We start from the raw sequence: 72,089 nt of genomic DNA on the forward strand, positions 1-72,089 counted from the left end.
CCAGCACTCTCGGGAACTAATAGAGCAAGAACTCACTCATTAATCCCCCCTCCCCCAGGGAGAGCATTAATCCATTCATGAGGGATCGCCCCCATGACTCAATCAGTTTCCAACACTGCCACATTGGGGATCAGATTTTCACATGGGTTTCGGTGGGGACAACACACCCAAACTCCCTCAACATATGTGGTTAATTAAATTTAAATTTTAATGAATTAACAATAAACAAAATTTCAGTTTTTAATTCACATTAGCCTAATTCCAAGAGCCCTTTAGCCCCATTGGCTAGTGGCTAGAGTGTAAAACATTTCCAATGTTGCAGAAAGTTCTATCAGACAGCACTGCTGTCAACAATGAGAGTTTTGTTAAAAAGTTAGAGCTTTGTCAAAAAGTTCTGTTTTGATTTTCTTGCTTTGGGAGATACAGAAAAGAGCACATTTTAAAAACGTCATTTGTTTGTAGTTGCCTTTTAAACTAATTGAAAATTCGTGCTGAATTTTAGTTTTGCTAAACTGTGCTTTCTTAAAAATATATATAAAAGAATGATACCCTGAGCCAATGAGAGATAAAGCCCTGTTTCATTGGAGGCGACACTGTTGTCAGTGCAAGGATAAGCAAGACCTGATCAAGTGACAGTAGTGAGAAGCAAAGGTGCTATAAGAAACTGAGGCATGTTCAAAGGAGGGTGGACATCTGTGAACATCCTGTTGGATCAGGAGATGCTTTGAGACTTGGTCCCTCTCCTTTCCATCCCTCAATAAGTATCTCTGGCATGGATCTAGAAGCAGCCAAATGGTCCCTCCTGTCACATCCACTGCAGTGAAGAATCCTGGGTTCTCAGGGTCTCCAATTCTGAGATATAGACTGGAAGATGAGGGGAGATAGGAGGTAAACGCCACTACTTCCGTGTCTGTCCACTACACCTGCATTAAATGAGCTTCCGCCTCCTGCCCCTCGGCTGTGGGTGCTTAATTCAACATTGATGGGATAATGAGGAAAATGACTAAGCTGTTTCCATTTTAGGAGCAGTTAATCCTTTCCATGGGCTTGGAAATAAGTTTTGGAACTTAAACTGTAATGAGCCCTGGGGAAGTCATCACCACAGATTCTTGAGCATGATGTGAAGCAAGTAACCCCCAGGGCACCACCACAGAAATCTGCATTGAAATTGTGCCCAGAATTAGAAAAAAGTACATTTTATTAAATTTCTGTATGATTTCTTTTTGTCTTTTTTCTTGCTTTTTAAAATTAAGCAGTAGAAATGTTTTAAATCAAAATTTTTAAGGGAAAATTTTTATTGAAATATAACATATATACCAATGACAATTTAGTGAATTGCCATAAATTGAACATATTCATTCACTCAGCATCCAGATCAAGAAACAGACTGTTACCAGCATCCCAAAAGCCCCTCCATGTGCATCCATCCTTTTACTAACCCCTCAAGTATAACCATTGCCCTAACTTCTAACTGTATAGATTAGTTTGATCTGTTTTTAAATTTTATATAAAGAATAGAGCATGTACTCTTTTGAATCTGATTACTTTCACTCAGTCTCATGTTAATTAATGGTATCCCTGAGACATGATGATTTTCATACCTTCTGGTATATACCCAGCAATTGGAATATAGGATTAGAAGTCATTTCAATCTGTAGTTGCTTGAGAAGCCTCCATACTGTTTTCCATAATAGCTGCATGTCTTTACCATCACACAAACAGTGTAGAAGTGTTACTTTTTCTTTCCATCCTCGCCAGCATTTGTTATTCTCTGTGTTGTTGCTAATGGCCAGTCTAAGTAGGGTGAGATGATATCTCAATGTGGTTTTGATTTGCATTTCCCTGATGCTGAGTTGAGCATTTTTATGTACCTGTTGGCCATGTGTATGTCTTACTTTGAGAAATGCCTATTCAGCTCCTTTGTCTATTTTTTTAATTGGGTTACTTGTTTTTTGTTTGTTTGTTTGTTTTTTACTGTGTAGTTGTTTGAGTCCTTTGTACATTCTAGATATTAATCCCTTTTCAGATGAATACTTTGCAAATATTTTCTCCCATTCTGTAGATTGTCTTTTCACTTTATTAATCGTTTCTTTTCTGTGCAGAAGCTTTTTAGTTTGATATAATCCCATTATTTATGTTTTCTTTTGTTGCCTATGCTTTTGGGGTCTTATTCATAAAGTCTATGCCCAGTCCTACATCCTGAAGTGTTTCCTCTATATTTTCTATTGGGAGTTTTATAGTTTCAGTTCTTATATTTAAGTGTTTAATTCATTTTGAGTTGATTTTGGTATATGGTGAGAGGTATGGTTCTAATTTCATTCTTTTACATATGGATGTCCAGTGTTCCCAGCACCATTTACTGAAGTGGCAGTCTTTTCTCCAATGCATGTTCTTATTGCTTTTCTTGAAGATCAGTTGGCTATAAGTATGTGGGGTTGACTTCTGTGTTCTCTATTCTGTTCCATTGGTCAAAGTGTCTGTTTTGTATGTAAGTACCATGCTGTTTTACTTACCATAATTTTGTAGTATAATTGGAAGTCAGGTAGTATAAAGCATCCTGCTTTATTTATTTATTTAGCTCAGGTTTGCTTTGGCAGTTTGGGGTCTTTTGTTGTTCCATCTGAATGTTAGGATCATTTTTTCTATTTCTGTGAGGAATGTCATTGGTATTTTGATAGGGATTGCATTAAATCTGTCATGACTTTGGGGAATATCGACATTTTTTGCAATGCTAATTCTTCCAATCCAAGAGCATGGAATGTCTTCCCATCTTTTTGTGTCCTCTTTAATTTCTTTCAGCAGTGATTTGTTGTTCTCATTATAGAAATCTTTTACCTCCCTAGATTATTTAATTCCTAGGTATTTTATTTTATTTTATCAGTAACTATTGTAAATAACCTTGCTTTCTTAATTTCGTTTTCTGCTTGTTCATTGTTGGTGAACAAAAATGGTACTGATTTTGTGTATTGATTTGTATCTTGCAACTTTACTGAATTCATTTATCAACTCTTGTTTTTTGGTGGAGTTTATAGGTTTTTCTACATATAGGATCATGTCATCTGTGAACAGGGACTATTCAACTTTGTGTTTTCCAATTTGTATTCCTTTTATTTCTTTCTCTTGCATGATTGCTCTAGCTAATATTTCCAATACTATGTTAATAGGAGTTGTGAGAGTGACCATCCTTGTCTTCTTCCTGTTCTTAAAGGAAAAGCTTTCAGCTTTTCCTCTTTTGGGATGATGTTGGCGATTGGTTTGTCATATATGGCTTTTACTGCATTGAGATACTTTCCTTCTTTATCTAATGTGTTGAGAGTCTTTAACATGAACGGATGTTGAATTTTGTCAAATGATTTTTCTGCATCTATTGAGATAATCATATGGTTTTTATTCTAGATTTTATTGATGTGGTATATCATATTTATTGACTTGTGTATGTTGAACCATTGTTGCATACCTGCGATAAATCCCACTTGATGATGGTGTAAAATTTTTTTGATGTGTTGCTGTATTCTGATTGCTAATATTTTGTTGAGGATTTTTGCACCTATGTTCATTGGAGATATTGGCCTGTAGTTTTCTTTTTTTGTTGTACCTTTGTCAGGGTGATGTTAGCCTCATAGAATAAGTCTGGGAGAGTAGCCTCTCTTTCAATTTTTTGGAATAGTTTGAAGAGAACTGGTATTAATTCCTCTTTAAAGGACTGGTAGAATTCAGTAGTAAAGCCCTTCAGTCCTGGGCTTTTCATTGTTGGGAGACTGCTAATTACTGCTTCGATCTCATTGCTTGTTATTGGTCCAATCAGGTTTTTTATTTCTTCTTGGTTCAGTCTTGGTAGTTTTTATGTGTCCAAAAATTTATCCATTTCCTCTAAGTTTTCAAATTTGTTGGTGTGTAGTAGTTTATAATAGTCTCTAATGATTCTATTTCTGTGGAATTGGTCTCCTTTTTCATTTCTGATTTTGATTATTTGGGTCTTCCCTCTTCTTTTTTCTGTAAGCATTGCTCATGGTTTGTCTATTTTGCTTATCTTTTCAAAAAGCCAAGTTTTTCTTTCATTGATCTTTTATGTTGTTATTTGGGTCTCTTTTTCATTTAGTTCTCCTCTGATCTTATTTCTTTTGGTCTACTAATTTGGGAATTGGATTTCTCTTGTTTTTCTAATTCTTTGAGGTATAGCATTAGGTTGTTTATTTGAAATCTTTCTATTCTTTTGATGTAAGTATTTATTGCAATAAACTTCCCTCTTAGTACTTCTTTTGTAGTATACAAGTTTTGGGTATAACGTATCTTTATTTTCATTAGTTTCAAGAAATCTTTTGATTTTCTGTTTAATTTCTTCTTGTACCCATAGGCCAATAAGGAGTATGTTGTTTAATATCCATGCATTTGTATAGTTTCCAAAGTTTTGCTTATTACTAGTTTCTAGTTTTAATCCACTATGATCTGAAAAGATACTTAAAATGATTTCAATTTTTTTTTTATTTACTGAGACTTGGTTTGTGACCTAACCCATGGTCTACCCTGGAGAATGTTCCATGTGCTGATGAGAAGAATGTGTACTCTGTAGTTGTTGGATGAAAATTTCTGTATACATCTGCCTTGTCCTGTTGGTCTAAAGGATAGTTTAAATCCTATGTTTACCTGTTAATTTGTTGCCTAAATGATCTGCCCAATGCTGAGAGAGGGTAGTTCAAGTGTCCCATTATTATTGTGTTTGGGTCTCTTTCTTTAGGTATAAAAGCATTTGCTTTATATATCTTGATGCTCCCATGGTGGATGCATATATATTTATAATTGTTATGTATCCTTGGTGGATAGATCCCTTTATCATCCCATTCTTTTCTGACTTATAGAGTTTCCATTGAGGTCTGCTGTTAGTCTGATGGGAACTCCCTTACAGATGACTTGACATTTTTCTTTTGCTGTTTTTAGAATTCTCTCTTTGTCATTCAGTTTTGTCAGTTTGACTATAATGTGTTTCAGAGAGGACTTTTTGAATTGAATCTGCCTAGAGATCTTTGAGCCTTCTGGATCTGAAGGTCTGTGTCTTTTCTTATACCTGGGAAGTTTTTCACTATTATTAAATTGAATACCTTTTCCTTTCTCTTCCCCTTCTGAAACATCCATGATTCAGATATTTGCACACTTAAGGTTGTCTGTTAGTGCTCTTGAATTTTCTTCACCTTTTAAAAATGATTTTTTTCTTTTTTTTTTTGTCCACCTTGGTTATTTTGAAAAGACTATCTTCAAGATATGGAATTCTTTCTTCTGCTTGCTCTAGCCTGCTGTAAGCTCTCATTTGTGATTTTTATTTCATTCAACGAATTCTTCAGTCCCAGGAATTCTGCTACATTCTTTTTTAAGGTACTAATCTCTCTGTAACCTTCCTCCATCATATCCTTGGTACTTTATCTCATTTTTTCATGTCATCTAACTGAGTTTTCTTTATCACATTGAGTTTCTTAAAGATTGTTGCTCAGAATTCCTTTTCAGTCATTTCAAGGAGTATGGGATCTGGCATTTCAGAATTATTGTACTACTTTGGTAGTGTCATATTTTATTGTTTTTTAATACTTCCAGTATCTCTACATTGATGTATGATCATCTGGTAGAGCATTTGCTTCTTTTATTATTCTGGAGGATAGGACAGATGAAAGCTTTGAGGAAAGAGGAAAGCTTTGAGAAAAGAGGCTTCCTCCTGTAGTTGTGTTTTATACTGACTCTTGAGTAAGGTATTTTGGTATTGGTTCTGTGTAGACACAGTAGTGTAGCCTCCATGTGGGTACTTGGGTGGTATTCAAAATTAGAGATGCATGTGAATGCCTCTGTGGCCAAGCCACTGGGGCATTTAGCGATTCCTTGCTGAGGTTAGTGATAACGTGTTGGGTCAGCAAGGACATGGTGAGCTCTTAAATTCTTGAGCAAAGCACTTGTGTTCCCTGGCACTCTCTGGCTGCGATGGGTGACCCTGAGTGGACATGTTGGCACCCTGGCTAGCATCCCATGACCCTGATGGATGCACTGGTGTATACTGGGGTGCCTCAGTTTCACATTGCTTATATTTCTTGTAGAAAGTATCTGTAGTATATTCATTAATAGTTGTAGGCAAATCAAGTATTTTATTATATAATCACTGATGTAATCTCTTAAAGGAGTCCTATGGAAAGTTCTTTTGGGATGAGAAGTCAGCAGCACTGTGTCTTAGTCTTGGTTCCAGTACTGTGTAAATTTAGCTAAGTTTTGGGCCTCAGTTTCCTCACTCCACTCATTGCAGTGGCTAGACAGAATGTGTGGAGCGTGGTACATGCAGGTAAAGCAAAAGGCCCTCAGGGTTGCACAGGCAATGGCCTAGAGTTGCTGGCTCTGAGGCAGAGGCCCCAGCCAGCCAGGAAAGGAGAGTTGGTGTGGAGAGCATGCTCCAGTGCCAGCACCCTCAGTTCTCGGTGCTCAGCTCACACGAGGCTGCCCCCTCCAACAATGTCCTGTCAGAACTGCTCCTCTGCTTTTTGTTCACCATGTCTTCCCTTCCATTCTCAAGAGGAGGACAAAACAGAAGAAATTTGTGGAGCAAAGTGAGTGTCTCCAGATGATCAGGCAGGAAGGGACAGAGGAGCAAGCAGAAACTTCTTCAGTGTGTTGTCAAGTCATGCCAAGGACAGATAAGATTCTAAGCCAGCCAACTCCAGCACTTCCACCACCCCCTAGAGATACTGTGTTCAAGTTCAACCTAAAGGAATTGGCAGTGAGATCTTGTAAGAACAGCCCTGAACATGTTGAGTTGTACTACCCCTCACTCCTTGCTCTGACTTTTGCTTCATCCTGCAGGTAAGACTGTTAATGGCATTGCAGATAAATCACAGGTATTTCTACATGAGAGAATAAGAAAGAGAGAAAGAAAATGTCCACTCATCAAAAAAAGCCACTTGCATGTATTGAAACAACACACTGTACCCCACAAATATGAACAAGTAAATGTTGAAATTTGAAAAAAAGAAAGAAGAAAGAAAACCACTCGAGCACCCTGTGCTAAAAGGTCCCCATCCACAAGGGGGCAGCAGCACACCAAGGTCACGGATGCCAGGTGTGGTGTCAGGGTGCTGCCTAATGGACCCCTAAACTAACTGCACGTTTTGCTGTTGGGTCTGCTTGCTTCCTGAAGAGCTAAATAAAGGAAGTTCTCAATAATAACAAAATCTTATTTTCTAAGTGGAGTGCACTGTAGGATATTGCAAAGAGGAAGTAGCCAAAGGAAATTTCTGACAAAGCTGGCAAACAAAGAAATACACTTGTCCTACAGTTCCTGGAGTTTAAGGCAAAGGCACAACCATCTCTTTGTTTCCTCCTTGTTTTCCTTTAATCCATAATGACACTCACAATCCAAGGTGAGAGATGTAAACATTGAGCCAGAGCAGGCTCTGAGAGAATTAGTTCTGTTCCTACAGAGAAATTTGAAAAGCACCATTCATTCCTAGCAGTTGAGTGGCAGAGCCAATGTGAGGAGGAGACACTTGGCTCCTCTGTTTGGAATGTGCATCTAAAAGCTTGTTTTCCATTCAGTGTCACAATTGCAAGAGCCAAAGGGTTTTGGTAAGGTAAATACATGTTCTGGACCTTGGAAAAGGCTCCTGAACTCGTCCCAGATTAAAACAGGAGCAAATGAAGGAGGGTTTTTAAAAAGTAGTTTGAAAGCAGTTTATTCTTCACCTAACATTAGGAAAGTGGGAAATAAACCAATTATACTTGTTATAGTTGGAAGGTGTTAGTTTACTTCAGCAATTGCAAAATGAATTCTATGGAACTGGTGAAGGATGCTAAAAGTTATGTGAGAAGGGATCTTTGGGGTTAAATGTATCCACCAACCAAAAGGTTAAAATAAGTTAACCACTAACTTTCTATTAACTGTGATACTGAATTAACTAAATATCCCAATCCTCACCTGTAGTAGTTAGTGGACTATTTACTGTATTTCTGTGGATAAATGTGAAAATAGCTCATACTTAGTTACCTCATTAAATATCAAAAGCATGATTTCTTTGGATGCTGTATTTTTATTCCCAGTGGGAAATATGCATTTTAAACCACAAGAGGGCAGCAGCATTACATTTTGAATCCAGTACCTCTTTTGAAGTTCAATATTGGGCCTAAAACCATATTTACAATATAACAATTATATTTTTGTCCCTATAGCTCTGATTAATTCTGATGGTAATTTATGAGTACAATTATTTTTAATGTAAGCGCCTGTCACTGTGTTTTGCAACAAATGAATTTACTTTCAAAGAAAAGTGCAGTAAAATAATTTTAGTGAGTGAATTAAAGTGTCTCAAGAGAGGGAATTTCTTAAAAGTTGTTTAAATTTCATTTTTAAGGATCACATCATTAAAATTATACAAGTGATCATTTCAATAATATTAAGGGATATTAAAGAAAATAAGTATACTTAGCAATGAATAAAACTTGTTATAGTTTAGGTGAATGTATTTTTAAAATTATACATAATTAAAAATTTTAAAACAGCATAAAAACCTACAATAAATAACCCCAATTTAATGTAAAAAATAATTGGATATGTTTCTGCTGCTAAATCTACATTTTATTCATTTTTAGGATGCAATAAAGTTTCAATAGTTTTATATAGCCACCAGGTGGTGCTGCCTTCTGAAACAGTGAAATAGATAGAAAAGAGAAAATTGAAAATCTGAGAATTATTATACATGTCAAAAGCATATTTATAGGCTCACCATATTTTTGAAAGTGTAGATTAAGTTTAATTTCCGTAATGGAGGCCTTTGAGAAAATAAGCTTAAAAAAATCCAGGGGAGAAAAAGGTACTGTCTAGAGCAAATACTTTACAGAACTATATGCAATTAATGATTCGTTTAATAGTGAAATTTAAACTTACACACTGACCTTTTCAGAAAAGAACAAAATGGCCTATTGTAAAAAAAATCACAGCCCATGAAAGCTACTTATTTTTATCCATGAAATTATTCCTTTTGTTTCTCACACATTGAAAAACAATTACATTTTATCACTTTTCACATTGGAAGTAAAAGAAAATCGTTTCCTAATTTAGCAAAAGGTGGAGAAATCAAACAAATCACATTTACTCTGTGTTATCTATAGATGCTGAAGTCATTATATATGTAGAGAAGCCAAACTTTATCCATATTCACTCACTTACCAAAAACAGTTTCATTTAAATTTTGGGGGATAAATGACATGACTACAGATATCCTCCTATAGCATGAATAGATTTGGAATGTGCTAACCATTTCATAAAGAAATGTGTTTCACAATGATTATCTTTTATATAGCTGATCAAATCATAACAACATTATGAAATATGACAAGGATGAGCTGGTTATAGGTTCTCTAGAGATGGTAGGGATTTTTCATTTCTTTAAATTTAATTCTCAAAATAACCATTTGAGGTGTTATAACCACCATGCCTAGCTTTGAAAAGAGAAACAGAAGTCGAATTCAGTATTGACCCCCAAATCCATACTTTTCCTATCAATACTGATAAAATCAAGGGGGAGATAGGCGTGGCATGCCACCCTTCCCCCCATCCCCTGCCCCATGCCTGTGGCAAGATCGCTAAATGATTCTGAATTTCTTTGCTTCTGAACCCACATGGAGGCCCAGACTTCTCAGCTCAGCATTCCAGGCAGCCATCACCAGTTAGTAGCAGAGGGTCAGGTTGAAACCTATTTGTCATCCTGGCCTTTTCGATTATGTTGCTACTAAGCAGAAGCTCACTTTTCTTAAAATTTCTGTAAAGTTCTAGAAACAATCATCAGTCATGAAACACTAAGTGCTGACAGAAGATTGAGGCATTTGATTTTAGTTTATGAAGAAACTAAGTCCCTACGTATTTGTAGGTGCTATATTGGCAGTGAGCAAACACCTCAGTCTCTTCTTAAGTTTCATTAATTCCCTGTACAGGAATATGTAGGCCCTGAATATGTGGTTAATACTTGAATTTTTGATTGTCCAACTAAAGATAGTAATAAAATAATAGGTAACATTTAATAAGTCCTGAGCTCTTAGTCTGTGGCACCTCCCGTTCAAGTGCTTTTCATGTGTCCTCAGAACAACCCTGTTAGGTATTTATTATCGTTCTCATTTTGTATATAAGGAAATTAAGGCAAAATGTATAAATCAAAAAAATGTAACTCCACAAATCTAGGAATTTTGTGATACCTTTGGGTCAATATTTGGAGGACCGCGGCCTTGCACAGTTTTCTGTATTTTTCACTGGGTCATTTACTGATTCTCACTCAATCAAACTGAAGTAAAAAGTGTGCCAATTACTAATTTATTGTTCCGAGGCTACAAACTCACCTTTTTCTACTTTGTGATGCTGGGGCTGGGACTCTGCAGACCGTATTTCTGCTTTCCCAGCTGCTCCCTACTAGTCTCTACCAGTAGGGGGGGCTAGAAGGGGAAGGTGGAAGACGGACTTGCTGCTCTGTCTGCTTGCAGCTCCTATGAGCATCAGTCCTGTGACATGTCGTCACACTAGCAGAAGCAGCTGGTGTGCAGCTTGCCCAGTGTTTGCAGTTTTTCTCATGCTTGCAGAAGAAGCCTCATTGTGCCCTCTCTCAGAGACACCAGTACCACTGTCTGAGTTTCAACTCCTGGGCGCCCCTTTTCCAAGCTTCCGTGTTTTGGTAATTTCAACCACTTCCCTTTGGACGTCCAGCCCTTTGTAGCTCTTCCTACAGTTACTGCCTCTGTGAAAACTTTTTGCTTTTTAGGTTACCTAACATTTTGGGTTGAATTGTGTCACTTTGCGAAATATCTAAGCCCTAATCCCCAGTATCTGTGTATGTGACCTTATTTGGAAATAGGTTCTTTGCAGATGATCAAGTTAATATGGCTTTAACATTCTTCATTTTACATTGAGTTTTACAATTGCTAACAAAACTCCTTCAAACCCGGCCCACCTTCTTTAATTTAATTTGTTGTTGGTTACCTTTTTTTCCCCCCTCCATTAAAAAAATAATCTTCTAAAACCCAAGATTTTCAGAAAGTACTCCAATCTCTTCTCACTTTTCTTCTTAAAGCATTACTAATCAAAATCTGGTTTTTAGATTAGAGACATGTATCTTTTCAACAATTTTGTTCAGTGTTGGGCCTAACTTTAATCATTTCTAATCTTTGCTTCCACAGCAATTACAGAATCCTAAAATGATAATTCTGATACTGAAAGGCCACTTGGACAATAGAATTACTAGGCATAAATCATGCAAACTCATATTATTAGCCAATTGAATGGATCTAAAAATAGTTTGAGTTGATTGGGAAACCTGTCAAGGATGATTGCAGGGAAGTAATGTTCACCTCATTAGGAAAGAATTTTAAACATTTTCCAGGTGGCGTGATTTGTCACAATGCTCCACTAATTACAACTCCCAAATTTTCAAGGCCAGCAAGGTTATTTTTCCTGCCAGAACTCTTCTCATACTGGTAAACTATAGATAGTGATAATAACTAATGAAATATGAAAATCTTTCCTGGGGCAGAGCCTTGATTTGAAAAACTATAGGCTCACTATAATGAACCACTGTGGAAACCATTGTTCTTAATACCAGAAATATTTCTTCTTATGGAAAATAACCACGATATATGTTTTCCATATTAAAAGTGACAAATTCCGTTGATTCCGAGACTTCTCTCTAAATAGAAGTGTACCTGTGTCGTGTCAGGTGGGTGAGCTTTAGTGTTGAGGAAATCATAAATTCATGCTAAAATAAAGCAAATCTGCATTTAGGAGTTTCAGTGTCTATACTTGGATAATCACCTCCAACAATTAATTGTCCTAAAACATCCTGTTTCCTCTTTTCCCTTCCTCATCATGATTCTCTTTGCAATACAGTGAATAAATCTCCAAGATAGAAAAGCTTAAAATTATAAGCTCATGTTAGTCATGTTTTATCTGCTCTTAGACATTAGACTATAATAAGATAATTCAAAAAACAAAAAAAGACAATTCTTAAAGTTCACTTCCTAGATACAGGTGGTAACGATCCAAGCCACTACAGAAATAGTTTTGTGTAAAAGAACCAAAACTTGGCTGTCCGGTTAGCTCAGTTGGTTAGAGAGCAGCCTTACAACACCGAGGTCATGGGTTTGGATACCTGTACAGGCCGGCTACAAGACAGACAAAACTAGTAGTCAATATAGATGAATAATATAGAAATTTAGAAATGCCCTAAGTTTGAAGAAATTTCTTTTTGTACATTTACTAACTTGTCTGCAGAGAATCCAGGAACAGGACCACTCCTCTTGCCTCTTCAGATGCCTGAATATGTACTCAACCATCCACTGGTTTAGGGGGAAAATGCCAATATTCACTTCTAGAATTTCTCCAAGTCAATCTTTCTTTCATTAATTTTCCTATTTCACCTATTTCTTCTTTCTGCCTTTTGATTTCAGGTATAGGAACCAATGGATAAAAAGTGCCTCACTCCTGCATCTCAGACCAATCCCTGCTGAGGAGAAAAGGTGGACTATGTAAATTGAAAGAAAAATGAGAAGTTTAGAGGTTATATATATATATATATATATGAGACAGCAGGTTATATATATGAGAACAACACTCATTCTTAAAATGTCATACTGTTGATTTGTATCTTATACAATAGAAAAATTGAACTATTTTTAGAAAAATTAGCCATTCTTAAAAATGTATAAGAATGAGCAATTTATTACATGAAATACTTGTCATGAAGTGTTGGCATACTGTTTTCACTGGAGACCTGGGACCCTGGGTTATTGAAATTATATGCTTCCCATTTCTAGATGTGTGTCCTGTATAGAGCTGTACTCAGTAAGCATTTATTGAAATTAATTAAATCACAGCATTTCCTTGGAAGCTAATAAAAACCAAATACAGATTTCTTTTTTAATAATTTAAAAGAAAAGAATTAGATAATAAAGTCATATTTATTCCATTTTACAAAATACCTATAGTTAGACTAGATGATTCCCCAGTGGTTTTGTTTTTAAACTCTGTGATGACCTATATTTCTAGGTAGTTTTGTGAAAGTTAATTTCAACCAATTAAAATTTATCTAATGAGCATTGGTTCATGGAGCCTACAGTGAATCATTCTATACATAAGGAAATATTTGGTAATGGGAATAATTACTTCCTATATCCTTGTATCCCCTTTTTTCTGATATTTCTCTTAACATATGTTTAAAATAGTCTGTTTTTTCTGCCTATTCTTTTAAGAACTTAATTGCAGTATAGACACTATTTTTAGAGTGGCAGGTTATTAACATAATGTGATTATCTCAATTTGATGAAACTCTGTCCTGTAAAAACTGATGATCATAACTATCATATGCAGGGATCTTTATTTAGTCAAGCCTCTTACAAGAACAAATGATTATGTCTGCAGGCTCACAGAATACCAGAGCTGTTCCACACCAATTCCAAAGGATGTATGGAAAAGCCTGGGCACCCAGGAAGAGATCTGTCACACCGGTGGAGTCACCACATAGACCCTTCATAGGGAAATGCAGAGTGCAAATGTGAGCTCGGAGTTGCAACAGAGAACCCCCATCAGGGCCATGCCTACCGGAGCCCTGTGAGCAGGACCACCATGGAGACCCCAAAACTGTAGAGCTACTAGCGTGCAACATCAGCCTGGGAGCATGACCAGAGACAAAGCCATGGCAGCAGGGCTGCCAGAGGACTTGGAGGACCAACTCCCATTCCAGTAAGCAGAGAACGCCAGACATAGAGTCAAGGAACGTGATTCTTCAGCTTTAATATTTAATGCCTGTCCTGATTTGTTTGGGACCTGTTACCCCATTCTTTTGGCCTATATCTCTCTTTTTGAATGGAAATACGTACCCTGTGTTTGTTCCTCCAGTCTATCTTGGCAGTAGATAACTTGTCTGATTTCACAGATGAGACTTTGGACTTTTGAGCTGAAACAAGTTAAGACTTCAGGGATGGAAATCTGTGAAAAGGACATGAACTTCGGGGGCCAGGGGAGGACTGCTACAGGTTGAGTTGTATCCGCTAAAGGTTCGTGTATTAATCCCCCTGTAATAGTGTTCAGGATGGGAAATTTTATTATGGTAATTGAAAGCTGGGGCCTTTAAGAGATGATTAGATTGTGAGAACCATGCCCCGGTGAACGGATCGATCCATTCATGAAGTAATGAGTTGATGGCTTAACAGGTGGTAATGGGCATGGTTCTGATGGCTTTATAGGAGAGCTAGTGAACAGGTTAGCTGTGTATTGCTCAAGCTGTTTGCCATGTGGTAGCCTGCATCATTGCAGAGCCACGACCAACAAGGCCCTCGCCAGATGAGTTTCCTGGACTTCGGACTTCGCAGCCTCTGAAACTGTAAGAAATAAACTCTATTTCTTTATACACTAAAAAAAAATCTTGGTACCACAGAAAGAACAAAAGGTTTATAACTAGATAACCTGATTTATAGCCCTTGGTTGGCCATTGATTCATTGTAAATTCAGGCAAATAACTTATTGTGAATAGTTTTCACATATTAAAATAGGATGATAACTACTTTACTAGGTAGATCAAGTAAGATTATGTATATAAGTATGCATTATAAAGTTAAATCCTTATATAAGCATTAATTGTTATTATTTAACAAGAAATAGATATCTCTTTTTGGTCTCATGATTACTACAAAGATGCCGATACATTATCTTCTTTAATTTCCTACTGATGAATATTAACTCTGGTACCTCGATGCATAGATGAAATGCCACTCACCAATGCCTGTAAGTCTTAGCAGAGCTTAAAGGATCTCAAGAGATCAAACTCAAAATCATAACTTAAAGGCTTCGGAAACAACCCACAGCTAGTAATTAAATCAGTATAAATATTACTACAATTTTTATAAATCAATATGATTTATTTTTATGGTAAATGATTGTACATGGTTATATGTTTAACCCATGTGTTCCAGACTTTTAATAATACAAAGGTACCACTTTTGCAGGATTACCCCAAATCATAATGCTCCAAACCTATACTATTTGCTAAATAGTGTTAGAGATGGTATTTAAAGCCACAGATAAAAGATGAATTAAGAAGTTCGGCTGTTTTTTGAGATCCTTCACTCCAAGTGTTCTCCTTGGGTTTCCTGATGGTAGCAGCAGAGCTGTTGCCCACAGAAAAACAGTTATGGAGGGCCTAACTGCAGGGAGAAGCACTCACCTAGAATAAAATGAAAATCCAGTCCTTTAGTGTTACAGGGTGCAACCTGCACGGCCACACGTGAAGACCCTGGTAGTAGTAGTAGGTGTTTCTCATACAATAAAGGTGTTTCTCTGCTGTTGTCCACTGCATTTGTTGTCCTTTTCCGTCATTGATCTCTGTCCATGGTGTATGAAAATCAAGAGATCTAGCTGGACATCTCTTTAGGGTTTCTGAAAATTGAATGACAATTACTTTACCAGATGGAACATTCTTAAAGGATAATGACACCCAGTGCTACAAGTAAACCCAGCAAAGTGTCATTTCTGTCCCCAAATATTCCGATACATATTGTGTTGAATAGGTAATTATGTTAAGAACACTCTACATTTCTTATTTAATATTGTAGGATCTTAAGAAAGGTCCAAGAAATAGCACCTATCTTCTCCTTACAGGGGCTGAACAAATTTACCAAACAACTAAGTCACTACACCTCAAAAGATGGAGTGAGTGGAGGTACGTGGCTACATTGGTGAAGCTTCTCTAACCGGAAAAAATGAAAAAGAGCTGGAATATGGAATAAGCATTTCCTACTCCTATATTCATTTTCTTCTCTTTATGGAGTCTTGTGTTAACAAACTCCAAGTATAGGAAGAGGAAAAACCTGAGCCAGGTGAACCCTCAACTGACAATTATGATCAAGATCCTAGTGACGAAAGTAAACAGAACAGGAAAGATGGTTTCTTATGTAAGGGAATCTGATACAGTCCTATTGTTATCTGTGTATTACATAGCAGACACACACAATTAGAAAATCCTAGAAGGGTAAAACACACTGTACAGGCCATAGAATCAATACTCTTTAAAAACCCAATAATGGACTCCCATTGCCTAATTTTTAGGATAAAGTCCAAACTTCTTGGCTTGGTAAACAGGATACTTTGTATTTGTACTGTTACTACCTTTCAAAGCTACATTGCTCATTACTCGAGGATGGTGAAGGAATGGGAATGCACAATTAATTCTTCTCCGTGTGTACCACTCATATAGTCTTTACCAGCCTGATCGTTCTTCGTGGACACTCTTGAGGCTTAGTATGATGGATGATGTAAACATACATGTAGAACATCTCACGCACTGCTTAACCCACAACAGTCTCTCACTCAATAAATGGTAGCCTCTATCTCTGTTTCCTTGCATAGTTAAAAGTAAGTATTCCAAAAATGTTTATTAAATAAATGAATGAATGATTAATAAATGTTTGATAAAGTCAACGGAATTATTAGTAGCAACTCAGTTTTTACTTATCTTCATTTCTGTCCATGACCAAATATCAGGAAGAGAAAAGTGAATTTTCTATATAATCTGTCCTAATAACCAATCTGCATAATCTTATAGGTTATACAATACTATTGAACGTAACTATATAGAGAAACCAAGGAAGCTATAATGAGTTTAGAAGGCTTTTGTGGACTTCTCTAAATAACCAGGCTTAAGTGTCCAAATTGAGAAAATTCTGGAAAGCAAATCATTTTTTCACATGCTACCCTGACCTTGTTATATGCATTGCACTTTCTGTCAGCTGAAAATTATTCTGTCCTCACTGGGTCATCTCCAGGTCCAGCAAGATTAATAGGCCTTTCTACTACTGGCAAAGTAAATGGAAACAAAAACTACTAATAAATATTTTTGGGAAAGAACCTGGAAAAGAGAATGAAGATTACTCAAAGAACAAACAACATGAATCAGGAAACTTGGGTTATTCGTCCCAGCTCTGTCATACATGAAGCTGAACAAAAATCATGGTTTTACTGGACCTTGGTTGCTTAACCTATAAAATGGTTATAAAAATTCTCTATTTATTGTCAGGGCACAGGTACTCTGAATACACAATGAATTTGCTTAGTCCCACCCAAAGTTCCACTATTTTTTCATCACTTGCCCCAGGCTTCTGATTCAGTATTATCTATGCTTATAGTCTTTTAACAAACATTCATACAAAAATGATCAGTTATTATAAAAGATATAGGAATAAAGAACAGTTACTGACCTCTTCTCCCTTAAAACCATCCAAAACAATAAGAAGAATGAAAAATATTCAATAAGTCAAGAAAATGTCTGTGACTTTTGAATACAAACTGTAAAAAACAAAACAAACAAACAAAAACTTTTACAGGCAAAACAGAGTTGGGCACTGAGAGTTCTCAATGCTTGGTGAAGATAGAGTAGATGTCACAGTTTGAAAAACTCATCCAATAATTCTTGAATTGAAATGATGAATCTACAGGTTTGGACAGGCTATAGAAGAAACAAAGGATGTCCCCTCCAGCCCCAAGTCTACATATCACATCTGTAAGGAATTAGAACCGAAGGGAAAGAACCACACAGACATGCCCTTGTTACTTTGCATACTTAAACTTCTTGCTCAGAAAAATGGCAAAAGTGAGGTGGGGTTAAGGAGGTGTGAAGCACAGTAGTTTCCACAGCAAGAAAACTGATAGGATCTTTACTCCAAAGTGGACAATAATAGCATGGTGAGAAGATAGTTAATTTAAAAAACAAACAAACAGACAAACAAAACTTTCATTTTGGCTTTAAATTTAGCAGCTAATTTCTTCTCATTTCATCCTACACACTCTTCTTTGGCAATTAGGCAAGATTCACTAATTAAAGATTAGAAAACTCTAGATAGAAACTAGCATAGAAGTTACGTATAGCTATGGCCAAAAAACAAAGAAAAACAAACAAACAAAAAAAACCTAAGGCAAAAGTTAAAAATAAGAAATTATCAGTAAAAACCAGATTGACAACACACTAAAGAATTGGAATTACACTAGGAAATAGACACAGATTGTGCTTAGGAAAATATTTTTCAATAATGACAAGAGATAAATGAGTCTGTGACTCTTCTGAAAACACATCTCAGAAAAGAGATGAAGGACATGTGAACAAAAAAAATGTTAAAACAAAATATCAGAGTTTAGTAATAAATAGAAAACAAAAATATAACAACTTCTGAACACAAGCACTTTATAATCCACAAAAGTTAGAAAATCTTGACTGAAAATGTAGGTGTCAAAAACAAAGAAACATTAAAAAGCATGAAATATTCCCATTTGCAACAACATGGATGAGCCTGGAGAAACTTATGTTGAGTGAAATAAGCAAAGCACAGAGAGATAAATACTGCATGTGCTCACTCATATGTGGGAGCTAAGAGAGAAAGAAGGAAGGAAAGAAAGACCACAGTAGTGCATTGGTCTTGCGGAGGGAGAGAATATTCCTTGGGCTACAAAGTGGAGTGGCGGGAAAGGGGAAGGGGAGGGGGAGTGGGAGGGAGACGGGGATAATTGGGTGGGGAACATAGGGTACAAAAGCAATTTCTGGTAATGGGTATGCTGCCAGTATGAATCTGGCCCTCACATTGTGCCACGAGGGGTGACAGCACTGTATCTCATGAATATTCCTAATAAATGAATAGATAGATAGATAAATAGATAGATAGATAAATAAATAAATAACAAGAAAACATAATTACGCAGAACACAAAAAGCAACATAAAAGAAAGAACTGATAAATTGAACATTATGAAAATTAAGTATTTCTGCACAGCAAAAGGTACATTTAAGAAAATAATAGTCAAGCCACAGAATGGAAAAAAGATTGGCAATATGTATGCCTGACAATTCTATATCCTATGGATCATTAACAACATCAACCAAATTTGGGGGAAAAGACTTGAACCAGTACTTCACAAAAGAACATATATGATCGCAAGTAAGCACATGAAAAGTTGCTCAACATTATTAGTCTTCAGGGAAATGCAAATTAAAATAGCTATTTTAATTCCCATACTTATAGTATGAGAAAAAATTTTATACCCACCAAGATGGCTAAGACTGATAATATCAAATGTTAGCAGGAATACGGAATGATCATTTCTCTTACCCATTGTTAGTGGGAGCATAAAATTGTGAAGCCACTTTGAAGAAAAGTTTGGTATTTACCTGAGTGATAAAAATACATCTGCTCAATGGTCCTCCACATGTACATGCTCTGCCTGAGAGCACCAGCTGAGGACTCAGCCAACAGTCAGTAACAACCAGGGACAGGTGAGTGAACAGCCCTCCAGATGATTCCAGGACTCAGTCATTAAGAGCTCCCAATTTTTGAGTCATCCAAGCTGAGCCTCATAGACCACAGAACAAAGAAAGAGTCATTCCTAAATACTTACCATACTTTTTCTAAATCCCTGTCCCACAGAACATGGGAATATGATAAAGCAGTTAGCTTAAGCTAGTAAAATATCTAGACCAGTAAACTTTGGGGTGGTTGTTAGGTAGTAATAGTAAGTGGTAGAGAAGTTTGGAACCTGGAAGTCGGAAACTACCATGACAGAAACATGGCATTGGCTTTGAGGCTGGGTTAGATAGTAGCTGGAGGGCCCTCGAGAAGACTGTCGGTGGAAGCTGAAGACCTCTTGGGGGAGAGTTAATGATGACTGGAAGAACAGGGAGAGAAGTGTTTCTGCAACTTAGAGAAAAGATTCTTGTTGTAAAGTGTTGGAAAGTTTAGCAATATTTTTGCTTGTGGTAACATAGAAAATAGAAGTGGTGATGAGTGACTTTGAGGTGAGGTAGGAAAAAGTGGCACAGCTTTGCTGTTGGAACATTTACGTTAGGAGGCCTGAGATTCCAGGCATAAAACCCGACTAGTCCGAGGGCACTATGCTGCGAGGAAGCAGATGTTGCACGTAGGTCCCTAGTTAACAGCCCAACTGAGGGGCAGCCAGCAGCCTGCCTCACCCACCAGAAACGTGAGTGAAGATACTTGCCGGTGATTCCAGGCTCCAGCTTTTAAGTTTCTCCCAGTTTTTTAGTCTTCCCTGCTGAGGCCCCAGACATTTTGAAACAAAGAAAAAGCATCCAAGTTGTCTGCTGTGCCCTGTCTGAAGTCCTGACCCAGAGAATCGGTGAACAAGATAAAATGACTGTTTTACGCCACTGAGTTTCGGGGTAGTTTGTTATGCAACAATAGTAGCAAGAATAATAAGGAAAACAAAAATTGTCCATTTTATTTAGGTTGTCCAATTTGCTGGCACAAACCTGCTCACCCTATTCATTTACCATCCTTTTAATATCTGTACGACCTGTGGTGATAACCCCTTTTTTCTTTCCTGATACGGGTGATTTGTATTTCCTCTTTTTTCTATTGCTTAAGTCTAGCAAAAAAAGAGTTTGTGAATTTTGTTCTTTTTTTCAAAAACCAGCTTTTGACTTTCTTAGTTTTCCGTATTGTCTGTATGTTTTCTACTGCATTGATTTCTGCCTTTATCTTTATTTTTTCCTTCTACCTACTTACTTTATTTTGCTTTTTTAAAAATTTTTTTTATTTTTTTAGCTTTATGGAGTAGAACCTGAAGACACTGAATTTATTAGGTCTTTCTTCTTTTCCAATATAAGCATGGAAAGTTGTTTCCCACCAAGCTCTACGTTATGTGCATTGCACAAATTCTGAGCTATCTTTTTGTAGTCGATTCCACCACAAGCATTTTTACTGTTTCCATTTATGTTTTATCAAACACTATATTTTGGGTGAGAGGAGGGCTATGTTAGCACAAACATGGCCCTGTGGTATAATGCCCAAACATTTTTGCTGTCTAATTTTCACTTAAATTAATGGTCATTTTATCTCCATGTTCAAATCAAGTGGGAAAATAAAATAATACCAAAAGAAGTTGAGAGTAATAATAATAAAAGCAGTAGAATTCTATCTCATTGCATCATCAATCTATCCTTAAAAGTGTATAGAAAAACAGACATATCAGCATTAGTAGAGACAATGATAGAAAAGAACAGCTGGTCCTAAAGGGCACTTGTAGAGTATGGCACATAACTGTCCCTTTTCTCGTTACTCGGTGAGTCCTACATACTGCAGCCCCTTCAGTGTAGAAGAGCACCTGTGAATAGCCCCAACCAAGAAAGTAGCAGCAACAGGAATTCAGCTAATCAAGACCGATTGATATTTGCAGTTTAACACTGGACTTTCTTTTTGGCCAGTTCTTATTAAAATTATTCTGAAGCCAGTGTTATTTCAATGTTACAAGGGAACATTGTAACTTTAATTTCATTTAATTTATACAATTGTTTTTTTAAAAGTCATTAATCTATAAAATCAAACATTTTATTATGTCACATATGTGAGATTCATATGTGGTTGGGTGTAGGAGGTTTGACATTTCTTTACTCTTGGTTAATTATAATTTGCTTTATATGTACTGGTTCATTTCTTTCCTCAGCCCTATAAAGAGAGGTCTTCCCCATTTCTGAAATATTCTATCTTTAAATTAAGAAACAAAATTTCAGAGAGAATAAATAACTTGCCTGAAGTTACATAATATTTGTATTCTCCAGTCGGAACCCCAGATGCTCCCATAGGTCTCTTTTCACCAGATTTAATGTCTTTTGATTGCATTATGTGAGATTTATTTATACTAGACAATAAGTTTTTATCCATTTCAAATGTAATAGTTAGTCTTCTTTGATGTGTCACTTTTATTGAAAACTAATTAGCAAACTAATTTCCTGGGTAACCAATATATGCTGTTATTATTTATTATTCATCAGCGTGGTGCTGTCATAAAAGCCAGTGAGGGATAGATGAGGACTGACCTTCCCTCTCTTCTCAGATTTAGTTGTACTTAAATTGCTCTTGAAAAAGTGTAGTGCTACAAATTAGGGACCCGCAACCTTTGAAAGGTAACATTAATAAAGAAAATGTTTGAGCAGATACATATTATGTTTATCAATGTTGTGTTCAAAATAATTTTCTATTGATGCTTGTTGACATTTTCAGAATTTTTTTAACATAATAAAAGATGTTCGAGAAAATCTGAAAATCAAGAGAAGGAATGGGTTGATTAGGGTGGGATTTTGTTGATTAAATGGGCTACAAGGTCTTATTGACTGTAGGCAGCCATTTAACGTACCTTTCACAGTGTTAAGTGCCTATGACACAGAGGAAATTTCTCCTGTGTTTGGATGTGTAATTCTGAAGGAGAAATATTAAGGATTTTCAACTTTTCCAAATGACAACTGAAAACCATTAAGCATTTTAAGCAGGGTGAAGATATCAGAGTATATTTTCTAAAGAGAAAATTCTGACTGTGGGTAGAGAATTGGAGGGAGTGTGGATAGAGTGGACAAAAAGGGGAAATCTAATGTGGGTCAATCACAGTGGTCCAGGTGAGCAATAATGGTGGCTTGGACATAGATGATGGAAAAGGGTCTGAATCCAGTAGATAAAAGTAATTTACACAATTAATAGTATTTGATGATTGATTAGGGGTATAGAGTATCAGAGAAGGAGATGTCAAGAATGACTCCAAAATTATAGACATTGCAACTGGGTAAGAGATGGTGCCATTTACTAAAATAGAGATCACAACAAAAAGAGCAGATTTGAATGCTCTGAGTGGATATCATGAGTTCAACTTTAGGTAAATCGAGCACAAGATGCCTGTGGGGCTTGCACACGCAGGGATTTAATAGAAAAGTCTGGTACAATTTAAACTATCTTCTTCCATTTCTGGTTGACCATTCATCTTCTTCTACTCATCATGCTGGTTCATATCCTATATATTGGCCCATGCTGTATTGTTCTTTGTTTTAAGAGGACAAAAGCATGAAAATTCAGTACATGTTCCTATGAAAAGCAAAGTACTCAGGGAGGTAGCATTGAGATAGTAATGTATGCTGGAATACTGAGTCAGGCAATGATCCTAATTAACTTTATTAAGAACAATAGAAGAGTCATAATAGATGAGCTGAAAAATTATGCCCATTAGCCCTCTAGCCAAGTCAAACAAGGGGAGGAATATTCAGGATAAATGCCGTGATGGGATACTGGCTTCAGGAGGACCAACCACACAGCTAGGGGGTTGGTAGTAAGAGATGTTGCTCTACTTAACAACAACAGTACCTGAGTATCTTCCTGCATGTCAAAAACTGCTATTCACTGTGGCTAACAGCCCCTCGTCTCCTCCTTGTAGTTCCTTCCAGTCTCAAAGCCTTTTGATGGCTTTCTTTCTCATCCAGAGTACCCTCACCTAAAGACCACGCAGAGTCTGGCTTCTTACTGTCTGACCACTCATATCCCACCACTTCTTATTTTATTCAGTTCACTTCATGAACATAGGCTTCCTTGATGGTCCTTGATACAGTTTGGATATGTTTGTCCCCTCAACCTCTCTCCCCACAAAGCTCACGTCAAAATCTGATCCCCAATGTGGCAGTGTTGGGAGCTGTTTTGGGTCATGGGGTGCGGATCCCTCATGAATAGATTAATGCCCTTCCTTGGGGGTGGGTAGTGAGTGAGTTCTCACCCTTTAGTTCTCTCAAGATGTGGTTGTTAGAGGCCCTTCCCCTCTCTCTCTCTCTCTGGCTCCCTCTCACCACGTGATCTGCTTTCACCTGCTGGCTGCCCTGACGTTTTCCTCCATGAATAGAAGCAGCCTGAGGCCCTCGCCAGATGCAGCTGTCTCAGACCGTGAGCCAAATAAACTTCTTTTCTTTATAAATTACCCAGTATCAGGTGTTCTGTTATAACAGCACAAAATGGACTAATACAGTCCTCAAATCAGCCAGGCTTGTGCCTGCTTCAGGACCTTTGCACTTTCTGTTCCCTCTGCCAAGAACACTCCTTCCCTACTGCATGGCTCATTCCTACCCCTACACTTCACATCTCTGCTCAAATGTCCATCATAAGAGAGGGCTTCCCTGATTATCTATGCAAATTAGTACCCCCCCATCACTCTATCCACTTGTCTGGTTATTTATCTTCATATCACTTCCAACCGATGTGTATTTATTTGTTTATTCTCTCACATCCCCCAGCCCACCCCAATCCAGAATGTAAGCTCTTTGAGGGCAAGGACTTGTTTTTTTCACTATTGTATTTCCAGCATGTGGAACAAATCTTGGCACATAATAAATGCTCAATAAATACTTGTTAAAGGAATGAATTAATGAGTAGATTACTGGAAACAGCAGGGTAAAGATGGCAGGTAACCTGAGAACCATTGCATGCTCTTTTTGATTATTAGAATGTTCTGTGTGTTTTGTATTAATCATTGTCATATAGAAGCTTCATTTTTTACATAGTAATTCATTTTTTATTTCCCTTTAGGTCTTTGGGTTCTAAGCTTCATTTGTTTATTTTTTATGTCAGTGTAAGAAAAGTTTACCTTTGTTCTGAACCAAAAGTCATATCCTTTATTTCTCCAGTAGCCAATGATTCTTACCATTTTCAGTCTTTATGTCTCCAATACTCATACCCCATTATTATGTATACTGTAGCTTGAAAATAAAAATCCACCCACTCATTTTTTTAAAAATGGTCTTTTAGAAAAATCTAACTAGTTTATGTAATTCTACAAAAATACCAGCAGATGTTGCTATTGCAACAACATGATACTTAGTCATCACCTGCCCTGAGATGACAATAATATTGTCAGATGCCAAAATTTTCCAGAAGTAATGTTACCACTTTCTGGGTTTTAGCTACTTCAGTGCTAAGGAAAGGGTAATTCTTAGCTCTGTTGCCTGTTCATAGTGACAATTGCTTAAGGTATAAGTCTCACAGTAAAAGTATGCTCCAGAGCAAGTATCCCACTTTCTCAAAATCTGTGAAAGGCCCGTCATTCTTGAGCTTGAGGAAATGGCAATTCAGCTTTAGCCTAAGTCACCATTTAGATAGGATCATCTTTAAGTGATGTCTGCTTAGGTGGTCACTCAGGCTGCTTCTACTTTAAAACTTTTAATTTATGCCCTACTGATGAGACTCTTCAGGGCAAAGGCATACATTAATAGTAACTAAACGTGGTATAGGGCACTATATCATGCACATTTCCTTTAAGTACATTTTTTCATGCAAATCTTCATAACAATCCTTGAGGAAGGATACTATCAATAACTTCTCAAAATAAAAAATGCATAACTGAGAAAGTGCTGTCACTATACACAACACATAGAATTACATATGAAGATACTTGTAAATTTTGTGTTCAAAGGTAGAGGCCATATAGAACACCAGAAAATGCATAGTCTCTGAAGACACACACTGAAGTTTTTAATCTGATTTCTTTGCTTTTTAACTTTTTAACTTTGGGTAATACACTCAGCTTCTCTGACCTTCAACTTCCTCATTTCTAGCATGGCAATAAGAAAACCCGTTTTTTAGAGGAATTGCAAGTGTTAATAGCTTATTCATCACTACAGTAGTTTTTGTCTTTTTTCACAAACATATGTCATGCAGAGTATTGTATAATAACCCAGGAGCCCCAAACTCACATTTAAAAGTGCTTGAGAAGTCAGTGTGTTGGGAACATTTGTGAGGTATCAGATAGATCTACTTTGGATAGGTTTCAAATAGACGTATTATTGTTGATTTAAACAGACGGATTTGGCCTAGAAAAAAGATGGTAATGATTAACATCTGTTTGCTTGTTAGCAGCAGCTGCATGATGTGACTACAGTTACACCTAAACTATCCTGGCCAGTCCGGCAAACTCAACGGTTTGCATTGACCAAGTACTCAAAAAATGAGCACAAGAACCTGGACATCACCGAAAGATATCACAGAGTTCATCACTTTATTCATAGAAATGCCCGTGGCATTTTAGATGTGCATCTAAAATATCAAAGGCATCATCTGCAATCTGTGTGTCCAAAGTAGCAACCATTACTTCATAATCAGGGCCCAATAGGTTTTCCCATCTGGATTTCAGCTCATTTTCTGGAGAGTCTGGGACTCTTTCCAATTTTTCTAAGGCATGTATGTCATCATTTTTGAGATTATCCATTCTTTCTTCAATTTCCTCATCTTCACCATCCAAATTAGTTTCTGTTTCCACTGCTCCAGTTAGAAAGAGGACTGGTGTTTTTGGTGGTTCTATAATAGTTCCTCTGTCTGAGGGCTGTTCAAGTGGAGCAGACAAGGGTGTCTTCCTTTGAACTAGGGTTAGACGTACCACCTGCCCTGCATTTCGTAAAACGTCAACAACATCCTGGTTGGCAAAACCCTGAATATTCACACCATCAACAGCAACTATTTTGTCATTCACTTGAATGTGGCCATTGTGGTATGCAGCACTGCCAGGTATGATACTCTTCATATAAATCCCTGAAGCTTCCCCTGTATGAGATGTTCCAACATAGCCAACAATTCTAATCCCAAGACTCTGTCCATCTTTTTTAATGAGTTCAACATTATAAGTTTCAAAAAGAGAACTGTCAGAGTCAGGGCTCTTGTTGGCTACAGCGGGTGGGACAACAGGTAAGGCTGCAGGGGCAGGAGGGGTCACCGAAATTTCACCAGTTGGGTCTCTAGCAACGACCATCCCGACTGAATTCCCACAGTTCCTCAGCACTTGAGCAACTTGCTCACTGGTCATTCCCTGCAGGTTTGTGCCACCAATCTTCAAGATGTGGTCCCCTGTCTGGAGTCTTCCATCTCAATCTGCTAATCCTCCAGGAACTATAGTCCTCACAACCACACCACTTGATTTTCCTCCAACTATTCCAAAACCTAATCCAGAGCCGTCATTAATGAGTTCAACATCTTCAATATGGCCCCAACGAACTGTTTCAGGCAGAGTTGTATCAGTTAGGCTGGTAGAAACACTGCTTTTTGTATGGACTGGTTCCCTGGCCACAACCAGATGTAAGGATCCAGTGGTTTGTTGTAATAATGCAATCGCTTGCTGATGAGAAATGTTCCGATCCAGTGGTGTGTGATTAATGGCCAATATTTGGTCATTTTCCTTTAACCTGTGATCCCTGTCTGCTACACTACCTGGTTGTACCTCCTTCACAAAGATATCAACTTCTCCCAGATTTTGACTTCTAAGTGCCACCACACTGAATCCAAGGCCTCCAGTTGAAGGTCGTTCTATATCTATATATTCAACGTGCCGGCCCTGGGCCATCTGTTGAATGACTGAGTTAAAGTCCTCATTTCCTGACTTCGGAATCCAAGGAAATAACCCAGATACAGTCAAGTTAGTAGAGGGCCTGTGGGCATTCCCGTTAGAAATGGACCTATCCGTGAACACTAACAGACCTTTCCTAGAAAAATCAAAGTTGGCTGAAGAGTCTGAGGGTATATGGCTGAGCTGCCACTTCAGTTGCTTGATGGACTGCTGAAGTGTGAGTATCTGGTTGAAGAGAGGACTCCTTATTGTCTCATAAAACATAGATAGCTTCTCATTCTGTAATGTGTCACCCTTTTCCTGTAATTTCATTTTGAGGCGATCAAGAACCTGCAGGACCTGCAGTTTATCTGTAGCAGGATTTTCAGGCATTTTGAATTATTTTCTTCAATCACTTTTTTTTTTTTTTTTTTTTTTTTTTTTTTTTTTGTCGTTTTTTCGTGACTGGCACTCAGCCAGTGAGTGCACCGGTCAGTCCCATATAGGATCCGAACCCGCGGCGGGAGCGTCGCCGCACTCCCAGCGCAGCACTCTACCAAGTGCGCCACGGGCTCGGCCCCTTCAAGCACTTTTTTAAAATCCTGGTCCAGCGGAGGCGCGGGTGGGAGTCTGGGGCGGATGGGCTCGTCGCCGGCCCTCCCTCACCTGGGCGGAAGTGAGAGCCTGGGGTGACCGCACCTCACCTGGCAGGCCCTCCCCTTGCCCCGAACCTCCCCGCCAGGGGCGGGCCACAGATGATGCCAAGTTGCAAAAGTATTCAAAGTTGCTGCCTATTCACACTTTAAGACTTGGTGTGGAAGTGGATTCCTTTGATGGGCACCATTATATCTCTTCAGTTGTTCCTGGTGGTCCTGTTGATACTCTGAACCTCCTACAGCCAGAGGATGAGCTTCTTGAGGTCAATGGTGTGCAACTCTATGGAAAATCTCGCCGAGAAGCAGTCTCCTTTCTTAAAGAAGTGCCACCCCCTTTCACCTTGGTTTGCTGTCGACGGTTGTTTGATGATGAGGCCTCTGTAGATGAACCAAGGACCACAGAAGTCTGTCTTCCTGAGACGGAGGTTGACCACAATGTAGATGTCAATACTGAAGAAGATGATGATGGAGAATTAGCACTCTGGTCTCCAGAAGTCAAGACTGTTGAGCTAATAAAAGATTATAAAGGCCTGGGATTCAGCATTTTGGATTACCAGGACCCTTTAGATCCTACAAGATCAGTGATTGTAATCCGCTCCCTGGTAGCAGATGGTGTAGCCGAAAGAAGTGGAGAGCTATTACCTGGAGACCGCCTGGTCTCAGTCAATGAACACTGCTTTGGACAACACCACACTTGCTGAAGCTGTGGAAGTGTTGAAAGCTGTGCCACCAGGCACCGTATGCCTTGGCATCTGTAAGCCTTTGGTGGAAGATGATAAAGAAGAAAATTGTTATATTTTACATTCAAGCAATAATGAAGACAAGACTGAATTTTCAGGAACAACTCATGATATAAATTCAACTATAATACTTGAAGCACCCAAGGGGTTTAGAGATGAACCGTATTTTAAAGAAGAACTTGCTGATGAACCATTTCTAGATTTGGGAAAGTCTTTCCAGTCTCAACAGAAGGAGGTAGACAACAGCACGGAGGCCTGGGAGATGGATGAATTTCTGACTCCTAGATTGCAGGAAATGGGTGAAGAAAGGGAAATGCTTGTTGATGAAGAATATGAGCTGTATCAAGATCGCTTTCAGTCCATGGAGTTGTACTCCACGTCGCACATTCAAGAAGCCACTCCTGTGCCCTCTGTGGAAGAACTTCACTTTGGTACACAGTGGTTACATGACAGTGAAACTCCCGAGTCTCAAGAAGCAAGATCCATGAGGAGTACATATTCCCAGGAGACACAGCAGTATAGCTGTAGCACTGAAAACCTGATGAAAGAAAATTTTAGCCTCGATTCCCTGCCGTCTGTACCCTCAACTAAAGGAAACAGTCAACAAAGCAGATTTGATGATCTGGAAAATCTTAATTCATTAGCAAAAAGCAGTCTGGATTTAGGTTTGTGGTTTTTGTTTCTCATAAACACACATTACATTATTTTGCAATCTTTCAGTTTTATTTTTGTATAGAATGAATGTCCCTGTCACATTTTCATTCATTATGATGTTTTGAATTTAAATCTGCCTGTTAATTAATCTGCTTCAAAGTACCTGAAAGAATAAACATGGCTTATATATCAAAAAAAATAAAAAAATTTAAAAAAATAAAATATCAAAGGATGTAATTTATGAACTTAAAAAAAAAAAGAAAGGCAGTCAATATTGAAAGGACAAATGAAAGTTTCTACAGATAGATATATTGATGCAATAAAAAGTAAGTGCTTCCAGCCGAGAGTAAGGGAGAAAACAAAAATAAAATCTGAAAATGAGTTGAAAAAAACCTTAAATCCTGGCATTCCATGGTGGTTTAAGTCCTGTCTGCTTGATTAGCCCTGGGATCCTCATCGAATATCAGCACAATACAAACATTCATGTTCAGAATGGTGACCTGCAGTTTGAGTAAAGTGTAATACATTTTGCAAGTATACCCATTTTAAGAATGCTTCCAGTTATAAGTGGTAAGCTTTATTTATTTGTCAATTCAGCTTAATGAAACACTTTATCTGATGATTTTTACTGTTTTCTGATTTATAGAAATAATTTCAGAAAGATAACATAGATTCTTAAATAACAAATTTAAATTTCCTGATTCATTCATTCATTTTTATATTCATCCAATGTTTACTGTGTTTATTTCATGAGTGGGACACTGGTCAGAATGCATTGAGAAGTCTGCTCTTTCTCTGTTTTTAACAATCCTTCTCCTTGTGTAAGAAACAGATATCAGTGCAGCTACAATTTATGCAGGACTCTGCAGTATTTTTCTACATTTTGGACAACTACTCAGAGCAAACTGAAAGAGCACAAATTAGCTAACAAATCACATTATCTCTCACCTTCTCTTTCATAACTGATGCAACAAATGAGAAAGTATAAACGTAACATATTGCAAATCTTCAGCTTATAAGAGATACACAAAGAAATAAGGAAAATAAATATTTACCCAATGAAAAATATGTAAGTATGTATTTTCCTAAGAGGATATCAAAGGTGGATGATAATTTTTAAATAAAAGTATATTAGAATGTTTTAAATATTTGTAATACTGCACTGGTAATGCATAGTTACAATATCCAAGACTGAATTTATGACATTGAAACCAAGAGGAGTTCTATTTAGATGACATGTGAAAATATAAATCTAAGTTCAGCTTGAGAGTTTTTCCTCATTCTTGTTTCTGTCCTTAACGGTGACTCCTAAATATGTGCAGAATTCCAAAACAAACTCAAACACACTTGCTCATCAATGCTTAGAAATACATTCATTTGGGGCTGAGCCCGTGGCGCACTCGGTAGCGTGCTGCGCTAGCAGCGCGGCGACGCTCCCGCCGCCGTGGGTTTGGATCCTATATACGGATGACCGGTGCACTCCCTGGCTGAGCGCCGGTCACGAAAAAAAAAAAAAAAAAAAAAAAGAAATACATTCATTTGTGTTTGTTATGTTAGTGTGCCCTTCTACATTTTGTTCCAATGTGTCTTCCATTTGCTGCCCAAACCCGTCCCCAGGTGTTCACACAGCTCATATTTCTATCTAGTTGCCCGTGACCTATCTCTATTGCCTTCCTCTTTTCATCCACTATATGTTGCTCCTAACTCAACCCTCTTCACACAAAAATTGCAGGTACTATGGCATTTCAGAGAGGGAGACATTTTTGAACAAAAGGGCCTTCTCTTTCCCTAGGAGGCAGCTAAACCTGTTGAGCATTATACCTAACATTTCTTATATATTTAAACACTAAAACTAGTAATCTGTGAGAAATTAAGATTCCTCTTAATAAGGAAATAAATTATCTGGTAATAAAATAATTAACCTCAAGATGATGTTAGTGGCCCAAATTGTAAATAATATTTCACAGTTTTTGTTTCAAATTTTCTTGTATTATCATTTTAGAACTCTGCCATTTTGTTTATAAAGAATGTTCAAATTGTACCTTGAGCCCATGTGCAATATATTGATATTGGCTAATTGTTTATTATTATATATACTTTAAAAAATGACCCTCAAACCTTGGGAACTTGTCATGTGAGTGTCACACCGAGAGCTGAAGACACAACTCTTTATGGTTATCTTTATCCTAGCATGCTTGTTATTTGTTCTCTCTGGTACAATATAAATTCCATTAAGACAGGAATTCTTATCTGTTACATTCATAACAATAATCTCCAATCCTAGAACTGTGCCTAATACGTAAGTTTTCAATGAATACTCGTATTTGTTGAATGGGTAAACATCTCTTACTTCCTTCAGCTGTTTCCTAATATGGCACTGTTTCTCAATATATTGCCATATGGCTTTCATCCTCTGGCAGTACATTAGTTTATCAATCATGTTTTCAATTGTGGTTACCTTGGTAATAATGCTTAAGCACACAGAACTGGTACAAACGTGATGTTAGTTCACCCTGGAAACCCTTACACAAAGAGTTCATGTTCTGATTAATTTATAATTCTTTTCAACTATTAGCTGACATTCAACCACAAGATGAAGTGGTAGTACACAGTAGAAAGAGTTATTCGAATAGACTTTGTCATCATCATCATCATTGAAAAAGATTGAATGATTGTTTTGGGCTTAAAAGTATAGGGCATTTTAACTATTTATATTAACAATTTACTTTAACTTGGAAAACATTTGGTGGTCTTTATCCATTAACAGAGAAAGTAATGACAACCAAAGCTACAAATCCTCTGATTCCAAGAATATAGCACTTTATATTTTCCCTTCAGCTTTCGTTACTTACACCTTCACATTAAAGGATAGCGTGTATAAGTTATCATTTATCATTTTGGACATGTGTTTAAGAACTGGTTATGTCTCCTAGGAACATAACTTGAATCATGAGTCTGGAGATATCACTAGGGTATTATGATCCTTGATGTGGACGTGCTACTCCATTTCATATCATCTCCAGTCCCCCAATGCTATAGGACCATCATCTGTCAATTTCAAAGCCCTCGCAGAACATAATTTGTTCCTCTAATAACTAAATGAGGACAACACTTCATATAATGAGCACCCATGAAAAACATAATTGAACTGGACTGAATTAAAGAGCATGTGATTCTTCTGTGTACTGGCATTACAGAAACTACTTTGATGTCTTTATAACTTTTCAAGCAAACCATCAGTGGACTTTTATTTATGTAGATGCTGTTTTCATTTTGGCACCTAAACTGCTTGTAATACAATAAAGGAAATATACTTTAAAATCCAGATCACCTTATCCATCTTCAGTTACTAGTTATTTACTGAAACATGCAAATTCCTATTTTTAGGCCAACCTCTTCTCTTTTAAAAGGCTTTCTTTTAAAACGTGGGGAATTTCTGAGGAGTGAACAGATTACTTTAATTCTTTATTTGCCAAAAACAATTATTAAATTTTTATTATTAAACTAAATTTAAATTAAGTTAAAAATAAAATTTTAAATATTATTAAGTATTTATTACATTTAATTCAGCATTAATTAAATTTTATAATGACAATATAATTTGGCTTCAGCACAAAATAAGAAAGTTTATAATCTTAAAAATAAAGTAATTTATTTTACCCAGTCCCTTCTAACCTTCATTCTAAAAGAAGTTTATAAATGAGAGAAATTAAAAATCCTAATGTCTGTTTAATTTTTTTTTTTAATTCCTGCACTTGGGTATGTCAAAAATTTCCCTTTTTTATCCAGCGTTACAACACCTTCAAATGCTAATTTTCTCTTTAAGATCTATGAATTTTTTTAATTAATTAAATTAAATGTGAAGCAGATTTTCTTTAATGTGAAGAAGCATATTCACACTTCTACAGAGTCCAGTTTCAGAGAGCTATTTAAGTAATGAACTTTGAACTAGTTCAATTAATTCTTCCTTTTTTACCTTCTAAACTTCAGTTACATTTGAGACAAATCTGTTTATCTTTTAGTGTCTCAAAACTTTTTCCATACTTAAATACCATTGCTAAATTACTCCTCCAGAGGGCAGTACGATCATGTCAGTGGACATGAGCAGAGTAGGACTTTGCAGGAAATAACAGATAAAATCAAAGGCTATTAATTATCGAGAGGGTATTGGCTACATCTATTTCAAATTTCCTTTCCTCTCCTGTAATTCTTAGGGAAAAAGCCAAAAACAGAGGATCTCAAAAGGGGATCAGACAGAAATGAAAAGAGGCATTTTGTTAGAATAGTAGGGAAGGGAAGCTAAAAGACAGGGGAAAAAAAGTTTTAAAGGAAATGCATTGTTCCAGTGTTAGATGTCACTTTCTCCAGAAACCTTTCCTAACTACTTCTCAAGCTCTGGATGAACGCCCTTCTTAGGCACTCCTAGAACATCCTGTATTTCTCATACAATACTATTTCTAACACCAAATTTTTATTATTGTTAAGTTACCCATATCATGTACTCCACAACAAGCACCATGAGAGTTTCTATCAACTTTATATGCTCATGGTCTATTAAAGTATTCAGTATATGGTGGCTTCTCAATAAATATTGTGTGAAGGAAGGAAAGACTAATACACAGATTTAATTATACACACAGACATTCTTGGGCAATTCTAATATATCTGAACAGCATTTCTGGTATCAAAAGCTAAAATTTCTGGGCAATATGCTTTAAAAATATTTTCATATGCATCACTGAATTGGCAGAAAGGTAAGAGTGATTTCAGAATTTCAGACAGGATGAGACCACTTAAATCCAGAGAGAAAAGGGATGGCTGAAGCTACTTACTCCTAGTAGCACCCGATGATTCTTGGTGTTCCAGAGCTTGGATTTAAACAGACTTTACCCCAAAAGAAGAAAAGGAAAAATCTTGTACTTGTTGTAACATGTGAGTTCAGATCAGAGACTCTTGTATAAAGCCAAGATGCCTCCAATGGAAACCAGGAGAAAATGCAAAAGAAGACAGTGAAGCTATTTGTTTGTTTTACTTTTGACTATGTGGAAGAGAAATAAGAAATACATGCTATAAAAGTCATCATGGGTTAGTAATTTAAAGTTGATCCCACGTGACTCGCAAAAGCAAATACAAACTTTTTCTGGGAGAGAAAGAATCATAAACCCAAGTACAAAAAATGAAATAAAATAACAGTGTTCTAAGGAACTTGATCTCATGATTTAAAAAAAAAATAGTCTCACCAAAACTGTAGATATTTATGACATTCTTCAAAGAAATAGAAAAAACAATTCTAAAATTTCTATGGAACCACAAAAGACCCCAAGTAGCCAAAGCAATCATGAACAAAAAGAGCAAAGCTTGAGGCATCACACTACCTGACTTCAAAATGTGCTACAAAGCTATAGTAGCCAAAACAGCATGGTACTGGCATAAAAATAGACAAACAGACCAATGAAACAGAATAGAGAACCCAGAAATAAAGCCATGCAATTACAGCCAACTGATTTTTGATAAAGGTGCCAAGAGTACTCACTGGGTAAAAGACAGTTTCTTTAACAATTGGTGCTGGGAAAACTGGATAACCACATGCAGAAAATTGAAACTAGACCCCTATCTCTCACCACAAAGAAAAATCACCTTAAAATAAATTAAAAGCCTATATTTAAGACCCAAAACTGTGAAACTACTAGAAGAAAACATATGGGAAATGCTAACAAAATGGGAGTGGACAGCACTTCTTTGAACCAGACTACAAAGGCACAGGCAACTAAAACAAAAATAGACAAATGGGACTACATGAAACTAAAAAGCTTCTGCACAGCAAAGAATATAGTCAACAAAGTAAACAGACAACCTACAAAATGGGAGAAAGTGTTTGCAAACTACACATCAGATAAGGGGCTAATATTCAGAATATATAAGGAACCCAAACAACTGAACAGCAGAAAAACAAATAATACGATTTACTAACAAAGACATACAAACAGCCAATAGGCACATGAAAAATGTTCAACATCACTATTCATCAAGGAAAAGCCAGTCAAAACCACAATGAAATATCAGCTTACTCCAGTTAGAATGGCTATTATTGTCTCTGCCTGGAAGCAGGCAAAAGAGCACACCCAGGGAAGAAGCCATGGGACACAGTCCACTCCACCTGGAAGCAGAAAAGAGAGCACACCTGGGGTCCTATGCAAGGAGCTTAGGGCCACAGCCTCCTCCACCCAGACACAGGCAAGAGAACACTCCTGGGGTCCTAAGCAAGGAAAGGAGTGAAGTACCCCCCACCCGAAACCAGGCAAGAGATCATGCTAAAAACACCACTTCCATGTGGGAAGCCCACAACAGCCACCACCACAGCTGCAACTGCCAAAAAAGCGACTCAACACCACAGCAGCAGCCACAGCCACCATGCAGTCAGCCTACCAGCCACTCAACTGCATGGACACAAGGAGAGTCATCAGCAGAGTCCAAAAAAAGAAGATGACATCTCTCTCTTCAAAGCCCACTCCAGAGGAACAGAAGAAGCAACTTCTCTACCAGATGACCAGGCATCTATGTAGAGATACCAGAAATATGAAAACCCAAGAAAGTATGACACCACCAAAAGAATACAGTAATTCTCAAATACCAGACCCAATAGAGCAAGAAACACTTGAATGACTGAAATGGAACTCTGAGTAACAATCTTAAGGAAACTCACTGAGATAACAAAAAGACTCAGACAACATAATGAAATGAGAAAAAAAAATCCAGGATATAAAGGAAATTTAAAAGTGATTATACTTTAAAAAGAATGAAGCAGAACTCATGGAACTAAAAGATTCACTCAATTAAATAAAAAACACAACCTATAGATTAAGAAGCAGGCTAGAAGCAGCAGATGAAAGAATCTCTGATCTTGAAGACAGACTTTTGGAAATAATCCAGGCAGACAAAAAAAAAAAAAAAAAGAATTTTAAAAAATGAAGAAAATCTAAGAGAGCTAGCAGACAGCCTTAAGTGCACAAGCATTTGAATCATGGGTGGTCCAGAAGGGGAGGAGAAAGGAGAACGCATGGAAAATCTATTCAAGGAAATCATAACAGAAGAAATCCCAGATATAGGGAACAACACAGACTTTCACATCAAGGAGATTCAAAGATCCCAAAACAGATTCAACCCAAAAAGATCCTCTCCAAGACACATTATAGTCAGACTGGCAAAGCTCAAAGACAAAGAGAGAATCTTAAAAGAAGTAAGAGAAAAGCGTCATCACCTATAATGCAGCCCCTATCAGACTGACAGCAGACTTCTCAACAGAAACTCTATAGGCCTGAAGAAAATGGGATGATACATTCAAAATACTAAAAGAAAAAAAACCTGCCAGCCAAGAATACTGTACCCAGCAAGGCTATCTTTCAGAAATGAGGGAAAAATAGTGTTTTCCAGACAAACAAAAATTGCAGGAGTTCACCACCATATGACCAGCCCTACAAGAAATCCTTAAGGAAGTTCTGCATCTGGAATCCAAAAAAATGATAGTCACTACTACAAATACACAAGAAAGAACAAAAGCCACTGGTAGAATGAAAATGCAAATGAGAAAGAAAAAGAAAAAATCTTACCATCACAAAAAGCCATAGTGACAACATAATAATGTGCCTACTTTACTTCTAATTTTAGTAATTTCGGACTTCTCTCTTTTTTCTTGGTCAATTTAGATAATGGTTTGCAAATTTTGTTGATCTTTTTAAAGAATCAATTTTTGGTTTTGTTGATTTTTCTCTATTGTGTTTTAATTCCCTATTTCATATATTTTTGTTGTAATCTTTATTTCCTACTTATATTTGCTTTTGGTTTAGTTTGCTCTACTTTTTCTATTTTCTTAAGGGAGAAGTTTATACTACTGATTTGAGATTTTCTTATTTTTAATATAGGTATTTACAAGTATAAATTTTCCTCTAAGCACTGCATGAGCCCCGCATCCTATAAATTTTGATATGTTGCACATTCATCTTTATCTCAGAGTACTCTCTAATTTCCCTGTGACTTTTCATTTTACTCATTGTTTATTTAGGAGAGTGTTGTTTAATTTCCACACCTTTGTGAGTTTTCTAAATTTCCTTCTGTTTTTGTGGTGAGATAACATATTTCCTATGATCTTAGTCGTTAAAAAAAACGAAAAAGTTTAAACAAAACAAAACACATCATGGAAAGATTTCCATTACCTTTCAGTTCTATTTTCCACAAACATTTTGAAGTGCACTTGTCTTTATATTCTGTTTCATTGATTTTTTATGCAACCGATCTTGTTAAACTTAGATATTTAATTTCTGTTCTTGGTTTCTTTTTATCATGTAGACTTGTTGATATGCTTAAAAATTAATTTGCCTTTGAAAGTTTCTTCATCTTCCTCTGTTGAAATTAATTAGGTATTTTCATGCTTTTGGAAGACCTTAGAGAGCTATTTCAAATAATTGTAGAGTTTATAAAATGAAATATATAAATTTTAATGGTTTTATAAAATGAAATATGTAAATGTTAATGTTTTATATCTCCAGTTTTTGTGAAAAATTGAAGCCATACTTTCTATAGAATATTTGCTTGTTCATCTGTTATTCAGTTTATATATTTGTTATTTGAACAAATAAATGTGCATATCCTTAAAATAAGAAAAAAGAATGGCTATTACTAAAAAGACAGAAAATAATAAATGCTGGGGAGGATGAGGAGAAAGGGAACTCTCCTATCTTGTTGTGGGAATGTAAATTGGTATAGTCATTGTGGAAAAGTCAAAAGTTTCCTCAGATAACTAAAAATAGATCTATCTCATGAACCAGCTATCCCATTACTGAGTACATACCCAAAAGAAGTGAAATCAATGTCTCAAAAAGACACCTGCACTCCCATGTTCATTGCAACACAATTTACAATAGCCAAGAGACAGAATCAACCTAAATGTCCATCAACGAATAAATGAATTTAAAAACTGTGCTATATATACACAATGGAATACTACTGAGCTATAAAACAAAATGAAATCCTGTCATTTGCAACAACGTAAGTTGTTATGTTACGTGAAGTCAGGCATAGAAAGACAATACTGCATGATCTCACTCATATGTAGAAGCTAAAAAGTGGTTCTCATAGAAGTATGAAGTGGAATAATGGTTTCCAGAGGCTGAGAGGGGAGTAGAGTGGGAGAAAAGTAGTGGATTAAGTGGTACAAAGCTATGCTATCTACCCTAAGTGAATCAATGTACAGTATATGTATATACTGAAACAACATCCTGTACCCCACAAACATGTAAAAAATAAGTGTTAAAATAAAAATAAATAAAATAATATTAATAAAAGAAAATTGTAAGTACTTAAATAAGCAAATTCAGAACATAAAGGTAGTAATATTTTAATCTTTAAAGAAATCATATTGAAAGTATGATACATAAATGGAGACTTCCAAAAATAACCAAGAAACTTGAATAAATAAAGAAATCAGAAAGGGAAAAAAATAATTATTGGTATTAATGACTGAATGAGTTGCTTTAGAGCTAGAGCTGGGTCTGGAGCTCACAGACTCCTCAAGCCCATTCACAAACCCTTCACACTCAGGTCTATGAACTAGGTAACTGGAAAAAAGGTCCTTGGAGCCTTGGTTGAAGTAGGAATAGTCTTTATTCAGCACACACATGTCTAAGAATTAGGCGGTACAAAGAGAAACTCAGAAACTCAACTGCTACCAGCAAAGTCCAAAGAGAAACTGAGCAGCTGCCAGCAGAGTAAACATGCTCTATTTTTAGACATGAGCTCTATTGGCCTGCTTCCGCTTCACAAACTGAAGAACACACAATAGCAACAAACTAAAAAGACACATGGGTGCATGTGTGCACTAACTCCACCTACACACAACTTGTTTACAAGAAATGTGATGCACCTCATCCAACCAGACCTGAGTCGAGAGGACCTGACTAAATTATTCTATTTTCCCCACAGTTGCCTAGCAGATTAATCCAAGATGAAGAAAGAATTGCAGAGCTAAAGATAATCTTCAAGAAAACTACTTTGAATGCAGGATATTGAGACACATGATGGAAAATATGAAAAGATAAATAGAAGAAATAATATCTAATATATAGAAATAATATAAATATATAAAATATATAATATATATAAAAATATCTATATAAATATCTATATAAAGAAATAATATTTAATACATTTAATTATAGTTTCAGAAAGAAAGAAAAAGGATTATATAGAAGAAGCAATATTTGAAGAGTTAGCGGCTCGGAATTTTTAAGAACCAATGAAAAATCTCATTCTTCAGATTTAACAGAAGCTAATAAACACCGAACATAATAATAAAAGGAAATGCACCCTATATATGTCATACTCCAAATGCAGAACATCAAAGACAAAGAGAAGATCTTAAAAGCAGCTGGGATGAGGGGCATGGAGGGATGAAGATGGAAGAAACTTTATCTACAAAAAAATGATAATGTCCATGTCATGGGAGAGGCTTCCAGTTCCAGGTTAGCCTAAAATGGTCAAAAAATTCTTCTGCTGGTCCTTCCCCTTATCAATTCCAAAAGAACTACAAAGGTAAAATAAAGACAACTAGACACAACCCCTGAAGTGACAGTTGGGGATAAGAGGCTTTTTTTTTTTTTTTTTTTAGCGACTGACTGGTACAGGAAACCCTTGACCTTGATGTTACAACAGTAAGTGAGCTAAACAGTCAGCCCAAGAGGTTATTTTTAACTAGTGTATACATAGGGAAGTGGATTTAGCCTGGGATAGAAAGCAGCCTGTCAAGGTTGAAAAATATATATATATATCATATATTATACATATAGGAAATTATATTTATATATATTTTTTAATATTATATATTTTTATTATAATTTTATTATATTTTATATAATTATAAATTTATTTAAATTATATATATAATTTTATATATCAATATAATTATATAATTGTTAATATATAATTACATATATATATATATATAATTTAATGAAATAAACTAGGTAGAGAAGGGGACTGTTGGAAAGTTGCTCTTTTTTCTCCCAACGATTACCTTGGGAAATAATACCTGACCCATACCCGCCTATTTCAGACTTCTCATACAGGTTCCCTCAAGGATAAAATCAGGGAAACTCAGTAGTCATTTTCATGGATATGCTGAGAAAAATAGGTGGAGAAAAGTGATTATAGTTTTATGGTTCAAGGAGCTCCCAATCTGTCTGAGTTTTGTATTGCTGCCTAACAATGTTATCATGAAGCCAACACACATTTATTTATATAGTCCAGGAGTCTGAGCATGATTTAGCTGGGTCCTCTGCAAAGCCATAATCAAGGTGTTAGCTGGTGCTGTGGTCTCACCAGAAGCTCAAATAGGGAAGGATTCACTTCTAAGTTCACTCTGGGTATTTACAGATTTCAGTTTCTTATTGTGATAAGTCTGAGGGCTTCGGTTTTTTGCTGCCTGCCAGCTATAGGCCTCCTCAGCTGCTAGAGGTCACCTGCGATTCCTCGATAAGCATGGTTTCCCAACATGACTCCTGGCTTCCTTAAAAGAAATGATGGAGAAAGAGACTCCAACAAGATAGTTGCTGAAAGTGTATGTATGTAGTTATATCCACGTAATAACAAACATGCTGTCACCTTGCTATATTCTACTGGTTGGAAGCAAGTCACATGTCATGTTTACATTCAAGGAAAGGTAATAAACATCAAGAGGTAGGAGTCATGGGGGGAGGTCACCCTAACATCTGTGCACATCATTTCAAGGGTCCTCAAACCTCCTTTCTCCCCATCCACCCTCTGAGCTCTTTGGGATTGATTGGAACTGCTGTTGGACTTTCCTCTATGTATTTCCTGACAGAGCAGCTGCTAAACCCAGAAAAATGAGCTCAGAGATCAAAATCACAAGGCAGCTGAGGAACATAATCATGCCAAAAGGAAGATTTTCATATGAACAAAAAATACAAAAGTTGACTACCAACAGAACCTCTCTAGAGAAACTTCTCAAGTACGTACTCTAAAAGAAGGAAAATAATCCTGTGAGAAAGATGTATGGGAACCCCACTGATGTAGTCCATACAGATCAGTCTTCGGGGGCACTAAGCTAGCTGGATAAGTATAAAGAAAAGATCTGGATGTTATCTTGTAAAAAACATATTCCTGTCTTTTGCTGCTTTTAAGCAGCTAAATACCTAAAACATAATACAAAAAGTTTGAACAAAAATGAATTACAAAACATTCCAGAAAAAATGTTAAGCCTTCCAAAAAAGGTATTTTATTATCTGTATTAATACCAAGTCAAATAGACTTCCATGTTAAAAAAAAAAAAAAAACTAAAGAAAATCACTGAATATTGCTAAAGGGTTTACATAATTCTAAACTCATATAAAATTAAAAAGATGATTTCAAAATATATAAGTAAAAATATATGTAAGTACATGAAGAAATCGAGAAATATTTATTGTAATGAGATATCTCTCTGAGCAATTGATAGACTAAGCAGAAAAAGAAATCAGGAAGGATACTGTAGACCTGAATTGTACAATTAATAAGCTTGATCTAATGGATATTTTAAAATGTATTGCATCTAGTGGCTGAATAATACATATTCTCTTCAAGCACATGGGACATATATAAAAACTGACATTGTACTTAGAAAAATAAAGCAATTTTTAACACATTGCAAAATATTAGTATGTTACAGACCACATTCTTTTTTTTAAATTTTATTTTATTTTGTCAATATACAATGTGGTTGATTATTGTGGCCCATTACCAAAACCTCCCTCCCTCCTCCCTCTTCCCCCACCCTCCCAACAACCTTTCTGTTTGCTTGTCGTATCAACTTCAAGGAATTGTAATTGTTGTGTCTTCTTCCCTCCCCCCTCGTTTATTTGTGCATTTATTTATTTATTTTTAGCTCCCACAAATAAGTGAGAACATGATATTTCTCCTTCTGTGCCTGACTCATTTCACTTAATATGATTCTCTCTAGGTCCATCCATGTTGTTTTTTATAGCAGAGTAGTATTCCATTGTGTAGATATACCACATTTTCCGTGTCCACTCATCTGATGATGGAAATGCAAATCAAAACCACAGTGGGATACCATCTCACCCCAATTAGGATGGCTAATATCCAAAAGACCGTGAATGATAAATGCTGGCGAGGTTGCAGAGAAAAAGGAACTCTAATACACCGTTGGTGGGAATGCAAAATAGTGCAGCCTCTATGGAAAATGGTATGGAGGTTCCTCAAACAATTGCAGATAGATCTACCATATGACCCAGCTATCCCACTGCTGGGAATATACCCGGAGGAATGGAAATCATCAAGTCGAAGGTATACCTGTTCTCCAATGTTCATTGCAGCACTATTTACAATAGCTAAGAGTCAGAACCAGCCCAGCTTCACTTTTAAAATAGAGGGTTGGAGGTACCCAAATGGAAATGTGAAATAGCCAGTTGGATTTACAGTGGAGCACAGGGAGATCTAAATCAGAGATATATATCCAGGAGTCATCTACTCAGAGCAGCTGAAGATGCTCCCAACACTTATCTCTAATTAACTACATTGAAAGACAAGGGGTTTAACAGATGGATGATTACAAAAAAAAAAAAAAAAAGATAAAGCTCTGTTGGGTCCAGAGGGACTAAGTGGAGTCATTATGGCAGAGAGCAGCATGAATGCACTTAGGATAGACATTGGTATTAAGTACTCCAGACAATGAAAAAGACAGGCAAAAGTCTTGATAGAATTCAAAGGAACAAAGATGGCAAACTTTTAAAAAATTTTGCCTTATCCAACCATCAATGGGCATTTAGGTTGGTTCCATATTTTGGCTATTGTAAACAGAGCTGCGATGAACATGGGAGTGCAGGTATCCCTTCTACATGATGATTTCCATTCCTCTGGGTATACGCCCAGAAGGGGGATTGCTGGATCGTATGGAATATCTATCTGTAGTTGTTTGAGAAACCTCCAAACTTGTTTTCCATAGTGGTTGTACTAATTTACAGTCCCACCAACAGTGTAGAAGGGTTTCTTTTTCTCTACATATACCCATCACCATCCTAACTGGAGTGAGATGGTATCTCAGTGTGGTTTTGATTTGCATTTCCCGAATGCTGAGTGATGTTGAGCATTTTTTCATGTGCCTTTTGGCCATTCGTATATCTTCCTTTGAGAAATGCCTATTTAGCCCTTTTGCCCATTTTTTAATTGGGTTACTTGTTTCTTTGTTGTAAAGTTGTTTCAGTTCCTTGTATATTCTGGATTTTAATCCTTTGTCGGATGTATATTTGGCAAATATTTTCTCCCACTCTGTTGGTTGTCTTTTAACTCTGTTAATTGTTTCTTTTGCTGTGCAGAAGCTTTTTAGTTTGATATCATCCCATTTATTTATTTTTCCTTTGGTTGCCCGTGCTTTTGGGGTCGTATTCAGACCACATTCTTTGACTACAATGCAATTCAGTTTCAAATTAACCAGAAAAACAACTGAAAATTCCAAACATCTGAAGCATTAAAAACATGGCTCTAATTAATTAATTAATCAAATTTATTAATTTACTTGACCTCATTGGTCACAAATTAAAAAGAGTAAGACTGAATTATAAGGAAAATAACGCAGATCGACACATGATTTTTCGTAAAATTTTATTACTAGAGAGATAATTATTACCTAACATGAACATTTTTAAAAAGAAGAAATACTGAATATTTGTACATTAACCATCAAACTTAAGAGGTCATAAAAGGAACAACAAAATAACTTCCTGAAAAGTTGAAAGAAAGCAATAATAATGCTAGCATAAGAACATAAAAAAATAGAAAAGACACAAAAAGAAAAGTGTAATAAGACCAAAGTCAGGTCTTCGGCAAGTCTAATAAAGTTGAAAAACGTCTAGAAATATTGCTAAAGGAAAAAAAGAGGAACCACATAAACCATATTAGGAATGTGAAAAGGACACACAAACAAATACAGCTGAGATTAAAAAGGTAATGGAACTATTAAAACAGGGTAATGCTAGTAAACTTAAACCTTAGGAGGGAAAATATGTCCTTTAAAAATTTCATAGGAGTTTCTGCCTATGAAAAACCTAGAAAACCTGAATGATTCTGTAATGTTATAAAACGAAACCATAAAAATTAATGTACTTAAATACTTATTTTATATCTTCCTACACACACACACACACACACACACACACACACACACACACAAAATCAAACTAAGCCCAAATTAAGAAAGCTCTATTAAATGTTCAAAGAACAGAAATATTCCAGTGTTTTCTAAATTTTTCAAATAATATATAAGAAACATTCCCATTTTACACATCTAGAATTACCTTATTATCAAAAATATGTCAAGAATGATATATAATTGGAAAACTGTAATAGCACATGACGTTGGAACAAAATTTTACCAAATAAAATAGCTAATAAAACTAAGCAACGCATTTAGAAAAACAGTATACTAAGATCAAGTATGATTTATTCTATAAATGCAAGGTTTACATCTAAAAAACTATGGATATAATTCACATATTTTATTAATTAAATTTACCACATAAACAAATTAAATCATTTCAGTTTATATAAAGATCTAACTCTGACTATATTCAAAGTCAATTCATTATATAAACCCTTAGTATTCTAGGGAAAGGATTACCTTTGAAATGAAGAGCAGATATTCTACTCAGTAGTGAAACATTAAAAGCCTTCCCCTCAAAATTAGGAGTAAGAAAAAAATGCCCATTCACAGTCCTTATTTTCAACTAGAGCAATATGCAGGGGAGGGAGAGAGAGAGAGAGAGAGAGAGAGAGAGAGAGAGAGAGAGAGAGAGAGAGAGAGAAAGAGAGAGAGAGAGAGAGAGAGAGAGAGAGAGAGAGAGAGAGAGAGAGAAATGGTATAAAACCAAAAAAAAAGAAAAAAAACTGAACTCTTATTCTCAAGTGATGATAGTTTACCTGGAAAATACAGAATTTACAAACAAATGACTAATATAAATTAGTTCATCCAGTTGGGTGCACATAAGCTTAATTTTCAATATCAGTTGAATTTACACAAAGCAGCAATAGCTCAAATATTTGATTTAAGATAAGACAGCATTTAAAATAGCAACAAAAACTATGATAATAAAAAATAAATTATAGAAGATGTGCAAGACCTTTATAGGGGGAATTATAAAGCTTCATCGTATTACATTAAAGAAAACCAAATAATTTAGGTATATACTGTAACCAAGTTGAAGAGGACTCAGTATTGAAAATATGCCAATTAAGCCCAAATGAATCAATAGAATTTATATGAAATTTCTCATAATTATTCTAAGTTTATATGTAAGAGCAAAATGGTCAAAGTTAGGCAAGATGAGCCAGAAGGAAGATAAATAAGACCAGATAGTAATAATTACTATTACAACCACAATTATTATAAAACTGCAATTAAGATAGTGTAGCATTGTTGTAGAGAAGACTGACAGATCATGCAATGGTATAGATACCAGAAACATAAATGGTAACTTAGCATATGTAGAGGTTATATTACATTATTGATGAGGAATTGATAGAATATTCAATAAATGATGGTTAGACATATAGAGAAAAGTAAATAGAATCCCTACCTCACAATATCCATGATTACTTTAAATGGATTCAAGACTAAATGTGGAACATAAAATTTTGAAAAGAAATTTTCTGGAGCGTATGATTTTGTGGAAAAAAATAGCTTTTTAAAACAAGTCTCAAATCTTAAATAAAAGATTAGTAAATTAAGTTATATTGAAATTAAGAAATACTGCTCATCAAGACACCATAAAGTGAAATAATAAGCAAAAACATGGAGATAATATTGGCAGCACATGCAAATAAAAAAGAATGAACAATAAGTATATATGTAAAGAACTCCTATGTAAGAGTAAGAAAAACAACAACAAACAAACAGATCAAAATGCATGGACAGGGGTTTCACAGAACAGAAAACACGATAAATATATATATATATGAAAAGATGCTTAACCTCAGTAACTTTCAAGAAAATACAAATTAAGTCAAATTCCTTACAATTTTATGGCTATCAGATTGGCAAACATTTTTAAAAGTATGAAAATCTCAGTTGTCATTGAGGAAGTAAATCAGTGAGAACTCATCCAATGTATATGGGAATATAATTTTTCTCTTGTCTCAATTTATTATCTAGTAATTCTAGAGCAATATTAAATAATAGTGTTGATAGGGGATAATCTTGTTTTGCCAATGACTTTAGTGGAGATATCTCTGGTATTTGTCATTAACAATGCTGGTCTTTATTGAGATATCATGTTAAGGAAGAGCCTGTATAGTCTTAATTTAGCTGCTTCTACCAAGAAATGTTATTAAACTTTGTCAAATGACTTTACAACATCTATTGAGATGATCAAGAGACTTTTACTTTTTCATCTATAATATGGTTAATTTAATAGGTTATTTAAAATTGAATCATTCTTGCATTCTTAGAATAAATCTCATTGTTTCAAGATGTATTATTCTTTTAATGTGTTGCTAGATTCTGTTTCCTAGTATTACACTCAGAATTTTTTTCCTTTGGTAGGCAGAAGTGATATTGGGCTGTAGTTTCCTCTTGAAGTTTAACATCAAAACATTTTGGAATTAATTAATGTTATATTCACTTTGCAAAAAGATTTCAGAAGATTTTTTTTTTTCCCTCTCTTACTATTCTTTGAAGCAATCTGAATAACATTACAATTTATCGGCTCTTTGAAGGTGTGGTAAATTTCCCTGTAAAACCATTTGAGTCTTGTGACGTTGGTGGGGTACTCTCTGACAAATTGATCTTCTATAGGAATGGCCTGTTTAAACCTTCTAATTCTTTTTGTAAATTCAAAATTTCCCAGAAAATCATATAGTTTTCCTTGTTTTCAAATTTACTTTGCACAGAATTATATAAAGAGTTTCTTATAGTTCATTAAAATTTGAATCATCATTAACTCCATTTCTGAGACCAGAAAACTGAGTCTGATACAATATTTAGTTCCCATTTTTACAATTAGGAGGACACAGAGCCTGACTTCAAAACGAGGTTTCCTCACTCATTTTTGCACCCATTCCCATAAATGTCATTGCATGTCCCCCAAGTTTCCCAGAAACCTGTCTTGGCAGGGCACTGACATGTGAAATTTTCATCATGGGCTGATAGAGTCCCCTTAAAATAATGCTACTTTTACTCAGACAGCATTACAAGTTCCGTCAAATTTCCTCACTGAAGATATATTCTGGCCATCCTTTACTGAAATTAATCATCCTGAATGTAGCTAAGGGGACCAGGGAACACTAATCAAAATGACATCTTGTCATATATTGGACTAAAGGAATTGATTTCTTCTTTAAAATAAAAAAACAATCAGATTAGACTCTGTTGCTTTCTTGCAACCTTTGTGAAAGAGTCTGCAGGTAGAGAGTACAACTCAATATAACCAGCTACAAATTTACTTAAGAAAAAGCATCTTGCAGACATATTTGCTGACTCTTGTTATTCCTCACAGAGTGGTGGGGTTTATTGCAATCAAAGTCTGATTTAAAATAATAAATATAAGCAATATATAATTTAGAGGAGACATCCTTGGAAACAAGAAGCCATGGCATGGATTTTGACATATCAATTCATTTAAGTTTTTAGGCTAACATAATAAATTGATTCCAGGGAGAAAATCATAATTGAATATCTCTTATAAGTGTAATGAAATGACCAATTCTACTTCTCTATTAGTGCCAGAAGATTTCTAAGCCTGCATCCAAGAGCATGGGGCACGGGATAGGGTACATTCTCTTCTGACCCTGAACTTATCAAAGGACTGAGCATCATTGGTCATGGACTTAATTCATGAAGCTGAGGACAATATTCCCTTAGGAAGTTTAGATTATCTGTCCCTTACTTACCTCTCCAAGTTCACTGTAGACTACACTACTGCTTGTTACTAGCTTCAGCACTCTGACTGGCTCTTTTACTCCCATGAATGTATTAAATTTTTACCTGCCTCAGGACCTTTCTCTTTGCTATGTTTTTTATCCGGGGTAATCTTTTCAAAGATTTCCATGTGTCTGGCTCCTTGTCATAATTAAGATCTCAACTCAAATATTACCTTCTCAGTGATTTCTTTCCAGACAACACCTATAATTGTTCTGAATAAAAGATAAGTAACAATGATCTACAGTGAGTATTGTACTTCTGGATTGTATTTAAGTTAAAGATAAATGGAGTTTTGTATAGGGTTGAGTATATGAAAATCCCTGATTTTGTAATGTGTTTGGAGTGAGAAAGAGTTCCATTTGAGATGAATCTATTTTAGATTTTTTAAAAAGTACAAAATTCTTTTATAAAAATTTATTTCATAAAAACTTACTATTTGAAAGCATCAGTTTAAAAGCCTTATATAAAACAGAACAAAAATGCTTAGACGAAAACACTTTTATATCTTATCACTGTTATTACAAATATTTCTAAATTGCTAGTGCATTACATTATTCATGTATTTTAAAGCCTTTAGTTAACAGTGCACCTCTAACTCTTCTACAGAATTTTCATGGAGACTTCAAAAGACATCTTATTCATATAAATATGACTCAGCCAGGGAAAAGATAGCATTGTATCTGAATGTAGTGTTAGATTTTCTATTAGAACATAAACTACATTATAAAAATCAAGCTTTCTCTTTTGCCTATTAATAATTCTAGCACCACAAAAATTTTTATGAGGTGCCAAAAACGTATGGTAGAGTTATTCATAATATTAATATAGCCTTGTAGTAGAAGTAATGAACGTACACATGAAAGAGTTAGTGACTTAGATAGCCTCTTATATAGAAATAAATACTAAACGATGTTCGAGAAGAGGGTATCATGTGAAAAGGTTCCAATTGTGTAAAGAATAAATTCCTAAAGCTGGAGTGGAAGTAACATATATCAGACTTCTCAGAGAAATTTCACAGGAGTTTTGGAACTTAACTAGGGATGTTGAAGGAAGGTGAGATGTGGATATGATGAAAAAGAAAGAAGTTTCCTTCCTAGATTTTTTAGGATTTGTACTTTACATGTGTGTGTACATTCATAAAGTTACATATTATTAAATATGATTTGTATATGTTTTATATTTAAATATTATGTATACATTGATTATATATTATGTGTACACAAATATACAAGAACTCACTTGTATATTTGACTTTGTTTCTGGCTGTTAGACACAATGAGTTACTGAATTTGGGAAGCAGCACAAAATTCACCTCATCCAAACTGCCATCTATCTCTTGTACATGTCAATAGGCTCTGATATGAGTTCTGCTTTCCTGTGGAGCAAAGTGCTTGCAGTATCTCATTTCCTGTTAAACAGAGGCTATTATTTTAATGTCTCTATTTGGAACCATGCTCATGTCCTTGTGCTTGGCAAAATTCTGCTAGCTTGACAGTGGGATTATATTGTAAAGCAAAAGTAAAGTGTCAATTAATGTTAGAAATAAATGCATAGACATTATAGTCTTATAAATATTAAGCTGGGGCCGACCCCATGACTCACTCGGGAGAGTGTGGTGCTGGGAGCGCAGGAGCTCTCCGGCCGCGGGTTCGGATCCTATATAGGGATGGCCTGTGTGCTCACTGGCTGAGCGCGGTGCGGACGACACCAAGCCAAGGGTTGCGATCCCCTTACCGGTCACAAAAAAAAAAAAAAAAAAATATTAAGCTGGAATAGAGCAGTTCAATGAGCACAATTTATAAGTAACTTTATAAGATTAAGGTTAAAGAGATTACTAAAATACCGATACAAACAAAAAGTGTAGATTAAAGGTCCCAAAACATAAAAACAAAATCATTTGATATTGTTAACATTTTTTAATCCTGACATTTTTGCTATTTTTTCCACTTCATAATTCAAACAGAAAATATACTTTACACTTTTATTCTATAATAGCTTATTTTGTACTGTAAATTATCTGTCTGTATTTAAGTGAATTTTTTTTGTTCCAGACATCCATAAAATAGATATTATATCCTTATTGCCTTTGCCTGACTCCTCTAAGGGTATGTTAATATGCACTCTATAATTTTTGGATGAAACTAAACTTCCTAGACTGAAAGTAAGTGTGTTTTTTAAAAATATTTTAAATGAGCTTCAGATAAAGGAAAAACTTTTTCTTAACTGTAAGAAAATGAGATCCAGATCTAAACTTGTATTAATATGTACATTCCTTTATTTTACACTGTAATTTAAAATTTATTTAATCTCACAAATGAAATTCCTAAATGAGCAGATATTTGGGAGAAATCTTTCTCTAAAAAAATGAATATATTTTGATAATGTCTTTGGTAACTTGCAAATATAACAAAATTCTTTGTTTTTTTATTAATGATTGACGTAATAACTACATGTTTCTAGGATACAACGTGATATTACAATACAAGTATACATTGTGTAATAATCAAATCAGGGTAATTAGTATATCCATCATCTTATATATTTATCATTTCTTTATGATGAGAACATTCAGAATGGATTTTTTAAAATGTGGTATATATATATATATATATATATATATATATATATATATACAATGGAATACTATTCAGCCATAAAAAATCCTGTCATTTGCAGCAACATAGATGAACCTGAAGGAGATTACATTTTTAATTGTTTACATTGTATACATTGTTTATAATTATAATATGTTAATATATTAATTAGACACATTAATATGTATCCAATTCAGCAGCCAGAAATGGTATTTAATCTTTTTTTAAAAACTTTTTTGTGTTTAATGATTTTATTTAAAACAGCAATTGTATTGTTAATAGTTATGATGGGTCACTTGATTTCAACTTTTTCCAAAAACCTAAGATACAGTGCTATCCACTATTATTATACCTTTTTATTCATGTTGTTTGGTCAAATATATAACCTTGGTATTTATTTTATTAATTGTTTAAATTAATATCACCTACTTTAAATGCAACATATAATACAAAGAAACCTGATTGTATTGTATCATTTATTTAGTTCAATTCAACTCATATTTATTGAACATGAGTCATATATGCGCCCTGTACTGGGCTAGTGTAAGAGATATATAGATAAGTTGTTTTTGCCCTTCAGTTGTTCATGGTTTTGTGGAGGAGACTGAAACATAAGTAACTGCAATGCCCTACAGTAAGGTTCATGATAGAAGTGTTTACAGGGAAGAGACTGCATGTAGGGAACCCATTTTATCCACACTGGTGAGTGGAAATTGCAGGAAGTGGAGATGATCTGAATCGAGTTTTTAAGGTTGGCAAAAATTGGGCCAATTAGTTCTTCATTTTGTGGTGTGGCAAGAGGAAGGGAACAAACAATCCAGAATGAGGAAGCAACTTGTGTAAAGACTGGAGGTAAGAAACAACTTGATGTGTGCTGAGAATTGTAGCATCTCTGTGTTGCTGCAGCATCATTTCCATAGTCCTTGATTTTTGTTTCTAAGTCTGCAGGCTGTATATTGGGATCAGACGAATCTGGAATCAAACCATACTAGTTGTCTCAAATACTAGTTATCTGACTTGGAGAAAGTTATATACCTTTACTAAGCCTCACTTGCCTCATCCATGAATAGAGTTAATGTAATAGAGTTAATCCATGAAAGAGATAATGTACATCGATGATATCTTAGGACGGTGCCTAGAATGGAGTAGGTTCTCAATAGTATTCCTGACTATATTTGTATTAGTATTCTATGCTGTTGCAACCTAAGTATGCGTATTTTAGGGATTCTTTAGGGGAGCTTGATAACAAGGTCAAGACCATGGATCTTGTACCATGTAAACCAGGAATTTTTTTTCTCTCTCATGACTATGGCTGATATGCCTAAGTCTACCAGTTAAACATGTCATTTTTAATGTGAAGAAGATTCTGCATAAGTCTAGTACTGCAAAATAATAATAATGCTACCTTACTTTGTATTTTACTGTTTCAAAGCACTTTCACATGAAACCTATGAAAAACATATTTAACAAAAAACTACTGAAATTAGATCCATTTGATAGATAGTAAATTAATAAAGTAAGATCAATTAAGTTCATGAAAATCTCCATATTTTAGCTGTGAGTCTCAGTCAATGTACATAAATCATGTCACCTTACTATATGAGAAACTTAATATTATTTTGATTTGTGATTCTTGTTTGCACTATTTAAGCTTCCAACATAAGGTAATATAAAGTGATGCAAAACCATTCTATTATGTGTAACCGATCTTGGATTTGCAGTGACCTAATGATATCAAAGGTATGTCTACAGATGGGCACACCAGTGCTGACAAACAGGAAACAGCAACTTAAGGATTACAAGACGAGAAAGTCCAGTTTGCATTTGCTTTAAACTGCCAGGCTATCTTCTATTTCACTACAACAAATATTTATGAAACTTCTGTTATGTGCAAGGCACTAAGCTAAATAGTAATAGGAAATAGAAATAAGATTATCAGTCTTAAGCAATAGAACACTGTTAGGGACTTAGATAGAAAAACGAATAACTACAACAGGGTAAATAAAATTTATATAGTTATGTAGCTTTATAATTATATCAAAATGCTATAAAGCAAGTACTATAGCATGGAGGGAGAAATCCGGAGATTCAAATGAAAAGAACTTATTCAGTATGGGAAATCATGAAAAGTCTCTTAACAGAGTTAACGTTTAAGATGATTCTTAAAAGACAGATATCATTTCTACATGTGTAACTGGGAGAAAAGAACAGCCCCCAAAACATGGAGGCTGGAAACATATGCGTTGGAGGAGAACCTACCTATATAGGCTAGAGCCTGGAGTAAGAGAAACATGGAAAAAGAATTAGGGAATGAATGTTGAAAAAATATTAAGGAGGGTCTAAAGGTGAAGAACTTTTACTAGATTTCTTATGTAATGTGAAACCAGTACACATTTCTGAGCAGGGGTGGGATGGCATGGGGCAATGACTGGATCTGATCTGATTGATGATCGTGCAACAGATCACTGAGGCTGGATTCAAGGGAGGATAGGGAGCGCAGCTCTAAGCCTATTTCAGTAAGAAGGGCGTGAGGCAGGTGGTGCACGAGGAATAGAAAGGGTAGGATCAAAGCCTGGGACTTCGGAGAAGTAGTAGCCATATTACTCCATAAATGACTGAATGAAGTGGTGAGAATGGGAAAGAATGGAAGATCAACACAAGGCTTCAAGCCCTGGTGACTACAATATCTTCTCATGAAACAAAAAATTGGCAAATAGGAAGTGAGAAGGAGCCACCCACCTCTCACTGCACACCTATCCTATCGTATTCATTCCAAGCATCGGACTGGCAGGGCCACGATCCCGTCTCCATCGCCACTTTGTGTATCTCTCCCAAAGCTCTGAGCATGTCTAAAATGTGAGGACTTCCCCAAATTGAGGGGGAGACACCTTTAGTCAACTCTATGATTTTCTGTGTTCTTTGAATATGCATTTGAAATGGAAGTCAGTAGAAAGAGAATTGGGGTAGGATCTGATGACTTTGGTTTTGCACATGCCAAGCTTATTTTATTTAATGATATTTAGAAAACTCATATATTTTTAGAAAATTAACGCATGGATTTCATCTTAAACGTCAGGTGGCTAAGTCATCTCAATTACTGCTGTGTGTGTGACCATCAATTAAGTAGGACCTAGTACACCAGGAAGTGAGAGCTTTTGGAGAGTAGAAGGGAGAGCAGAGAGAGTCCAGGAAGCCAGCAGCACTTCATCTCCACTTCACAACCTCGAAGACTCTACATCTTCTCAATGGACAAGCTACTTAATGAATGATTATTCACTGAGGTATGAGTCTATTTTTAATAATTATTGACAACTGACAATTGCAAATAGGTATTTGGATCTCATCCTGTTTTTACAAAATGTCAAACTAACTACCACATTGCATGATCTAACAACAACAAAAAAAATACTTGGGGTTAATTTTACAATCAACATAATGCCAAAAAGAATTATTCAGAAAAAACAAATCTAAATTAGACTTGTCCTACTGTATTGCATTAACAAATAAACTTGATTCTCTGAGTTAACTGTAAAATAGAATGTATAAGTGTAGTTCCTTCTGTATACCAGGTATTTTAACATGCACTGTTTTATTTGGTCTTTGCAACTCTACATATTGTATGTCATTATTGACTTTGTTTTTGTTTCAGAGTAGTTAAATAAGTTGCAGAAAGTAACACATTTATTAATTTCTGGAGTTAAGATTCCAACTCAATCCTGTCTGATTCCAAAGTTCATATTCTTTCCATCCCAATGCATTATCTCCCAAGCTTGCACCTGGGATAATCTAGGAGTGTAATGCAAATCAAATAACTTAAAAATTATAAAGCACAATGCAAATTGACAAGGCATATAATCAATATTATCTTCTAAGTGGTTCAGAGACAATTGCTTTCTATACACCAGCTAATTTCCCTCTGAATTACTTGGCTTATTTAATCCTATTATTTCAAACCATACTAAAACTTGCAGCTGCTAAAGAGTTAAAGAAAAGTGGTTTAAAATAAGGAAGTCACTGAGCTTTCACTGTTAACTCACAATATCATTCAATGGCATTAATCATAGAAAAACAAGAAACCGGGGAAGAATAAAGTCATTTTTGAAGAAGAAAGGACAGAGATGAAGCCTGTCCACTAACAAGCAGAAAACATTATTTACATTATTGAACATATATCCACCATATGCATCAATTGATGCTAATATAATGTTGGGACAATTACCCTGGGACAATACTAATTATTTTTAAAACGCATCTAATTATAAACTCCATTAACAGTTCCACTGAACCTTAATTTGGCAGTATAGTGGTAATTCAGCAAGCTACTTAGAGGCTAAAATTGTTCCAAGGTCAAAGAAACAGAATCTCCAGGTGCTAAGTTTGTCTCAGAAAATAATTCTAGGTCCAATTAACATCAGGACATGAGGCACTCTTGTGTATTTGTTCTAAATTTATATGTAAAAATGCTATAATTATGTTTGACTTTTATGCGTTGGGTGGCTCTTACCAGACTAGATTATGGTATAATCCTCTCTTGGGCTATATAATATCAAAAAATATCAAAAAAGAAACAAATCCCAAACCCTGGCTAGCCCTTGTGCTTAATATACTTTGAGTCCTTACCTATCTCCACTGCACCAGTAATATGTTTCCCCAAGTCTGAGTAATTTTATCTAAAGTAATGACCTGTAATCACCAGCAAGACAACTGGTGATAACCTATGCTTTTCAAGTTCTACAGAAAATTCCAGGGAAGGTGTGGGCTTTCCAGTTTAGTTCCTTTTCAAGATATAGATCTATGTGAGTTAAAAATACTTTAAACATTCATATACTTTTCCCACAGATACTTATTGAATTAGACATAGCACATACATACATACACACATCAGGGCAAATATTGATTCTCAAAGACAGCAATTTCTAAACAGTCTCTAGCCCAACAAAGAAGTAAAGAAACCTTTTGTAGCTGTCGTTTAATTTGCAAAGTAGTATTTTTCACAGTGGAGTATATGCCTGAGGATATGAAGCAACACTATGTTCAGCACTTGTCCATAATTCTTTCCAGCTTTGCCACCTAGGGCCTGCTAGGCATAAGAAGCATCTTCCAAGTGCTGAGCTATATACTTTATGACGTTTGCTTCCTTGACTCCACATAGACCCAGGTGAAATACTGAGCTTTATGCTCATAGGCATCTAATCACATACTTAAACAAGACCCCCTTCCTTCCTGTCTCTGTCTTAGAGCAATAGAGTGATTTTGTTTGTTCAGTTACTTTTTCGTTTGCTTTTCTTCTCTAATTGCCTTCAGATTTTTTTTTTCTAATCTGTGAGATTGTGACATATTTCCGAAATCACTTACAGTCAGCTTGATTCTGTTTTAACATGTAATTGCCCACTTATCTGCACTGCTGACCATAGTGTTTCATGTATGTTAGCCATATTCTCCTAACCAAATAAAGCAATCTTTAAGGGAAGGAACTGTGATTCATATTTTTAGCATCCCCTAGAGCAATGCTATCTAATAGAGCTTTCTGTGACTATGGAAATGTTCTATCTCTGAGTGTTCCAAAACTACCGCCTCTAGTCACATGTGACTATTGAGTTCTTGAAATGTGCTAGGGCAACTGAGAAACTAAATTCTAATTTTATTTAATTTTAATTCACTCAAATAGCTCCATGTACTTAGTAGCTAAGATATTGGACAACATAGCCCTAGAGCGCCCCATTCAACTGAATACCTAGCAACAATGTATGAGCTCAATAAATACTGGCTAATGAACACATAGTGCTTTATTAGGCTAAGGACTTCCATTTTCATGCACAGAGTTTTAATCCCTGTTTGGAATTTTATAATTAAGTGGGGAGAACTTTATCGAGGAAGAGAAAGAGAGAGAGAGAGAGAGAGAGAGGGATGGAGGGAGGAAGGAAGGAATTAGAATGAGATGCTTTAGAGGGAGAACCTTAATCGGTGCCCTTGCAAATCATTTCAAATTCATAGTTACTCCACTTAAAGCTGGGCCTAGTTGTATTATAATCATATTCCAAAGACTTCTTAGGAGACCTCAAAATTTTAAGTGGATCTTACACTGATCATGGTGAAGCTAAGTCATCAGTCATACGAGGACAAATAATTTCATTCCAGATTGTTCAATCAAATTCAATCAGCCAGAACCAAAAAAATTCATGAACATCTTCACAAAATGTGAACCTGAATTGACTTAGAATTTTATCGTGTTCTCTTTAAAGACATTAATTGGCATTTTCTTGATCCGAATTTTATTTATTTATTTATTTATTTATTATTTATTTCTTATTTGGCAGCTGGCTTGTATGGGAATCCAAACCCTTGACCTTGATGTTTATAACCAACTGAGCTCATCGCCAGCCCTTGATCAGAATTTCAGAGTATCAGCTCATTCATTTTCTTCATAAAATATTGATGAAATTTTAGGTAAATTGAATAAATGTTATTGTAATTTTTACCTTAGGCCTTGAGACTCATGAAATACTGTGGGAAGTACATCATGGCCTAGCCAGAGTGAGATATCTATTCTAATTTGGTACCTACAATGCAATTCTAAATGAAGGAGGCTGGACATGACCGATGATTTTCAAACTATGTTCTGAGGAATGGTTGAAAACATTTAATTAAATTTTCATGAATACAAAGGATGACATGCCTAAAACTGCTATCCATAATCCTCCATATCAAATGTGCTTTCGTTCCCACGGGCTCATTGTTCTTATTGCTTATCTGTCTTCATAAAAAGTAAATATGAACATTTTAACCTTATAAATGAATGTATATAAAAAATATCACCTGTAACTATTTTAGATAGGGGTTGTTATTATATTCATTTGGATATTTGTTCCACTGCTAAAAATCCTTAACAACCACCAGCCTGTAAGACATCTCTAGTCAGTCAGAGCTCAGTGACATGATCCCTCCTCTGAGCTGGTGCCCTGCTCCCTCCTGTGCCCCTTAGGAACTTCAGTCCTGAATTTGTGCTTTCTGAAAGCTCTTTGTGGCTACAGAAATGACACTGTGCAGGGCTTTCTCTCCTTTCCTTCACCCCTTCTCCACATTGTTTAGGCGCCTCTGGTTATAGAAAAAAAAAAACCTATTAAGCAAAAAAGGGAAATGTTTAGAGTGATGCTGGAGTATGTAACTAAATGACTGAGTGTCAGGAAAGTCAGTAGTGCAGATGGGCTGTAGGAGCAACTGGATCCAGGTTCTGAATGCTGCCAAGGGGTCCCTGGTAATTATAATCACTCTCTATGTATATATATCACATGACTAAACGAGCTCTTTATCTCTCCCTCTGCTTATTGGCTTAATTTGTTTCTTTCACCATTGTGCAGCTTTCTCATTATTGAAAATGCAATTACTGATGTCTCTTGGGTTTTATGAATCAGTTACTATTTACTCTTCTATCCACTGTCATAACTGATCATTCACGTACAGCTACAGAAAGAAGATATGGCTGAGTGATTTTCCCATATGATCTTACATATTGGAACACTGGTGGCATGACTATTAAGTGGTATATCCAAAATTAGAACCTATGTCTTCTGACTCCTAGTCAATTTTCCTTTCCATAGACCTTCTCTGTACTTGGTATACTTAATGGAAAATCTCCTTCTCCACAATTTTCTAGTCCCTGATACTCCAGACAGGAGTGGTCTATTTAGGAGGTACAGAGTATTTCAGCACAAGGCAGCTTTTTTCCTACTCTCAGGTCTTTAATATCAGTTGACCAAAATAGCACTAGTAGTTATTTGGGGCTGGAGGGAAATTTTTAATACTCAAAAAGAACTGACACCAGACGCTATAGGTTTATGTTCTCCATTTCCCATAACCTTCCACATCAAAATTAGAATGCACTCAGCCTGCTGAATTCTATACATAGTCTGTCTGATGTAAGAGTTCAATTGCATTCCTTCAGGTGCACAGCTTGACATCTAATTTGATTTGTACAAAGACATTTCCCTTAAATAGTGTTCCCTGCAAGTTTGGAGGAGAGGATACTTGACTATGGACTAGGACAAGTACAGGTTCATTTTCCGCATGGTGAGATGATGGGAACCAGTCATATCCAAATGAGTTAAGGACCCGGAGAGCAATAGGGTGGTAGCACAAGAGCTCACCCACACCTCCAGTACCCCTGGAAAATCATGATTTCTGAAACTCACCATGTGTAGAATACCTTGGAAAGTATGTCCCTCACCATCAGGGCAGCTTTCTACCTCAAACAGGTGAACATTTTGGTTCAATCCAACTCCCGTATTCTCGCAAGTTTTAGAATTTTGTATATTAGGGCCGAGCCCGTGGCGCACTTGGTAGAGTGCTGCGCTGGGAGCGCGGCGACTCTCCCGCCGCGGGTTCGGATCCCATATAGGAATGACCAGTGCGCTCACTGGCTGAGTGCTGGTCACGAAAAAGACAAAAAAAAAAGAATTTTGTATATTATAGATTCAGCCTCCTAAGAGGATTAGCTCGACTATCTTTGGTCATACAATGCTAACTTCTGCAGAAGGACGCTACAGATCCAGCTTTGGTCGGAAACTCACTTTCAATCCCATCATCTACTTCTAGAGATAACTTGGTGTATTTGGCTTAATTCGGATCAGACATTCATATTTTGTTAAATTAGTAGAGGATAGGGAGACAAGATTAAATAACATGCTGTGAACATGCCTCTTTCCTCAAGCTTGAACTCTTTTGGGTTAAAACTGTATTTTATTCAATTCCCTAACTTAATGCTAGGCACATAGTAGGTACCAAATGAAATATTATGACTTGATTGTCAAGTTGTACATTTTGCATTTTAGTTAATATTCCAGCAAACATAAGAGCTAATTATGCAGTTTCATATTTATTTCAAAGAGGACAGACCTCATAATGATTTCAATTTGTATCCAAGTTACAGCTAAGCCCCCACCACACTCTCCAAGGAACATATAGCAAGGCCTTACTTATGTAGTTATGCTCCTTGATACTATAATTTTAATTGAATTCTCCCAGGAGCCCAGCTTGACATCCAATTTGATTTGTACATAGAAGTGTCCCTAAGGCAAGCAACTCTAATGAATTTTAAAATCTATCTTCCTGATCCAGTCTATGGAACTATTTTTTCATTTAACAGAAAGAACTTCTTTATTTTTCCAGAAAATGCCTTATTCTGCTTGTATTTTCTATGCTATTTCCTACATTTATGCATTCATTCTGGGAAATATCTATTGACTATTTTCAATGTTTCTGAATATGTAATCTGTCATTTTAAAACTCTTATTTTGTTTCTTTTCCACATGCTCTTACTCTTTTCTTTAAAAACCAAGTTGCTTATGGGTAAGAGAGTAGACAGTATATGAGAAGATAATTCAATAAAAATCACCATTGCCAAATGAAATTCAGTTTTTCCTAAAAGCCTGGAGACATATCCAGATCAAGTGTGAGGAAAAGACAACAGGGCTCCATCTTAAGGACTGCATCCTTCACTTTCGACAAGTACAGTATCGCCTCCTCTCTCTCCCCAGACAATATACATGTCATTTTCAACAAAAATCCTACTCTTCCTGCTTAGTGTTACTTGCCAAGGTCACAGGTAAAAATCAATCATTCCTTTATTTTAAATAATTCACCAGATTTTACTCTTGTCAGTGAGTAGGGCCCTATAAATTCCAAAAAAGGATATTCCATGAATTTAAAAATAAGTTTATGAATGAAGTTTAAAAAAAAATCCCACTTAATATGGAATCAATACTGAGGCAAGATAAAATGTCAAGATTAGCTCTCTGCAATCATGGGTTGCCTCCTTTTTAAAAACTAACCACTTGCCAAACACTGTTCTAAGCACTTTACCTGTATTAAAATTTATGTACCTTTCTCACTTCCTCTTATAATGGATATATCAATTAACCTTTTTGTTCCTCTATTTTCTTATCTATAAAATGATAGTAGTTACTACTTTGTAAAATTGTTTTGAAGACTAAATTAATTATAAAACATGATGCCCTTAGACTAATCCATAGCAAATGCTCAAAAGTATTTGTTTTTGTTACTGGACTCTAGAATAAAAATTGTTATTAGACTTCCACTACTGTCCAGAAAAAGAGGTAAGTCTAATGATCACTACTGACAATACAAAAATTTGTGTAGGGTGATGAGTGGCAATTAAGATCTCATAACTTGATAGTAATTTTCTTTAATTCTATGCCCAGCAAGCAATGTTTTAGAGTTGCTACATGTGGCTGGGCTGTACAACTCTAAAGACATCATTGACATTTCGGTCTATGTGAATGGAGTCCTACTTGTGCCATGCACAACCTGCACATCCCTACATGGCAGTCCTGCTTCTCATGTACGTATTTGGAACTCACCCAAAGGCAGAATGATTACTAGGATTTTCAGGTTCCTGAATTTGGTTCATGTAATAGAGTCCTGCAAATTCTCACCATCTATGAGGGCTTTTCAAAAAGTTCATGGAAATATTTCTATTATCTTTCAATTCTATTTTTCCATGAACTTTTTGAAGTATGCTTGTATACTCATTGTTCTTTAGTGACCCCACTGAGTATAATTTAAAAAATAATAATAATCTAGAGACCAGTCTGAATATCAAGCCTACTTCTCTCTCTTCATCACCTTTTTAAAATTTTATTTTATTTTATTTTATTATTTTTTGCACAAAGTCATTAGCAAACTTCTATTGAGCGCCACCAATGTATATGCACTGGCCTAGATTAGGTCCTGGATTGACTGAGGTAAAGAAAACAGATGTGGAATTTCCTGTCTGAACAGTGTTATCCTAGGCTGAAAACATCAAAGAGAGTTGTATCCAAGTGGGCAGGTAACTGTTAACCTTCTAATGTCTCTTAATGGAGATGCTATGGAATTTTGGGTGAGATGATTCTTCACTGTACAAGAATGTCTCACAAACATGGATAGGATCCCTAGCTTTTTGTCCCTAAGTTCAGGTAGCAAGCCCATCATCGTGACAACCACATATCCCTAATGATTTCCCAAATATTCTAGTGGGAGGAAGGAGGACAGTACTATTTTTTTCCCAAGCCTTAATCCTCCACCCTGCTGAGAATTACTGGACTAGAAATTCATCCATAGCTGCAGCAACTTAATTCTAGAATGTACTGAGAAAAAGAGGCAACAGTGTTTCTTTCTTTGCATCTCCCCCTTGGGTAATTTGATTATATGGCTGGATCATAATGAGGTCGTTTATTTGCTTTTTCTATTAAGCAAAGTACCTTATTTGTTATCGTTTTGAATTTCCATGGTTGACGTGATGCTGACTTTTTTCTGCATTCAGAATCTTTCATCCATACTTCTTTGCTTAATTTTTTATACAAAATTATAAAATTTAATGTCAAATACAATGTGATAGGAAATATAAGGAATGGTGTTGATTGGTATTTAAGCTTATTTAATTCTATGACCAACAAACAATGCTAATTGAGGGCATATATCATTTACTGATCAGTTGTTATCTAAACAAAGGTTATTTTTTGCCTTATTAGGACTTTATTCTGATGTTTTTCATTACCTTTTGACTTATTATTTTCTGTTTTTGTAACTTTTTCCTTCCTTCATTACATTTTCTCACTTTTTCTGCTTCTTTTTTCCAATTTTTTTTTGTTAAACTTTTTCTTAAATGTATGTGTCAAACATTTAGACAAGGTTGAGAAAAACAAAATAATTAACATGAAATATTAAATATTTGAGTCCTTTTTTACTTATTCAGAATATTGAGTTGGCAACCCTGAGGTAAAGCATTTAATCTTATTTTGTTTCACTTAGTAAGCAATTAATCTTATTATTTATCTGCCAGATGAGGATAATAATATTTGTATCATGGTTTCTTCATTGGAATAAGGAACTTAATCCCTGTACTGTGCTTTGACAATTGAATAGACAAATTCTGTAAATGGTGTCTTTTGTTTTCTGTTGCTATAACAGAATACCTAATACGTGATAATCTGGAGAGAAAAGATGTTTATTTGGCTTACAGTTCTGGAGGTTGGAAAGTCCAAGAGCATGGCAGCAGCCTCTGGCATTTGTACTGTGTCATAACATCGCAGAAAAGTGGAAAGGGAAGCAAGCACGTACAAAAAGATCAAAGCACGAGGGGCGGCCTCATTTTACAACTACCTGCTCTAGTGGTAACTAATTCATTCCCACAAGATTAACAAGTCATTCACTCCTGCAAGAAAGAGCCCAGTCTGGGGAGAGTAAAATTAATCCCTTCAGGAGCACTCATGACCCCAATCTCTCTCAAAAGTTCCACCACTTCTCAACACTATTACGTTGGGAATCAAATTTCAACATGAGTTTCACAGGGACAAACCATATTCAAACCATGGAATATGGTAAGCTTACTTTTATAAAAATGAGTTTAATAGAGTTACATTTAGCCTCTCACCATAGATTAAGTGTTTGAATTAGATGCATGGTTGTTGTGTCAGCCACGATTTAATATACAAAGTTGAAAAGATATATAGATATAGATGATATAGATATAGATACAGATATAGATATAGACACTACTACTCATGCCTCGCTTTGTCAGCTTTCTAATTATTTGGCTACTGCTGAATGAACAAATGCTTGAAGACCAGTAGTTTTCTTCTGCTATTACTTTCTAATACTTTTCAGGATAGCTTATAATTTTCTTGTCTAAATGTTTTAAGTATTAGAAACTGCTCCTGAAGTTGGAATAATAACACAAATAGCTATGAAAATCATCCTAGTAACCAGAGATCATTTTCACTTACTGGCATCCATCAAAAGCAATTTTGTTCCAACAGCTAACAGATGTCAGTGACCAAAAACTAAAGCATATTGAGTCCCTTTAATTCTTTGCATTCAAGTGCCAGTATGTTAAGGAAACAGCTCTAAGCTTTAATTTTTGCTTTCCATTGGCCTTAAGAGACACATTAACTCTGGAGCTAATTGCACATATTTTTAAATAACTCATGTGAGCAATTCAAGCTATAGTGAGCATATGCATTATCACATCTTACAAAATAATACTTTCTTCATTATTATGTTATTTTCCAGCTTGAGATGGGCTGCAGCAATTTTCAAAGTGACTTGTTGCTCCCTAAAGAGTATTGTTAGATACATCTACATCCATATATCGGTTTGTGTTTTCTGGACTCTGCCCTGTGGTTTAGAATTTGGTAAAATAGCTATCACTGAGTGCAACGTAGGGGTATATCATAGAAAATATCCTTTTTTGTTGATTTCTAGATTCCAGACAAATTATAGGGAAAACAAAGGCTTAGATGAGTAAAATACATAAGCTTTTCCAAAATATCTATGTGAAAATTTCTTAGAATTTGGTGGCTTGGACAGAAAATTCAGGGTTTCCAAAAGTATTTTCAAGTATACAGTGTGCATGCTTGTTTTCATTCTCTTAAAGCCATCTGTCATTTAGAAGACATTTAATAAGCATTTGCTGAGGGAGAACACATAGTTCAATGGCTTAGAAATAGGTTTTGGATCTGTGAAGTGTTTCCATCACTTACTAGCTGTGAAATATGCAACCATTTCATTTAACTTCACTAAACTAGTCTCATGTGTATAATACATAGAAGTTGTGCACCTACCTCATAGGGTTGCTAAAAGGATTAAACTACCTGATGCTCAATAATCACTTAGCATAGTCCTCAAAAATGTTTGAAAATAGATAACAATAATCATAATGCTCATAACAGGTTACTCAAAGGGTATGCAGCAGGGTGAGAGTTCATGCTTTCTCACTAGGGCTCTGACATTGACATGACACAACTGTAAGGATTCAGTATGTGAGTCACCCTAAGTTTCTAGTTTTTCAGGAAGGGAATATTATCAGCCCAATTGGGGCAAGGTATCTACCTCAGACTCAACTAGCTATTCCCCCCCACCAAAAAAAAACCGCTGATGTCATGGATTACAATCATTAGGGCTGCAGTTTTACTCCTACATATTCTATATTTCAGGACAATACCCCCAAAAGCAGGAAGGATTGAGAGCGCAGCAGCCATCCTAAGTGTTGTATAGTTCTCTTTCTGTGTTACAGTGTTGTTGATCTCAGGTAGCAGTTCTACATTTTATTTGGTTTTGAATTCATCACTATTTAATTTAGTATTTTTATTAATAACCTGAGAGGTCACAAATTAACTTTTGCATTTGGTGCCAGGTTGTAGGCTGATATAAGGGAGGGTTGCAGAATGAAAGAACTAGGAGAACAAGTTAGAATAAATTGTAATTCATTCAAATAAATGAATTTAAAAAATTGGGACAAACCAATCGATTACAAAACACAAAGGGGTAGTGGTAGCATCATGGGAGAAAAAAATAAGGTGGCTCTGTCACAGAATGGGGCCAATAAAGTTTTATTTTCCCTTTGGCTTCAGATATTTTTATGCTTATATTAAATATGACTGTTTATATTATTCTAGGAAATTACTTTAAATAAAACTAAACTGTGAAAACAACAGTAAGAGCTGAGAAGCATCCCAGTGATCCAACCTATCTCCTTGATTAATAATCAAATAAACAAATTCTGTCTCAAGCTTTTGTAAGGTCTCTGTCTTTCAAACACCTATGATACATTTGAATTCGACAATGCTGTTGGCATGAAAGTAAATAGTAAGTGTTACAATATGAACCAAAAACTATGATTTTATTCCATCAATACAAATTACTTTTATGTCAACAAAGAAATTCTTGAAAGTAGTGAAAATTTCAATAAAGATTGAAAATTACATTTATTAAGGTTAAACTTGAAATCAGGTAATTCAGGTCACAATGGTATATTTCATAGCTAGGTAATTGGCCAGGATAGCTCAGTAATAACGATAAGTACAGTCAAAATGACTAGTTAATGACAAGCAAAATAGAAAAATATAGACACATATAAGTATTAAATAAGTATAAAGAACTCCTTCTTATTTGCAAGATTTAAAGTTAAAAGACATTGAAAAATGAGATCAAATACTTTTGGTAATGAATTTGTGGGGTTTTTATATCCACAGATTGTAAATGGTAATAAATACCAACTTAGCACTTGCTTTCTGCTTAGCACTGTGTTAATCTTGCTTAACTCTCATTCACAACCATATAGATTAAAGGAAAATGAGGCAGGCACAGGGAGGTTAAATAGCTTGCCCTTGACCACATTACAAGACGAGAAGTTTCTATTCGAGCCTAGGCAGTTTTTCTCTGTAACCTATGCTCTTAACTTCCTATTGTAAGATTATTCAGAATATACTCAACCAAATTAAAAGTACATACATCTTGCAGATATCAGCAAGGTGATGGAATAGGACTTAACAGCACTTACTCCCCAGCAGAAGCATCAATTTGAACAATTATCCACACTCAAAATACTTTCACAATAGCTAAGGAAACCAAGTGAGAAATGACAGCACCTGGGTATAACACAGAACCAAGGAAAGATGCATTGAAGAAGGTAGGAAGGACAATGTACATTACCCATGTCACCCCTTCCCCAAGTACAGACAGCACAGGGTGGAAAGAGATAGCTTCTTCGGAGGAGGAGAGGAAAAAGAGCACCGAACTTTGCCTCGAATCCCAACAATGGGCCCACTCCAGTAAAACCCAGCACTGGCCAAGCCCTCATGGCCCTAGACACCACCAGGCTGTTGCTCATGGACTGGGCCTCCATAGTCTTCTCCAGCATCAGGCCAGATCACACAGGTCCAGATTCCAGGCCTACCCAACAGATTCAGTCTCCTGGCACATTCCACCACCAGGCCAACCCGAGCAACCTCATGCACTGGGGTGGCCCCAGTGCCAGGTCAGCCCCCACAGACTCATTTTCCAGGACCAACCCAGATCCATACCAGCCCCAAGGGTCCTGGGCTGGCCCCCATGGCCTCAGGCTTCAGGACAGCCCTAACACCAAGCCAGCCCCCACAGCCTTACCCACAGGCCCTGCCTCCAGGCTGGCCCCTGCAGGATATAAATTCAAGGCCCACCCCAGTTTCCAGACAAGCCCAGAGCCAGGTCAGACCACAAAGCCCCAGGCTGTAGACCCACCCTAGCACCAGATCAGCACCCCTGGCCTCAGACACCAGGCCACACCTGCAGACACAGATTTCAGGCCTTCCCAGTGCCAGGATGTTTACTGCAATCCCATTCTCCAGAATTGCCCTTGCAGTTCTACGATTCAGCAGACCCAGGGTCCAGGCCTGTCCAGGTAGACCCTGGCACTGGGCAAAGGCCCCAGTGACCCAGGCTCTGGGACTGCCACTGTGTACCTAAGTTCCAGGCCAGCCCCCACTGCTCCAGGACACATACCAGCCCTCAAAGACCTAGTCTCCAGGTCAGCATCTGTACACCTAGCCTTCAGGTTTGCCCTTGCTGACCCAGGGTGGTTCCCAGCTCAAGTCTCTAGGCAAGCCCCCATTGCTCCAGGATCCAGGAAAGTACCTGCAAACCCAGGGTCCAGAATAGCCTCTGTGGACCCAGGCTCCACACCTGCCCTAGCACCAGGCCAGCCCCAGGTGCAAGGCCAATACCAGTGACATGAGACTCCAGGGTCCTGTCCTGCTTCAGCAGAGCCAGGGTCCAGGTTCATCTCAGGAGACATTACTGCCAAGCCAGCTCCTGTAGACTAAGGTTTCAGAAACATCCCTGCAGAGCCAGGCTGCATGGACTCAGGTTCCACATCTGTCCCAGTGGACCTAGCACATAGTTGGCCTCTGCAAACTCAGGCTCAAGGCATACTGAATGCCAGGGCAGCCCCTGTGGACCCAGGCTTCAGGCCAGCCCCATGGATATGGCCTCCATTCTCACCTCTGTGGACCCAACTGACAGGTCCACCCTAGTATATCCAAGCTCCAGGCCTAGCCCTGTAGACTCAGGTACCAGGCCCATCCAACTGCTGACCCAGGCACCAGGACAGCCTGCCTGAGGACTCAAGCAGCAAGCAAATGGACCAAGTCTGATGGCCTGCCCAGAATTCCCAGATGGGTTGACAGGTGAAGAACTTTCCCAGATAAAACCAGTCTGCAAAGACTGGAATAAATATCTAATTCTTCAAATACACAAATACCATTACACAATCACAAGTATCAAGAACAATCAGAGAAACACGAACCCACCAAAAGAAAAAAATAGCACCAGTAACCACCTATAAAGAAATGGAGATAGATAAACTGCATGATAAGGGATTAAAAATAACTGTTTTAAGGAAGCACAACAAACTTCCAGAAAATACAGAGAAATGCTTAAACAAAATTGGGAAAACAATAAACAACCCAAACTAGAAAATAACAGGCAGATGGAAATTACATATTTTAAAAACTTAAACAGAAATTCGGTAGCTGAAACATATAAGGAACAAAATGAAAAATGCAATAGTATCAACAGGAGAATAAATCAAGCAGAAGAATCTGTGAACTTGAAGATGTTATTTGAAGATACACAGTAACAGGAGAAAAAAATAAAAAGGAATAAAGAAATCTTATGAGAATTATAGGATAGAAACAACAGAGCAAACATTTGAATTATAGGAGTTCAAGAATGAGAATAAAGAAACAAAGGGGAAAAAGATATAAATATCAAGGTAAAGGAAGGTCAAAGGTCTCCATTAATATTCAGTCCAAACAAGACTACACTAAAACATGTCATAATCAAACTGTCAAATATCAAAGACAAAGACAGTACCCTGAAAGCAGTAAGAGAAAAGAAGCAAATCACACAAAAGGGAGTTCCAATAAGGTTAGTAGCATATTTCTCAGAAGAAACTTTATATACCAGGAAACAGTGGGATGATATACTGAAAGTGCTGAAGAAAAAAACTGCCACCCAAAATACTGTGTTCAGCAAAGCTGTCCCTCAGAAATAAAGGAGATATAAAGACTTCCCTAGACAAACAAAAGCTGAAGAGGTTTATCACCACCAGAACTGTCTTACAAGAAATGCCAAAAATAGTTCTTCAAGCTGAAGGAAAAGGATGCTGTAGTGGATTGAATTACATCCCCCCAAAACTCACTGAACCTTGAATTGTGACCCCCAGTTTTAGATATTAGAAAGTTAGCCCCCACTGTGACTATTAAGAGGGTGGGAAATCCTATTATAGTAATCAAAAGGTAGAGCCTTGAAGGGGTGATTAGTTTGTAGGACAATGCCATAGTGAATGGATTAAAACTGGTGGTCAGGCGTGTGGTTCTGAGGGCTTAGAAGAAGAGAGGAGAGTCTCTCTCTGCTCTCTATGCTTCCACTATCTTGTAACCCCTGGGTCACTGTCGCTGCCACCAGATGGACTTTGGACTTCCCAGTCTTAGAAACTGTAAGCTATAAATTTCATTTTCTTACAAAGTAACCAGTTCCAGATATTTTGTTATAAGAAAGAGAAATAGACTAACACAGGTGCCAATCAGTGACATGAGAACATAAAGTATAAAACTTATTGGTAAAAGTAGGTACGCAGTCAAATTCAGAATAATCTAACAATGAAATATTGGTGTGTAAATCATTTATATGTTTAATATAAAAGTTAAAAGACAGAACTACTAAAAATAATAATAGTTGCAATAATTTCTTAAGAAATACAAAATATAAAAAATGATGTTAAATTGTGACATCAAAAACATAAAATGTGGGGGGAGAAGTGGAGTAAAAATATGAGTTTTTTTATTTGATCAAAGTTAAGTTAAATAGCTTCAAATAGTATATTTTAACTACAAGATGTTTCATAAAGTCTCCTGATAACCACAAATCCAAATCCTATAGTAAATACACAAAACATAAAAGTAAGGAATCAAAGCATAACACTAGAGAAAGTCACCTACTCACAAAGGAAGACAGCAAGAGAGGAAGAAAGGAAGAAATGATCTACAAAACAACCATAAAGCAATTAACAAGATGGCAGTAGAAAGTCCTTACCTATCAATAATTACTTTGAACATGAATGAACTGAATTCTTCAGTCAAAAACATAGAGTAGCTTGAAGAGTAAAATACACACACACACACACACACACACACACACAGAGAACACCCAACTATGTGCCACATACAAGAGACTTACTTCACGTTTAAGGACACACAAAAGCTGAAAGTGAAAGAATAGAAAAATATATTCCAGGCACATGGAAACCAAAAGAGAGCAGGAGTGACTATATCAGATAAAATAGACTTTAGGCCAAATACTATAAAAAAAGATAGAAAGAAGGGCATTATATAATGATAAAATGGTTAATTCATTAAGAGGATATAGCAATTGTAAATATATATACACCCGACATCAGAGCACCTAAATATACAAAGCAAAAATTTATAGATCTGAAGGGAGAGATAGACTGCATTACAATAACATAGGGGACTTCAATGTCCCACTTTAAGGCATGGAGAGATTTTCCAGATGGAAAATCAGTAAGGAAACACTGGGCAAACTACACTTTAGACCAGATGAACCTAACAGACATATGCAGATCATTTCATTCAACAGCAGCAGATAGACATTCTTCTCAAGCTGACACAGAACTTTCTCTAGTTATACCACAAAACAAGTCTGGACAAATTTAAGGAGACTGAAATTATATCAACTATCTTTCATAACCCATAGGGTACAAAATTAGAGATGAATAACAGGAGGAATTTCAGAAAACTCACAAATATATGGAAATCAAACAGCATTCTCCTGAGTAACCAAGGGGTCAACAAAAAAATTAAAAGGGAAATTGAGAAATATCTTGAGACATTTGAAAATGGACATACAACATACCAAAACTTATGGGATGCAGCAAAAGCAGTTCAAAGAGGGAGGGGTTTGTTTTGCTTTTGTTTGCTTGATTGTTTGTTTGCCAATGCATTTCATTTTTTTAAAGCTAAGAATTTTTTTTTATAAATGCTAAGAATTTTTTATATTAAAAAAAATTAAACAGTAAGCCACTGACAAATGGATTAGAAAGAAGTTCAAAATAGACAATAACTGTGAGAGAAAGATTTACTTTTTTTAAATCAAAAGATCACTAGAAATAATAATATTTTCAATCACAGAGTTGTTTGAGCATTGACTATGAGTTGTACAAAGAGCCACCAGAAGACTGGTCATAGAGCACAGATTCAGTAAAAACCAGTTCCATTCCCAGGTCTCTAGGTATAGAACTTTAGTCTTCAGGTTGGCCCCAATCCTGACTCTAGGATTTTGGCATTTGTATCCAGACAACCTAGAACTAAGCTGCAAGTCACCTCCTCTGCTCTAGGGGTTATGGTATACTGGAAATGCCTAACAACCAGCACCCCAGGAAAAAAGAAAAGAAATGAAAAAGTTGTAACAGGGAAGCTCATAGCAATAAATGTCTATATCAAAAAAGGAAGAAAGATCTCATGTAAACAAACTAATGTTATACCTCAAATAGCTCAGATAAAATGAATAAAGACCAAAGTTAGTAGAAGGAAAGAAGTAAGAAATATTAGTGCAGAAATTAATGAAATAGAGACTAGAAAAATGTAAGACCAATGAAACTAAGTTGTTTTTTTGAAAAGGTGAAGAAAATTAACAAACCTTTACCTGGACTAAAAACAAAAAGGAAGAAAATTCAAATAAAATCAGAAATGAAAGAGGAGACATTACAACTGATATATAAAGGATCATAAAATACTACTGTGAACAATTTTATGCCAATAAATTGGATTAGCTCAAAGAAAGGGATAAATTTCTAAACACATACAACCTACCAAGACTACATCATGAAGAAATGGAAAATCTTGATAGATTAATAAAGAGCAATGAGATTGAACCAGTAATAAAAATTCTCCCATCAAAGAAAAATCCAGAACCTGATGTCTTCACTGCTAAATTCTACCAAACAATTAAAAAAAGAAATATACCAATGCTTCTCAAACTCTTTCAAAAAATTAAAGCAGAGTGAATAATTCCAAACTTATTTCATGAGGCCAGCATTACCCTGATACCAAAGCCAGAGAAGGACACCACAGAAAAGAAAATTATAGCCAGGTATCTCTGATGAATATACATGCAAAAATCTCCATCAAAAGACTAGCAAACCAAATTTAACAGTGTATTAAACGGATCATTTACATGATCAAGTGGGATTTACCCCAAGGATGCAAGGATGATTTCACAATAGCCAAGAGTTGGAACCAGCCCAAATGTCCATCATCAGATGAGTGGATACAGAAATGCAGTATATCTACACAATTGAATAATACTCTGCTATAAAAAAGAATGAAATACTACCATTTGCAGCAACATGGATGGACTTAGAAAAAATTATATTAAGTGAAATAAGTCAGGCACAGAAAGAGAAATA

General features: G+C 36.0%; 2 protein-coding genes across 2 annotated transcripts; one reads left to right on the forward strand and one right to left on the reverse strand.

Moving 5' to 3' along the window:
- Positions 1 to 25,848: 25,848 nt before the first annotated feature.
- On the reverse strand, positions 25,849 to 27,558 carry LOC134363692 (inaD-like protein). The gene is given in 1 exon segment (XM_063079266.1): positions 25,849 to 27,558. A coding segment is annotated over 1 exon segment (1,710 nt).
- A 246-nt stretch (positions 27,559 to 27,804) lies between these two features.
- LOC134363693 (inaD-like protein) lies at positions 27,805 to 29,817 on the forward strand. The gene is given in 4 exon segments (XM_063079267.1): positions 27,805 to 27,841; positions 27,921 to 28,498; positions 28,500 to 29,226; positions 29,813 to 29,817. Coding segments are annotated over 4 exon segments (1,347 nt in total).
- The last annotated feature ends 42,272 nt before the right edge of the window (positions 29,818 to 72,089 follow it).

The sequence above is a fragment of the Cynocephalus volans genome, chromosome 15, assembly GCF_027409185.1.
Source record: "Cynocephalus volans isolate mCynVol1 chromosome 15, mCynVol1.pri, whole genome shotgun sequence".
Classification (NCBI taxonomy): Eukaryota; Metazoa; Chordata; class Mammalia; order Dermoptera; family Cynocephalidae; genus Cynocephalus; species Cynocephalus volans.